Source organism: Glycine soja, chromosome 11 (genome assembly GCF_004193775.1).
Source record: "Glycine soja cultivar W05 chromosome 11, ASM419377v2, whole genome shotgun sequence".
Taxonomy (NCBI): Eukaryota; Viridiplantae; Streptophyta; class Magnoliopsida; order Fabales; family Fabaceae; genus Glycine; species Glycine soja.
This window is the reverse complement of record NC_041012.1, coordinates 49,814,602-49,871,616: the sequence shown is the minus strand read 5'-3', so window position 1 is coordinate 49,871,616 and position 57,015 is coordinate 49,814,602. Positions and strand designations below refer to the sequence as shown.

Sequence of the window (57,015 nt, the reverse complement as noted above, 5' to 3'; positions counted from 1 at the left end):
AAGTTTATAGTGAACGTTTATTTGACGATAGTTAAGATTTTTACGTTTTTCATTATTATTATTATTATCATAAAATAATGGTGGTGGTGGTGGTGGTTAAGAATTCACGCAATTGCCAGAAAAATAGAGTGACAGAGTCAAGTAAAATAAAAATTTATATAATAACTAAAATTTGATAAAATATTTATATAAGATTTCTTTTTTTTTTAAAAAAAAAAAGATAAAATTTCTATTAATCTTATAATGCATCCACTCTCATGAAAAAAGTATCTTTATTATTAATATATCTTATAATTAATTAGGAGTAAAATAAAAATTTACCAATAAAGTAATTTTATATTTCTTATAATTAATTTTATAATTTTGAAAAAGTCAATATAAAAACTAATTATATAATAATTAATATTTGGTAAAAAAATGTTATTTAAATCAAATTTCTTTAAAATAAATAAATAATAATCTATTAGTTTTTTATAATAAAAAATTTATTATATTTTAAATTATACTCTAATGAATAGTAAGAGAATAGGGAGAGGTTATCATGAAAACTTAAGATATATGAGTACAATTTACTTATCATTTGTTAATCTTATAATAAAATTATTTGTTATATAAAATAAAGTCTTAAACAAGGATATTTTAGTAAATAATAAAATTATTTGTTATATAAAATAAAATCTTAAATAAGGATATTTTAGTAATTATAATATATTTAAAATAATAATTTAACCAAATATATATTTTAATTATTTTTAGGAATATAAAAAATATTTTAACTAATTTTATTAAATATCTGGGACATTCACATGATTTATTCAAATAATATCTGGGACATTCCCATGATTTATACTCAAATAATATTTCCTAGACTAAAAAAGTAACAAACGTCCCCTTAGTGGATTTTACCATGATGTTCTGTGTGGATATATAAGGCTTTAGCTTAAGCCGATGTTGTGTTATGTTTAACTCCTTGCATTATCAAAACATAATGAGTGTTGTTACGTGCACAACTTTATTATCTGTGCACTTAGCATTTTTTGTTAATTTTAAAATTTTCCTATGTTAAAGGTATACGAGTTTGTGGTTGATCCGTATAAAATATACAGATCATATAATTTGCAAGACCCATATGACTTATACGGATCAACTTGAGTGAAGGACATTTTTGCCTATTCACTTACAAGGTTGGTTGGGTGCACCTAGCATCACCCAAACACAATTAAAAAAATTAGGGACCCCTTATGTAACACATTGGTCCCCTAGGGGTGTGAAAAAACCCAATTCGAACCAAAAACCCAATTCGAACCAATTTGTTACCCAAGTCAAACTAAAGGGATTTTCAATTGGTTTGAGAAAAAAGAATTACACAATTGGACAAAGGTACTTTGATTAATCGAATTGTTTTTATAAAATTGATTTTCACCTTAATTATTTTTTTTATTTTAACAAATAATTTGAAAATCAATTCACAACTGATTCAGTTCCTAAGATTGGTTTAAAACTACTTCAAAACCAATTCAATTTAGAAGTGTTTTTTTTTTCAAAAACTAAATCTCTAAAACAGTTTGACTATTCATATTTAAAATACAACCGGTTAAAAATTGACTCGATTTGTTTTTTTCTTTTTGGACTAGTTTGTGCACATCCTTATGGCCTGGTCCTAATGGTGATGATGTGGTGGTAAGATTTAATTTTTTTTTTACTAAAACAAATTTACAACTTTTTTCTTGGTTTTAACAGTTTAAATCTATTTCAAAATTGAATTAAAAATCATTCACACTGTTTTTGCCAAACATGTCTTATTTAAAAAATTGTACTTGAAAATCAAAAATGAAAATTTCGCAACCATTAGGTCTTAACTTTGAATAAAATTTATATGTAGTTTCATGGTTTTGTTTCTCTTATTAGAATTGAAATTCTGTTTTATTAATCTCTGTTGATTTTTTAATGTGATTACTTAAGTAAAAATTCATTTAATTATGAGAACAATACCGAAAACATCTACAAAACTAGTTTTGTCCTTTACCTTTTCTATAACGTAGCTGGTCACTGAATAAAAGCCTCTCTGTACATCCTCAAAGAATAAAAATAAAAAAGCATCTCCGTACTAGAGTTCAAACAGAGAAATGGGGTTTTCCGATAAGTAAATGTTCTCTGTTTCCTCTGCGGTTAACTGATCCCATTTGGGTTTTCCTGAAATTGGACGTCTTGGGTTTTTAGAATTTATCCACCTTTATTTATTTAAGGGCAAGCTACAAATCAACCATCTTTTCTGTTGTGAAAGCAGTAGCACAGACGTGATATTATTTTTCTTTTTGATTTGGTACCCCTAGTGGCACAAAAGATATTCCCTGAAGCTTCGATCTTTCCATCGACTATGAAATTAATACTCGGTCAAAATTTAATAACTTAAAATTCTTTATTTCTTTCCAAGATTATATTCTGGAGAATCAAACTCGGATATTTTACCCCAAATTTTGCATATATTATCAACTGAACTATTAGGTGTAGTTTTTCTTTTGGTGGGTGAAACATTGGTATTTGACCGTACAACTCAATTATTATATGAAGCGAGCAGGAGTGACTTGTGTTCTTTAAAACCATATGTGGCTATCGCACAAGGTTGGTCATAAGTTGTTTTCATTAGAGCATCACCTTGATAGTTGCTTATACTAGCTAAAAGATAGTAATGGATTGATGTGGTATCAACAGATGTGGAAAATAGTATTGAACTATTATTGATCATACAGCATAGAAATAGGGCCAACAACACAATACTTGTACTAAATCAAGACAACCCTGAAACTACATTCTAACCACTGTTGGAGAAGAATCTGGCTGACCCACAGAGGAAGACTTTGAAGCCTCCATCGTCACTGGTGCCTGTTCCAAACAACTCTGGGTATCATCATTGATCATCATCCCAATTGTCATCTTTTCCACCTCATCTTGTGTATGTATATGAATCTTGGATACCACATCGCAGAACTCACTGCAGACAAAAAGGCAAAATGCAATTTTTTTCAGTGTATTTCACATTTTCACCTACAATGTTATGTTACATAAGATAATAGTTTGGAACAGGAGTGAGGTTCTATTGGTCCCGTCCCATCAGTTAATTGAGTAGAATAAGGTGATGATGGCCAATGAAAACTAACTAAAACATGGCAAAGCTAAGGAAGATGACCACTTACTGCCACGGATCGTCTCCCACAACCATAATGTCGTTTTCACTGTCAGTGTAGAGGATTCTCCATCCCTTATTAGGATCTATTAGAAGGCCTTCCATGCTAAATAGTCTCTCTAGTTCAATCAGCAGGTCATTGTAGCTGCTCAATCTTGAGAGATCAATGGCTCTTCCAACTAAGCTACCTTGCTTGTGAACCTTCATTCAGTATTATGTTACATGGGTGGGCAAATTGTCAAAGGAAGAGAGAAAAAGGCATATTTCACAATATAACTCTGTTGCTATCGTCGCTCACCTTTGTGCAGCTTCTTTTAGCAGAGTTCTGTAAATTTTGGGCGGTAGTTTCCCCGGACAAGGAAATTCCAAATAGTTTACAAGCTTTTACCTGCCCCTTGAAATTGTCATCCTTTGGAATCCTCATGTTTGCCCCTAAAGAAGCAGTACCAGAAATATTGTCCTGCAGCTTCTGCTCATTTGGAATTGTGATGTCTGACCGTCCAACTTCATTTCTCATGATCCCTGACTGAGTAGAAGGAGTGTTAAATGGGATATTCTCTCGTTGGAAATTGGTCGGTTTGGAGCACAAGATGCTGCTACCTTGACCAGCATTGTGAATATCACCATAAGGGAAATATGCAGTTTGAATAACTTCTGGTCCTAAAGAGTGAAAGCTAGGTTTGGTTGCCTGATGCAGGTTGTTATTTGAGTAACTGACATTGGGTTTGCCCCAAGAACCAAAGTTCAAATCAGCCTTTCCTGTTAGGGATCTAAATGGACATATTTCTTGACCTTGCAAGACCCTTGGAAACATGTTAGTTTCCGAAAAGCCTGCAAAACTAGAAGGGTGAACCCTCATAAACTCAGCAGCAGAAATCTTTCTCACTCCAGTTGATGCAAGATTAGGATGACTTGGAGATCTGATCTCAAATTCTGGCTGCTTAGTTACTTTGTCACATCCATAATATAGTGACATAAAACCCGTATTTTCTTGACCTTGCAAGACCTTGGATGATCTTACTGACTCCTCAGAGTCCATAAACCCACTGCCTCCTGCTGCCACAGATGCAGAAGCCAAAAATTAAATAGAGGATGATTAGGATCTCGAAGTTTACTGATTTATTTTACTTTGGCTGTCTCGGCATTAGGATTTGGGATTCATACCAGTGGTGAGGTGACTGGGTGTGGCAGCCTGCAGACCTGGCCTCAGTTTCTTCAGCCTTCTGGAGGATTGAATGCTCAAGGGAGGAAGAGACGAAGAAGGATCAATCTCCCATGGAGATACTCTATCTTGATGACTAATCTCAATATCCTCATCCCATCTGACCTGTTGGATATCACAGTAACAAGGTATCACCATTTGGTCTATATTAATGTATTGTGTTAAAATTTAAAAACACTATTTTTGTAGAGCGAGCTTGATTCGATTGCAGGCTTAAATGTAAGCTTTTCTCTGGGTATGATAATTGCAGGTAAAACAATTCAGAGTGAAATCTAGCAAAATAGAGCAGTATATTATGCATGAAGGCAATATACTGTGCAAGGATGTATCATATCATATATAGAATTTTGGGGAAAGGATTAGATTTCTTGGTGAGTGGATCCATATAAAGTGGCTTCACAAAATTTCAGTTTGAGGAGGGTATCTAAAATCAGAGTTATTAATTTCTTATCCTAACCCTTCTCAATGAACTGCAACTACAAAAGAAAGTGATAAAAGGAATATATAAATAAAAAACCTCACATGAAAATGCATCTTCAATAAAAGGTTGATGAAGCATAACATATCTTCAATGGCAAAGTCGGTGAAGATAAAATCCAGAGCAAATGCTAAATGTACAATATAAGGTCAAAACATTCTGCGTAGTTTGTAAAGAAAAAATAGCAAATGTACCATCAAGCACCTCCATTTTGACTTGGGCCATTTATAGGGATCCAAATCACTCATTCCAGTCACTATACCACTAGTACACCTGCAACACAGGAAGAAAATGTCATATTCCTATAGATATTTCTTTGTTTTATTCATGGAAGATAATGGTTAAAATATTATAACTGTGTTGTAGTTAGTTGACCTTCTTTCCGGAGATTCATCCATTTCAAATTTCATTTTGAATCTTGTCCCGATGGTCACTGGATTCTTGATGCTTTTGATATATTTTTGGTAGGGCACAACAAAATCCGCATGACTTGCTCTGTATTATACCAAATTTAAATGTTACAAATCTATTGCTAGATTCATATACCTATCATGAGTACGCTGAAATCCTTTATCAAACAAGAAACAGAAAAAACCTCAATAATGAACACGGTGCAAGATGTAAGGATCCTACTGGCAAATGAACAGTCAAATGGAACATAGGATCCTTACTATTTGACACAACAGAACAATATAACAAGGCAACTAACAAGTTACAGGTCAAATGGACAATTTCAATCATCTGATGATAGAATATGGATAAAAGCATGTGGTCATTTTGTTGACTGAAAAGTAGGTAGCAGGATGATCAGGGAAGCCTACTATAAAGAAGGAGGAAAAAGGAACACAAAATGAAAGAGCAAAATTAAATCGGTTATCCAATTCCTTTTCACAGGAAATATCACAGTATGGTCAGGAACCTCAGCTAGAATTAAAATCCATAACTGCCAAATATGGTTCTGCTGTTGTTTAACAGAAGCTGATGTAGTTCTATCAACAGCTAACTATCCACTCCATGTATGGTTTGGGAAGTATTTCGGACAACACCAAGATGATAAGGATATATTTGCTGATAAAGCCTACCTGTCTATTTCTGACCATTAAATCCCTTCCTTGACAAGGACGAAAAGCTCTTATTGGAAGAATAACAGACAACTAGGACAAATTAAATGACACATGTGAGCTATCTATCTAGCACTTCCTAGTAAGAACAAATGCTTTGTTCGGGTGCTTACTCTTTTCTCCATACCTTACCATATGAACTAGAATATTCTAATACTTCACTTTCATTGTAACTAAGATTCAATACTAACTGACAGATAAGTCATCATGACATACCTCAAATTGATGTTTCATCTATAATTTCCAACAACATAATGATAATGAAAGGTAATAATTAGAGTGTGTACTTCAAACACCTAGCAAAACGAAAAAAATCTTATTCATTAGTATGGTACCTTGGACTATAGAAAACATGAAACATGCTTTTCGCGGATATAGCATTAGCCACAGAAGAAAGGAAATTGGGATAATAACTCTGGCTACCAACAATTGATTCAGGAAGACCATTTCTCGGTCGAGCAGCTCTTCGGATTCCCAATCTCAATTCTCCATTTTCACCCCTGCAAAGATATTAATGAGCAACAAGGATCCACTATAAGGATATTATTATCACTCATTTTCCAAGCTTCCTGATTTTGGTTAGACATAGATTCTGGATAGTCGTGAACAAAAAATATCAGAGGTTTAGAGATATGTTCTACGAGAAGTTTTTTTTTTTTTTGTTTCCCCTGCGGATTTCTAATGCTAATTGGTACTTTCAGTCACTATGACAAGAAGTTTCCTTAATATTAATAATCAATAAAGAGTATACACTATTCATTTCAATAAAAGAACAACATAACATTGATTGCTAAAACAAGAACATACATATCAATACCAATTAAAACAAGAGTTTAATAGATATGAACAGTTAGTGTAAAAATTTACACTGTTAATCAGAAATCATCCTTTTGTATGATTTTTAAGGTAGTTATTTTGAAAATCAAACAAACTTATACTCTGCATGGCTGGTGGTTTGAAATTAAGTGACACTCTGACAGTATAACAATTCTTTACACTGTTTATTATATTCTTAAAACAAAATCCTACTTGAACACACACATATACACACCTAAGAAAGAGAACTGCATCTCCAGAAACAAGATTCTTTTGGCTAACAAAAATACTCCAGCCAGTAGTGAGCAGATGCCGCCTTGGTTGACCTGACAAAAATTACCACAAGGATTTTCTATATCATTTATATCAATATAAGATTATGAAGCCAGCCACACAGTTTTTTAATTAATTTTTTTCCAATTACCTCTGTAAATATGTCGAAATTTCCACTCCACACCATGCAAATCTTTGGCAACAAGCTCTTGAGAAGGTCTTTGCTGCTTATAATCCTGTAGTGGGCACAAAAAGAAATTTATAACTCCTAGGGAGACAATGAATTCAAAACTCCTAAACAATTTCATGTTACTAGAAATTCAAAACTAGAACATGTTACTAGAAATTCAAAACTAGAACATGTGAGATGTCACACCAAACGAGGAAAACAGTCTTCAGCAGCTCTGCGAGGGACAGAGAACCCCCCATGAGTGCTGGTATCTGAGGCTGTAAGAGTTTTGCAAAACATGTGAGGGGTTGACTTTGTAGGTGTTGCTTCATTTCCCTCTTCATCTGTTCCCAATTCCTCAAGCTCTTTTCCCTCTAAATACTACAAACAATGCTCAAAGTAATAAGAAATTGTCATCCTTCTAAAGGAAAAACCAAAATTAACCAAAGATGCACCAAAACAGAATAATAACAAAAAACCAACCTCAGCCCGGGGAAGCAAAGTAACCTGTGTATAAACCTCATCATTCTCCTTATTGGCCTATTCATAGAGAAAAATACAATTAAACCAAACCAAATAAACAAATAGAATCAATACAAGTTTCATTCTCAGTTTGAGCACACTCACGAGTAGCTGAATATTGACAACTCTAGAAAAGATCTGTGGCTGAAGATCATAGGTTGGCATCTCCATTGGTGAAAAGGGAGAGAAAGATGAAGCTTGTTCTAAGTGCCCTTGTGGGAAATAGACCACCACATTCCCTTTCTTCGGGAGGGAAGTGAGGGGGCCAGCACAAGCGTGCCAAAGCTCAAGATAAGAAGAAGACACACGTGCGGAGGAGGAGCCAGAGGATGAACATGTTGAAGAGGACAACGCAAAAGCAGCACCTTTCTCACACTCCTCATTGCAAGACGCACTCTTTTCAGCCTCACTCGTCACTGCATCATCATTCAGATCAATTTCCATGAACACACCCCAGTGTGGTTGTTGTTTGTTGGTTCTCTTCTGAAGTAGGACTCAAGTGGGAAACCAAAGAGAAAAAAAAAACAGAGAAAAGAGAGAATAAAGGAGGCCAAGAGTGCAACCAATCAAGTGGGTTTTTAAAAAAAGGAAAGGCAGAAAGTGAGAACTGTAACAAAATGGAAATGAGGTCAAATCATGAAAAAGGAGTTTATGTTTGGAGGGACACCACAAGGGAGAAAAGAAGAATAAAAACAGGGGAGGAGTGGAACAGAGGACACGGTGGGAAGAAGAAGAACTGAAGAAGAGAAGAGTGTCAATCAAATAATAACAAGAAATTCAAAGTATTATTCCACTCCCATTTGAAGGTACTTGAAAGAGGGAGCAGAAACATCAGACATAGCCAATTGCATAGGGGGCACAGAAATAAAAGGTAACAAAAGCCAATGTGGTAGTGCCTTTTGGACTTGGGTTGGGTTGGGAGTGTTATGTTAGAGAGAGAGTGTGTGTGCGTGTGTGTTGGGTGGGGGGGACAAGCCAAGACAGTACAGAACCCGCACTCCCCCACCCTCTTTCTTCTCCTTTGCTTTGCACTTAACTTTATCTTTTTTTCTTCTTTATTATTAATAATTTCCATCACTTGTGTTGTTGTGGGTGAGGCCCTCCACCAACACCAACACAACCAAAAAGGAACCAAGGAGCCCTTTCATTCATTTCATTTCAATTGATTGATTAAACATCTTGTGCTACATTATTTTTCTCCCTTCTTCCCTCACAGAAAAATTCAACCTGACATCTTAACCCACCACACATTTTATTAGGTACGTAAATATTATGGCAATGGATACCATGGTTGAATTCAAGTGAAAGTTTTATAGGTTAATTCGTCAACCATAAGTAGAAAAAAAAATGTTAGATTTTTTTCAGCTGATTTTATTTGTAGGCCTGTGATATCCAACATTTTTAGAGCCATACGGTTCATTAAATAAAATCACTAACTTCTTTAAAGTTCCTTAATATTAAATACTGATGCCAACTAACTACAACTAAAAATATTTAATTAGCATACACAGTACTACACGGTTAAACAATAAAAATCCATTCTTAGTTTAGTTTTAAGGTGGTTATCATGGTTTTAAATTGTAATGGTTAAGGTTGTAGGGAAGTTATCAAGGTTGTAGACTGTGTTTGGAAACACGTTTTATTCGCGTTGAAGGAAAAAATTCCACATTCCAAAGCAACTACAGTATTGTTTTTGCGTTGCATCCAGTTTACCGGCTACACAAATACAAACATAAAAGTTATGATTGGGGTTTTGTCACAATCCTTCACATTGTGAAAAATTATGAACAAGTCGGTCAATGCAACCCAATTGGGGTCGCGAGTAAAAAAAAAACCTTAGCATTATAATCAAAATTGTGCACAACTATTTTTTAAACCTTAGTAATTAAAGCCGTTAAATATAATATCTTTGTAATCGAATCACAACATAAAAAAATAAAAAACTTTAACACTTTAGACATTGCTTGTTTCTTTAATTGTAATAAATATTTTTTAATTGAATCGAGTGAGGGGTAGGATAAGGATACTATTTAGTGTGGATTGGGTTTGGTTTGGCAGCAAGTATGATATGGGCGTGTTGTTAGTTGTTAGGACTCATTCCTAATCAGTGGCTCTCAGACTTTAGAAAGAGGAGCCCTCTCTGAATCAACAGTCCACTCCTTTACATATCTCACGTCTCATCACTCTTTCCTTTTTTCATATTTTTCTAGTCATCATCTTCTCACGCGCCTGTAAACTTTATTACTTACTTGTCCTTCTTTTATGTGTTTTCTTCTCTGCAAAAATAGACCCTTCATCCCATCAGTTCGTGTAGCATGTACTCCGGGGGGTAAAATCTAATTCTAATGGGGTCAAGTTAACAATGAATTTCATTTTTCGTGTAATGTATATTGATGAATAACTATAGCATTCACAATTGGACAGCTATATATAGAATTGACACAACAATTTGCAAAACTTTCAGATAGAAATAAATCGAATAGGACAGGGTCTTTAAATGCTACTTTTTCTGATGCTAAATTATGATAGATAACTACTGCACGTTCATATCTTTATTCTTTAGCAAGCAATTAAAGGGTCAACTAGGATTTGGTTGACTAACGGTTGCTTAACTAGTGTAAAATAATAATGAAAGGTTTGAGTAGTTTGTAGGTTTTGAATTCAATCCTCCATGAGTTATTAAATTGGATTCAACAGCCTTCATTCTTCTAGGTAAAACGTCAAATAGCTATCAAAATCACTAATGCTGTGTATCATCTGTTCAAGCATGAATATGGAAGATTTTTTTTTGTAAAGAAGGGGTTGGTTAGTTTTTATTTTTCTTTTTCTCTTTAGTTTTTTTTTTATCTGGAATAATATCACGCTCTGGCAACATTGTTCGAAAATTAATCATGTGATCGGATCACTCTTCACATGTCAATAACACGTTGGACTCATCCCTTCAAATACGATCCTCAATTTAGTAGTCAATTGGCGTCCAATTCCTGAAATCATGTCACCACACCATTGGCATAAGCATGCATGTTGCTTATTTAGGTATGCTTAATGTAATATGCAATTGATCTTCTAAGGGGGCATACAATAGGATGACGATGTAAAATCACTAAACAAGTCACAAAATTTCTCTATAAATACTTGCATTGTTCCTTTCATCAAATACATTTTATTCCACCTATAATGTTTTTTTACTTTGCTAAATGAGCATCGAAGTCTCTACAAATATGCATCCTCCAACGCACGTTAGGTTCTCATTGATATTGATGCAACTAATTTAACTGATTAAAGAAGTTGCTATAGTAGTTGGATCAAAACAATTTCTTTCTGGACTATCAAGATAAGAGTTTTTTAGATAAACATATATAAAATAAGATAAAACTTTTCAAGAGCTTTTGAAAAACAATTAACATTTCTTCCCTTTCAATTGTATCACTTTGTCTGTCTTTGCTAGAGACAAGCCTTGTCAGTGCATGCATAATCGAAACACTCGTATAAGAATCGATTCCTAATAATGCTTTGAGTAATATCTTTTTATAAAGTAATATTATTAATTAAAATATTGGCATGCACGGGTTAATTCCGATTTTTTACTTTTACTTTTCTTAAATAATTATTTATAAAAAGGTGTTAACGCAATCATTTGTCATTATCGACGAAGTTAAAAAAATGAAAGAAGTATGTAACTTGATCATAGATATTTGCATAAGAAAGAATATGCAGAATTTATACTGATCGCGAGTTACGAGAAAGTTGCTGGTGTGAAGTAACTAAACATTAAGATATTGACATATTTTTCTATACTTAATTACATGAAAAAATGAAAGCAAGGGAGTAAAATCAAAATTAGTGTCGTTCCTTTAATAGTAAATATACATTGCTTGTATACTAGGGTTCTGTTCACAATGTGTTTGCATTGCAGAGTTATACACTCTTCCTGGTGACTAAGCTTGTAGTTTCCACCAAAGGATGCTTTAATTTCGAAGTTCTAACTTTGTCGTATTTGTTAGCAAATGGATTATGATTATCACAGTCGTAATAGCTAGTAATATTCTAAGAACATGATAAACTGATTCCTATTATTTAGTTATATACGCATCAGCATCTATATACTAAAAATATTTACAGTCATCGTAGGATAAATTTGTTATTTCTTTTATATATACTAATTAGCTTTTGATATTAGTAATAATTTTTTATTAGTTGGCATTGTAGTTTTATTTACACTGATAGTGACAGGATTTAACCTATATATATAATAATTCTTCTTAATTAGTTCTCAAGCTCTTTTGATTTCCATTAATTAGATTTTGCAATGAAATTAATGACTTTTTTCTTCTTCTTGGGTAGTGCATTAACTTAGTTTTAAAAGATGCCCACAGAAGATGCATATATCTTCACATGCCTACAAAGGGATAGTAGACAATTAGATATGGGACGTGACTTAAAGGGTTGTCTGTCCTCGTGCTAAAGTCATGCAAGTTTCATAAAAAAAAAGTTGGTTTAGTCCACATCAAAAGTGGGGTTATATTGACTGAAAAGTTGGAGTTGGCTTGATACTTCTCTTTTGGTATGCCAACATGAAGGGAAATCAAAAAGATCAATTGTATTATGCTTTATTATATGTCACCGACAAGAAGTATTTTATTATCTGTTTACATTAAATCAAATTATATACTAGTAATTAGTTAGCATAAATAACTATTCAAATATTTTTTAGAAAAATATAAATTTAATTAAAATACATTAGATATTTTATACAATCATCTAATTGCAAATTATCATATATAATAAATTTATTAATTTAGATAATAACTATTTTAAAAAGAATAACTATGTCTCGGTTAAAAAAAAAAAAGAATAACTATGATGATTTCTTACACTTAATATTTTATGATCCTATATTTCTTGTAGTTATATTTGTGTGTGTAACTAACTTAATATTTTAGGAAACATTATTTATATTGCTAGCGAATAAATGGTTTCAGAAATTTGGGTATAAAGTATAAACCTAAAAAGGGGGCAAATATGCACCACAAGATGTTAAACAATGACTAAAGTTAGTTATAGTCTAGATGTCTGCCACCAAAGAAGAATATTTTTCATATATCTATTGGTACCTATTTTTGTTTCTATTTTTACCTTTTTTTTATTATCATCACATAACATTTTCTTGTTTTCTCTCTCTCTTACTCTTTTTTTTCCTTTTTTTTTTTTCTCTTTCTTTCATTTACTTCTTACACCCATTTTTTTGGGAGTGTTCAACAATCATTTTTTCCATCAAATGCTTGATATAAAAAGCATGTTTTTCTTTCCGGGTTTGTTTTTCATCTTGATTTAGGATACCGACAATAGCAGTCTTGTTTGTTGGAGAGATTCTATCCTTTTTATGTACACGCGCCCTATATAATTTTTTTAGAATTCGTTAAATATCTAATGACCCTTTTAAAAGGTTATTATTTTTCTTAGTTAAAAATAGGGGATCAATGAAGAATTGATTATATTTGAAGTTCAACTCACTGTTAATTAATGATGAATGTTGCAATTTAAGGAATCTTTTCTTACCGAAAGTGATGGCAATTTTAAATTCTTTTATTTTTTTAAATATAAAAGAAAATTTAGATATTTCATGATTAAGTTCATTTTATACGTTTTTAACTACATCCATCTTTACTTCAAAAAAGAAAAAAGAAAAAAAAACTGCATCCATCTTTTTAGGCTTTATTGTGCATTTTTACATCATTTTTCATTCCTAATTTTATGCATTCTTGATTTGTATATTACATATGAAATCAGTTATGTACATTTTATCTTAAATAGAAAAAGTAGAGAAAAATATATTATTTTCGTTAAAATTTTCAAATTTTATTTTTGTTTCTTAAAAAAATTATTCTATTTTTGTCTCTTGAAATACAAAAGTGTTATTTTTAGTCTAACTATTTAACTATGTTAATTTAGTTAGAAAGATTCTAGATAAAATAAAATATATATCTATTTAACCCGTATTGTTATCACGTATGATTAAAGATATAGTTATGAGATATTTTGGGTTGTTTACTCTATTAGATAAATAAATGGTTTTTTAGATGAAAATAAATGATTAATGTATAAAAAAGATAAATAAATAATTATAATATGCTGATGTATATCTTTGGTCTAAGATAATAAAAATAATACTTATCGAGTATTTATACCTTGTGTCTAAGAGATTATTCTTAACATTTATAGGATAAAATGTTCTAATTCTCTCGTCATTCATTAATCTCGGTTGAGTCAACCTTATTTTATCAAACAGTAAAAAAAATTAATCAGCAAAATTAATGCATTAAGATAAAGGAAAAAGGGTAGAAGAGGTACTCAACCCTCACAATTTGAGCCATTACATAACCAACCCAACTTCTCATAGATCCTCTACCCCAACTATGCCAATTTGCCAAATTAATTAACTAAGCACTCTGTACTCAATGAATACAGAGGATAATTACACTATCTATACCAGATCCACAAATCCCATCTTATCAGCAGCTTTTGACAAAATCCAATTCTGTTACCCCTATATGTAAAAACCAGTAAACATTACTCCTATCTATATAGTTTACGTAACAGTAACCAAAAAGCTCCTTCTGTATTTGACCAACCGAGAACACATGACGTGACTAATGAATAATACATAAAAAAAAACATGACTAATGAAAACATACCTCCCCTTAGATGCACCTGAATACATTTTCTCTCTTTTCTTTTAATTTAAAATATTATAAAATATAAAGAGTAGACCACGAGTTATTACATAAAGAAATTTAATACCATATTTTAATCCAAAACTTTAAGACTCATGTTTATGAGTTTTTTCTCATGATACTCAATTTTTTTACTTCTATCAGATTTGAGACTCCAAAAAACCCAAAACTTTCACTTCACACTTGTACTTCAAGGAATGGTCTCAAAAGTATTTCACTTATCACATAAATGATTATAAGATTGTAATCAACCTTAGATAGTAAATCACTTTACAAATTCGAATATCTCACCCAGTAATTATAAGAAATGATAATATTCTCATGCAAAAATATTTTTTCTCTCAATAAAATAACTTCGTTTTACTATCTCTCTTCTCAAACATCCACTCTTCATGTGTATTTTTTCTACTAATTTTCTTATCTATTTATAGTGAAAATTGTCATCTACTATAATAAATAAGTTATGTTGAAAGTTGAAAAAAAAACAATTTTTAATGCATTTATTTAAATAAATTTCATCTACTAAAATATAATCTTTCACTTTACATTTAAATCACTCAAACCTTAATGATAAAAATTTAATTTCCATATTAGCGCCCTATCTTTTATCTTTTGTATTAAAACTATAAAAAAACTGAAAATTACATTATTCTCCGAAACAAACTTGGCATTGAAGCGATGCATCAACATAAAACAGCTATTAATTACAAAGTCGATCGACTCATGATTTGGATCATTTGGTCACTCTTTTTTTAATTTCTCCTTCACGAAAATTAAGGATGTTTCTTCCACTTCTGTTGAGATCACACGTGGCACGGAGGCAGTAAAATTCCCATGTTTTCCCCCGTGGTTTTCTCTGAACTCTTTTTTCTGGATAGAAAGCTAGGTAAACATAACATTGTGACACAGACATTGACATGTAGTGTAATGACTTTATTAAAGCCATTGCAGCATAGAGAATCGGAGAAAGAAAGTGTGAGATTGAGAGTGAAGTGAGGGCGAGGCTTTTGTCTCTGTGTCCGTTTTTGGTTATATAAAAAAAAAAAAAAACAGGTTCAGTTACACACCCTAACGGAATAGACACAAAGATATAAGAGTCGTTTGAATCAATTAATGAACATTAATTATTAACTATTAAGTAAGGGTGTGTTTGCCAATCAATTCACGTTAAAAAAAAAAATCCTCACATAATTTTTTTGCTTTTAGGTCTTAGAACACGTGTTTTTTCGTTAAACATGAGTTTCAATAATTAACCAAACACATACTAATTAGTATTATTAATCAGTATCAATAAAAATAAAAAGAGACCACCCCAACCTGGAGACTCTTGTTTGATAACTGATATATATATGCAAAAGTTGTTTAATACTCATAAAATAGAGACTTCATTTTTTTATTTAATTTGGTTGATAAAAGAATAGAAATATGTGACAAATAGTATTTAAATGGATGAAAACATGTCAACTCTGACCAGTTTCATTCCTTCCTTCACAATCTTTCCAAAAAAGGAGAAATGAGAAATTGTGACTTATGAATTCTCAACCATCCAAATTTCTGCCTTTCCATCCTATCAAATAATTAAGGGGTCAATCTTTTCACCCAAAATTAATTTACCTACCAATGAATCATCACAATTCTTTAATTCAACCTAATCAATGTGTCTTTGTCCTGTTCCTGTGGATTGATTCTGTCTTTGTCTGGCAATAAGCAACTTTCCCCTGTTTCGTTTTTAGTCTTCATCATATGTCCGCATTCATCGTACCCTTCATCATATGTCCATGTCTCCTTTCCAGTATTGTTGGTGTGTGAATATTTCATTCAAGAATTTTCATAGTTATACATACGATATACTAAATTCTATTATATTTTTTTAATGATTCTATTAATTAAGCATAAAATAAAAGCATTAAATACTTTACATGTTTTTTAAAAATTAAGAGTTTTTTTCATTTTTTTACAAAATATTGGAAGGATTGTTTAGAAAATACTATAAGATAATATAATAGTATAGAATTCGAACCTAAATATTTAGAGAAAACCGACACCGATGGTTGGTTGAAGGTATACGAATACCATAATATTTCATTAACATGGGATTTATATAGCTCTTAATTAACTCTATTTTGCATTTGTAAAACATGAAATATTGGTTTGCTAATTATGAAAGTAGTCCTGTTTTCCGTATAATGACTAATTTGTAAAGGTGCCCTATGCTTAGCTTAGTTCCAAAAAACAAAGAGCTGGGTGGGTCCATCATAGGAGACAAAGGGTATCCCCATGATTACTGACCTGCAATTGGGGTATCACACCCATAAACAGTTACTTTTACCAAAGTTAGAGTTTGGACGAAACATCAAAGAGAGATAAGAGGTGCCTAGGGTCATTATCTCTCTTTTGGATATTATACTAATTTTAAGCAAGCATAATTATAGATCAAAGATTTAATTGGATTGAGGTTTAGATATGTTTCAAGAGCTTTCATTACCACTAAATCGTGATAAGGTTATCTTAATCAAACCGGACCCACTACTCATCTGGTTCTTTCTAGCTTCAAGAGTTAAAAGACTCCTAAAATCCTTATATTTAGGTTGAGTGAATTGGTTGGAATTTAGCTAGATCAGTACGCAATTTAAAATGCAGTAAGGATTATTTTTATATAAAAATATATATACATTTCTTGCGATGCACCAAATATATTAATTGCACGTTATTATTTTTAAATTGTTTAAATTGTGTATAATCTTCCATATGACAATATCATAACCATCTTCCTAACTTGAGCAGTTCCCTGTCTTGGGTGTCAAAAGATATGATAACCCCTTGTCTATTACTATTTCACTGATAAAGATTGAAAACAATCACTCACATTTTGAGAAAAAGAGTCATTGCAGAGGGGAATTATATACTGTGGCTAAGATTTTTGTACCAACAATGGTTGATCACAGTAGAGGACCTAGAGGTAGGCGTGCTTTATCTATTTTTTTAATTTAAAAGTTATTTTTTAGGCTAAATATAAAAGTGAGTTTTAAAAATAATATAACAGTTATTTGTCTATTTTTATTTTCTTTATTTTAGAAAAAAGGGAAAATGAAAAGAGAGAAGGGAGAGAGAGAGAGAAGAAAAAGAGAGAAGAAAAAGAGAGAAACCGATAGATAAGAATAATTATTATTTTTAAAGTTCTTTCACCTATTTCTTTTATAAAAAAACAAGTTTTTCAATTTCTTAAAAATTTTAAAAATACATTTGACATAACTTTTCCTTCTAAAAATTATAAAAGCTACTAAAAAACTAAATCCTACATAATTTTAGACAAAACTTTCTTTTGATAGAGACAACAACATCTCTCACTCAAATAAACAATTCTTTTGATTTATGTGGGAGTAAAACTCCCCTTTTAAGTACTTAACACAATTATTTATTTTAGACTCCAATTTTATTTATAAGGTGAAAGGCTCAAATCTTAGAATTTGCTACTCAAAATGGACTTCACCTAACTTCCACTCCCACCGAAAGGTTAATTTCAAAGTTTTTCCAATTCCTAGTTAAAATTAAAAGAAAAATCACATTATATTAGTGATATTGTTTTATGTTTGTCCCTTTGTTATAATCAATTTTTTGTATATTTTTCAAGAAATTTTAAACTTAGGTAAAATAATTTATATTTAAAATTATAAGAAGTACATAATTAATTTTAAAATTTATGAGTTAAGATTATTCAAAATTATAAAATTATGCATAATTTATTTAAATCACAACAGTATTATTATTACATTAAGCGCTCCCAGGCTCCCAGCCCAACTTGTGCATGCTCGAAAATTTTCGGGCTGCATTTACACGAGCATTCTAAAAAGTAAAAAGCCCACTGAAAATTTGGGTCCGCTGCAAAAATATACGGCGAGGGAAGAACAACTGCAATATTCTGATCGAGAATTAATTTTGGACTCAAAATGTATAAGAAAAACTCAAAAAGGGAAAAGATGGGTGAGGAATAAATCTAAATCAATATTGAATTTATTAGAAATACTAGTTTCGTGGACGACTTTATAGTCAATTTGGCTTTTTAAAAAAAATGTGCAGAGTGTGAAAATATGGCTGATTTCATTACTTCTCTTGCCACCAAAATATAATTGACGATAGCATCCCTTATTTTCTTCTTCTTCTTTGGATATTACTATCTGCTGAACAAGCTTCTACCTTAATTTTCCTAAAAATCCAGACACAAAAGGAAAGTATGACGATGACCCTTTCATATTGAAAGACAATGAAAGGTGTTACAAATTAATTCTTTTGAAAATAATTTTGTGCAATAATTAGATGGTTGTTGGAACATCAACTTCCAAGTGCTAAAATATATCTTATCATCAATAGGACTCCTATGTCTAATGGCAATTGGCAAAAAAATAATCATAGTCCACTATTCCGTCAACACGACCATTGATGGATTGTTTGTTTTCTGTAAACCAAGCTCACCAAGAACACACAGGTTTGCCAAAAAGATAAAATCAACCAAATAAAGCAATTTGAGTCTTTAACTTCTTTTGTTCTTAATCTGTGTATTCTGGCATAAGAAGCAGCAAAGTAGTGATATAACTTATTTTTGACACATCGTTTACTTGTACATAATTAGCAAAAACTCGAGAATTGTAGAATATTGTTAAATCCATGCAAAAAATTTAAAAGTATGGATTATTAAATAAATAAAATATAAGAAATTAAAATTATTTATAAAATATGTATAGTTACTTAGATAAATTTTTTAAAATATTAATTGATTTTTTCAAAATTATAAAAATATATAATATTCATAATTAATTTAAAATAATTTGAATTAATTATCTGAGAGAGTGCATTCTAATCTCTCTCTCTCTCTCTCTCTCTCTATATATATATATATATGATGTGTCAATTGTTTGTGCATTCTGGACCCACTTTCTTTGACATTTTCTCTCTTGCTTTTCTCACCGCACGGGCTTCCATGCTAGTTTAATATAATACTATATATGAGACAGTGCATAATATTATGTATTTTTCTTTATGGTGGACGTTCCTAGATACGAACATTCTCATCTTATCAAGTGAAACCTTCTCTGGCGATGCAGCACAAAAATCCTCAAGATGGCATCTTCAGTCTTCATGTGTTATTGGAGGTCCATTTTTGCTCAGCTTTATTTGTCTCCATCTTCCACTTCTAGCTTCTTTTTCAATTAAAGTGAGCCAACACCTTTCCATATGGAACGAAAGATGGATGATTTTAAATCATATATTTTTCAATACATTGATTTTTGTTGCCTCTAAAAGTGTTTGATATTGAGGCTAATTGTTTATTATCGGCTGACTATTAATTTAGTCAGCCACAGTCAACTAATGCGATTCCATTTAAATAACTAAATTCTAACTTGCTCTAGTGCTAAATATGATTGCCAACTATAATAATTGTTTCTGATGGCTAATGCAACAGAATTGAATCAAACCTATTTAAAAGAATGTTTGGATGTGAAAGTCAATTATAAGTAATTTTTTCAAGGCTAGAGACATATGGAGTCATGATTTTCTAAAAAACAACATATGTGGTTAATGGAAAATAACATCTAATTGTTTGCATGTGGTGTGCAATAATTTTAGAAAACATGGGGCCATAACATAGAGCAGTCAACAAGAAAGAAAGTTAAAATTACAAATAGGAGAAACTCACATACAGAAGAAGTTTCCAACCAAACCAATCAAAATTATTTTTTTCAGCTATTTATCTTTTTATTTGCAACTTTCTTTACTGGAATTCCTTTGAGCCTTTATCCACTTACTTTTTAAAGAAAGAATTTAGCACATGAAATACTTTGTAGTTGGTGCAACCAACCTTTGCAATAACTCAAATGTAAGATTAAGATATTTTGTCTCACTTAATATGTAGAGGTGAGTTTTATTAATGATCTTTAAAGAGCAATTTTGTAAGGAAGAAAATATATAAAAAGTAAAATACGATATTTTAAGGTGAACTATATATTTTTATTCAAAAAAATATATAGTTAAAAAATAGGAAATTAAAAGAATTATTCATTATTGATTTGATAGGGAAAATGTTAATCTAATTACTTTGACTGTTTCTTTAGTTTAAATTGTATGTAATTTTCATCTTATATATTTTTTAAATTAATTAAATCTCTTGATTTTTAAAAGAAAAGCTTAATTACATTTTTTTTCACTCATCTTTCATGTTTTTTTGTGAATTATGACATATAGGATAATATGAAATGTCACCTTAAATGGACTTCTGTATTCAATTAGCATGAGATGCCATCTTGAGTAATGCCTACTTTTTTTTGGTTTTTTTATATCGGTATTGTGTTTTACAACCAATGAAAAAAGTACTTTTTTTTTACATCGGTTGAAATATAATTGATGTAGAAAAAATAAGATAAAAATAATCACTTAAGATCTATCTCCTATCACGGGACAAAAAATAAGCACAAAACTTCATTAATCCACTCCGCTTTGTCACATAATTTTTCCTATTACTTGTTTCTTAAAAAAGTCTATAAATTTAGTGAAATTTTGATAAAATTTAAAATAATTCATAAATTGGATATATATTAGGATTTAAAGAAGAATTTTTTTATTATTTTGAATTAATTTTAATTAGTTAGTATTAGAAAAAAAGAAATTTAAAAACAATTAATCTTAATCAGTTAATCAGGACAATGAAAACAAAATATAAATTTAAGAATTTTAAGTATAAGGAAATTGATGACAAAGATAAGTTTTATTGATTTAAAGTAAAAATAGATTAAAATGAGTAAAAAATTTGTAACTTTTTTTAAAGGAAAAACAAGTTTGTAGATAAAAACACAATTATAAATAAAAGAGCAATTAAAATTAAAATATTTATATAATACATATATTGATGTTAAATATAAAATTAATAATCTTTAAATAATATATAAGAGAATGAAAACATAATACGTAACATAAGTATAAATTTGAAATTCTGCCAATCAAAATATAACAATATAAATATTTTTCTGTATGAAAATTAACCTTAATTTCTAAATGATAGTTAAAATAATAATAATTGAACTATGATTAAGGAAATATCTAATCTAAGTAAACCAACATTTATAACATGTAGACGTTAGTTAATCAAGGTGAAGAATTTTCAATTTCTTTTTATGTACAGAAGTTAAACAACAAATTACTCTGAGATGATAATTAGCTTTTATTTCATGGTAATGCCAAACTATTATTTTTTATAATTATCATTTGTTATAATACTTGATTGTGATAAAATTTTAAAGGAGACCATATTGTAATTTAGTCTAAATATTTTAAATTCTAATTAAATAATTAATACACATGCATTACGCAATGTAACCATATAAATTTTCTATTTTTTATATCTTGTAAAAATTTTCTATATTTTAAAATACTGACAAAAAAACCTTGACATTGTGAGATATATAGGATACTAGTTAACTGACAATGACCATAAACTCCTTCGTATAACTACTTTGTATGATAGTTTTGACAATTGGATGCACTAGGTCAAAAATTGATGAATTGAGCAAGAAAAATTGGTTAAAATTGGCAAACCAATAAGTTTTTTTTTGGTAAAATTGGCAAAAAAGAGAGGCTAATTACGGGGAAAAATCACTTCACAATGGGTCAGTAAAAAAATACTTAATATGATAGTATTTATTTATTTTTCTTAAAAACTAAAAAACCAATCTAAGATATTTGTTATTTCTTTTTTATTGTATAATTTGAATGTGTTAATATTATTATTATTATTATTGGTTTTTATTATTCGAACCTAAATATAAGTATTATAATATATTTGATTTATACTTTTGTGTCAATTTTGAATGTTTAGAGCATATAAATGGTATTTTGGTTTTGGTTTTTCATATAAAAAATATTATGAGATCATGATTCTTTATTATTATTATTATTATTATTATTATTATTATTATTATTATAATTAAACTATTGATTATTGAAGTTATGTTTGATATTTTAATTACTAGTCTGAACTCAATTTGTGTTCTTAATTTTCATATAGTGGGTTTCTTGCTGTCATTTAAGATTTTCGAACTCTCATTAATTTTTATTTTTATTGTAAAAATAATTTAATTTGTAACGTTTCTTTTTTGCTGGATATCATTCCATCTCTCTGTTCACACAACAACCTAGATTTTAACTTCTTTTTTTCTTTATGGTTAAACAACTTTAGTTATAGTTACCTATGTAAGTAATTTTTATACAAATTCCATAAAAGGTCATTGTATTATCAACTTGCTTAATTTGAATAATTAACCTAAGCAACTTGCTTTTTTTTTTTTTCTTTGAATTGCAACGCGGTGCTAGAAGACCCACTACTACTTTTCACTTCTCAGATTCTTTCATTGACTTTTAAGCATTCAAGTCTATATTACTATTATTTAATTACAGATTTAGGATTATTTTTTATTCTTTTTTCATTTTAAAAAATTAAAATAATACTAATTACTATTATATATTTTTAATTATATTCATATATATTTAGTTCTTAATTTCCAAATGTTTTTCATATAATTTTTTAATAATTATTAAGATTAAATATGAATATTTTTTACATATATATTTTATATGTTTTAGATAATTCAAAGCGTCAAATAAAAAAATCATATAATAAAAAAAAATGTATATAAAGAAATAAGAAACATTTTTTTAATATAAATTAATTATACGTATCTTTTTAATTTGTATATTATTACCTTAAATGACACACACGTTTTTCTAAACATGTCATTTTATTCATTTCAAATGTTTGCCCATATTTTTTTTATTATCAAAAACGGTATTTTTTAAAAATGTTTATGAAAAATGTTTTAGCATTAAGTTACATGTTCAATATTTTGAAAACATCAATCTACCAATCAAATATAAAAAAAAAAACTGTAACATTCTATCAAATGTGCATCATTTATTCTTTTATGAAGAAATTTTAGGTAAAGATGATGTTTTATTTTAAAATAGGAAAATTTTGAAAATTTTTAAGGATATCAAACTTTAATTTCTATTTTTTCTATATTTTTCATATGTAAAAAAATTTAGAATGATAAAAAGTTATCGTTGTTATAATTTTTTAAATAATTATTATAAAAATTAATAAACTTATTATATACATCAACTTATAATTAGATGACAATACATTTTTTATACTATCATTATTTTAACTTATTTCAAGAAAATAAACGAGGACTCAAATTAAACTTATGACTTATCCAAAATGAATTTTTGTTTTATTCGGCTTGATTATCTATTTAAGATTTGCCTTAGTTATGCTTAGTGATGTTGCTTAAATACTTATTATACGAGTTTAATTTTAACCTATTACTAAATAATATTTTTTTTATATCATCAGTCAATTAACAAATTATTTAGAAGCTTAGTTTCTAAATATTATTATTATTATTATTATTAAAAATTAAATTAATTGTTAATATAAAATAATGACAAATTATTATTTTTATATGAAAAAATAATAATTAAATGACTAATTAATTTCTTTAATGATGATATATAATAAGTTTATTGACTTTTAAAATAATTTATAATTATTTTTTATCATCAATACATAAATATTAAACTTTTTTTAATTCATACAAATAATGTTTATTGTACTTTGTTTGTTTCAATATTGAATATATATAAATTTTGTTGAAGGCAGATAATTCAGATTTGGACATTTGGTCTAGTGGCACGGGTCTTGCTTTTGGGGCGAGAGGTCCAAAATTCAATTCTCAGGATGCCCCCAGTGTGTTATTTTGATTTCGTGGTCCCTAAGTTTTTGCAACCTCATGTATTTCGTCCATCCCACCATGCTCAATAACATTAATTATCTTATGAGCTCACTGATTATAATACTATGTATGCATCATCGGTTGGGTAAATTTTAGTAAGTATTTTTGGAGTAGAAACTTTGTTTTTAAATTCGCTCTAAAAAGTTATGTGTTTTCAAATTTCAATCATGGTTATTCATGACAATTAAAAACGCCTCTATATCACATTATTACAATATAATTTTTTATTATAAATTTAAAATATGATATATATGTTAAAAATATTTATTTATTTTATAAATTTTAATTATAATATAATTTATATATTAAAAATATTTATTTAGTATTATTTTTAGTTATATAAAATAAAATTTTATATGTGCATTGCGTGTGCTAAAATATTAATTTATCTTTGTTTTTTAAAATTCTTCCTATATAAATAAAAGAAATATATTTAATTATATATATACTTAGGTTGATTAAAATACTTTGTAGGTTCATGAACTATTTTTAATTGTGTGAATTTGCACTAAGATCACCTTAGGGTGGTGTATAGAGAGAATTGTGAAATAATACTTGGTTGGATAAACATGCAGAAATGAAGATATTGGTTAAAAAATCGGTTGGGAATATTGAACTACTCAAAACATATAAGGTGTTTAACTCAATTGAATAAATAAAATGGTATGAATTATTATAAATTTTTTAATACGTGTAGATAAAAAAAACACTTGCAGGGTAAAACTAGTAAGTCACCTTTGACATTGTGGCATATATTTAGGTCATTAATTGCAGAGCGAAGAAAAACAGTAATATATCAATGTTTAATCTAGTCAGGTGTCATTTTACAAATTAAGGAACAAAATCTACTATACATGTCTTCACTGACTCTTTACGTAAAATTAGTATCTCTAACCGGAGTAGGTTAAAGTAATTTTTCACGAAGGTACGGTCCCTTATCTAGTTTTGTGGTCAGAGTTTGGCAAACTAATTAAGCATTCATGCATAGTCTTCAACAATGAACCGTTTCTTAATTACCAGAAAAAGGGACCAAAGTTGTAAGGAAAACCAAAAATATCAATTAATTCCAACAGCAAATATTGTGAGCGAGAGTGTGGGCTGGCTTTGAGGTTGAGTTTTATTAATGATCTTTAAAGAGCAATTTTGTAAGGAAGAAAATATATAAAAAGTAAAATACGATATTTTAAGGTGAACTATATATTTTTATTCAAAAAAATATATAGTTAAAAAATAGGAAATTAAAAGAATTATTCATTATTGATTTGATAGGGAAAATGTTAATCTAATTACTTTGACTGTTTCTTTAGTTTAAATTGTATGTAATTTTCATCTTATATATTTTTTAATTAATTAAATCTCTTGATTTTTAAAAGAAAAGCTTAATTACATTTTTTTCACTCATCTTTCATGTTTTTTTGTGAATTATGACATATAGGATAATATGAAATGTCACCTTAAATGGACTTCTGTATTCAATTAGCATGAGATCCATCTTGAGTAATGCCTACTTTTTTTGGTTTTTTTATATCGGATTGTGTTTTACAACCAATGAAAAAAGTACTTTTTTTTTACATCGGTTGAAATATAATTGATGTAGAAAAAATAAGATAAAAATAATCACTTAAGATCTATCTCCTATCACGGGACAAAAAATAAGCACAAAACTTCATAATCCACTCCGCTTTGTCACATAATTTTTCCTATTACTTGTTTCTTAAAAAAGTCTATAAATTTAGTGAAATTTTGATAAAATTTAAAATAATTCATAAATTGGATATATATTAGGATTTAAAGAAGAATTTTTTTATTATTTTGAATTAATTTTAATTAGTTAGTATTAGAAAAAAAGAAAATTTAAAACAATTAATCTTAATCAGTTAATCAGGACAATGAAAACAAAATATAAATTTAAGAATTTTAAGTATAGGAAATTGATGACAAAGATAAGTTTTATTGATTTAAAGTAAAAATAGATTAAAATGAGTAAAAAATTTGTAACTTTTTTTAAAGGAAAAACAAGTTTGTAGATAAAAAACACAATTATAAATAAAAGAGCAATTAAAATTAAAATATTTATATAATACATATATTGATGTTAAATATAAAATTAATAATCTTTAAATAATATATAAGAGAATGAAAACATAATACGTAACATAAGTATAAATTTGAAATTCTGCCAATCAAAATATAACAAATAAAATATTTTCTGTATGAAAATTAACCTTAATTTCTAAATGATAGTTAAAATAATAATAATTGAACTATGATTAAGGAAATATCTAATCTAAGTAAACCAACATTTATAACATGTAGACGTTAGTTAATCAAGGTGAAGAATTTTCAATTTCTTTTTATGTACAGAAGTTAAACAACAAATTACTCTGAGATGATAATTAGCTTTTATTTCATGGTAATGCCAAACTATTATTTTTTATAATTATCATTTGTTATAATACTTGATTGTGATAAAATTTTAAAGGAGACCATATTGTAATTTAGTCTAAATATTTTAAATTCTAATTAAATAATTAATACACATGCATTACGCAATGTAACCATATAAAATTTTCTATTTTTTATATCTTGTAAAAATTTTCTATATTTTAAAATACTGACAAAAAAACCTTGACATTGTGAGATATATAGGATACTAGTTAACTGACAATGACCATAAACTCCTTCGTATAACTACTTTGTATGATAGTTTTGACAATTGGATGCACTAGGTCAAAAATTGATGAATTGAGCAAGAAAAATTGGTTAAAATTGGCAAACCAATAAGTTTTTTTTTGGTAAAATTGGCAAAAAAGAGAGGCTAATTACGGGGAAAAATCACTTCACAATGGGTCAGTAAAAAAATACTTAATATGATAGTATTTATTTATTTTTCTTAAAAACTAAAAAACCAATCTAAGATATTTGTTATTTCTTTTTTATTGTATAATTTGAATGTGTTAATATTATTATTATTATTATTGGTTTTTATTATTCGAACCTAAATATAAGTATTATAATATATTTGATTTATACTTTTGTGTCAATTTTGAATGTTTAGAGCATATAAATGGTATTTTGGTTTTGGTTTTTCATATAAAAAATATTATGAGATCATGATTCTTTATTATTATTATTATTATTATTATTATTATTATTATTATTATAATTAAACTATTGATTATTGAAGTTATGTTTGATATTTTAATTACTAGTCTGAACTCAATTTGTGTTCTTAATTTTCATATAGTGGGTTTCTTGCTGTCATTTAAGATTTTCGAACTCTCATTAATTTTTATTTTTATTGTAAAAATAATTTAATTTGTAACGTTTCTTTTTGCTGGATATCATCCATCTCTCTGTCACACAACAACCTAGATTTTAACTTCTTTTTTCTTATGGTTAAACACTAGTTATAGTTACCTATAAGTAATTTTTAACAAAATCCATAAAAGGTCATTGTATTATCAACTTGCTTAATTTGAATAATTAACCTAAGCAACTTGCTTTTTTTTTTTTCTTTGAATTGCAACGCGGTGCTAGAAGACCCACTACTACTTTTCACTTCTCAGATTCTTTCATTGACTTTTAAGCATTCAAGTCTATATTACTATTATTTAATTACAGATTTAGACTCCAATTTATTTATAAGGTGAAAGGCTCAAATCTTAGAATTTGCTACTCAAAATGGACTTCACCTAACTTCCACTCCCACCGAAAGGTTAATTTCAAAGTTTTTCCAATTCCTAGTTAAAATTAAAAGAAAAATCACATTATATTAGTGATATTGTTTTATGTTTGTCCCTTTGTTATAATCAATTTTTTGTATATTTTTCAAGAAATTTTAAACTTAGGTAAAATAATTTATATTTAAAATTATAAGAAGTACATAATTAATTTTAAAATTTATGAGTTAAGATTATTCAAAATTATAAAATTATGCATAATTTATTTAAATCACAACAGTATTATTATTACATTAAGCGCTCCCAGGCTCCCAGCCCAACTTGTGCATGCTCGAAAATTTTCGGGCTGCATTTACACGAGCATTCTAAAAAGTAAAAAGCCCACTGAAAATTTGGGTCCGCTGCAAAAATATACGGCGAGGGAAGAACAACTGCAATATTCTGATCGAGAATTAATTTTGGACTCAAAATGTATAAGAAAAACTCAAAAAGGGAAAAGATGGGTGAGGAATAAATCTAAATCAATATTGAATTTATTAGAAATACTAGTTTCGTGGACGACTTTATAGTCAATTTGGCTTTTTAAAAAAAATGTGCAGAGTGTGAAAATATGGCTGATTTCATTACTTCTCTTGCCACCAAAATATAATTGACGATAGCATCCCTTATTTTCTTCTTCTTCTTTGGATATTACTATCTGCTGAACAAGCTTCTACCTTAATTTTCCTAAAAATCCAGACACAAAAGGAAAGTATGACGATGACCCTTTCATATTGAAAGACAATGAAAGGTGTTACAAATTAATTCTTTTGAAAATAATTTTGTGCAATAATTAGATGGTTGTTGGAACATCAACTTCCAAGTGCTAAAATATATCTTATCATCAATAGGACTCCTATGTCTAATGGCAATTGGCAAAAAAATAATCATAGTCCACTATTCCGTCAACACGACCATTGATGGATTGTTTGTTTTCTGTAAACCAAGCTCACCAAGAACACACAGGTTTGCCAAAAAGATAAAATCAACCAAATAAAGCAATTTGAGTCTTTAACTTCTTTTGTTCTTAATCTGTGTATTCTGGCATAAGAAGCAGCAAAGTAGTGATATAACTTATTTTTGACACATCGTTTACTTGTACATAATTAGCAAAAACTCGAGAATTGTAGAATATTGTTAAATCCATGCAAAAAATTTAAAAGTATGGATTATTAAATAAATAAAATATAAGAAATTAAAATTATTTATAAAATATGTATAGTTACTTAGATAAATTTTTTAAAATATTAATTGATTTTTTCAAAATTATAAAAATATATAATATTCATAATTAATTTAAAATAATTTGAATTAATTATCTGAGAGAGTGCATTCTAATCTCTCTCTCTCTCTCTCTCTCTCTATATATATATATATATGATGTGTCAATTGTTTGTGCATTCTGGACCCACTTTCTTTGACATTTTCTCTCTTGCTTTTCTCACCGCACGGGCTTCCATGCTAGTTTAATATAATACTATATATGAGACAGTGCATAATATTATGTATTTTTCTTTATGGTGGACGTTCCTAGATACGAACATTCTCATCTTATCAAGTGAAACCTTCTCTGGCGATGCAGCACAAAAATCCTCAAGATGGCATCTTCAGTCTTCATGTGTTATTGGAGGTCCATTTTTGCTCAGCTTTATTTGTCTCCATCTTCCACTTCTAGCTTCTTTTTCAATTAAAGTGAGCCAACACCTTTCCATATGGAACGAAAGATGGATGATTTTAAATCATATATTTTTCAATACATTGATTTTTGTTGCCTCTAAAAGTGTTTGATATTGAGGCTAATTGTTTATTATCGGCTGACTATTAATTTAGTCAGCCACAGTCAACTAATGCGATTCCATTTAAATAACTAAATTCTAACTTGCTCTAGTGCTAAATATGATTGCCAACTATAATAATTGTTTCTGATGGCTAATGCAACAGAATTGAATCAAACCTATTTAAAAGAATGTTTGGATGTGAAAGTCAATTATAAGTAATTTTTTCAAGGCTAGAGACATATGGAGTCATGATTTTCTAAAAAACAACATATGTGGTTAATGGAAAATAACATCTAATTGTTTGCATGTGGTGTGCAATAATTTTAGAAAACATGGGGCCATAACATAGAGCAGTCAACAAGAAAGAAAGTTAAAATTACAAATAGGAGAAACTCACATACAGAAGAAGTTTCCAACCAAACCAATCAAAATTATTTTTTTCAGCTATTTATCTTTTTATTTGCAACTTTCTTTACTGGAATTCCTTTGAGCCTTTATCCACTTACTTTTTAAAGAAAGAATTTAGCACATGAAATACTTTGTAGTTGGTGCAACCAACCTTTGCAATAACTCAAATGTAAGATTAAGATATTTTGTCTCACTTAATATGTAGAGGTGAGTTTTATTAATGATCTTTAAAGAGCAATTTTGTAAGGAAGAAAATATATAAAAAGTAAAATACGATATTTTAAGGTGAACTATATATTTTTATTCAAAAAAATATATAGTTAAAAAATAGGAAATTAAAAGAATTATTCATTATTGATTTGATAGGGAAAATGTTAATCTAATTACTTTGACTGTTTCTTTAGTTTAAATTGTATGTAATTTTCATCTTATATATTTTTTAAATTAATTAAATCTCTTGATTTTTAAAAGAAAAGCTTAATTACATTTTTTTTCACTCATCTTTCATGTTTTTTTGTGAATTATGACATATAGGATAATATGAAATGTCACCTTAAATGGACTTCTGTATTCAATTAGCATGAGATGCCATCTTGAGTAATGCCTACTTTTTTTTGGTTTTTTTATATCGGTATTGTGTTTTACAACCAATGAAAAAAGTACTTTTTTTTTACATCGGTTGAAATATAATTGATGTAGAAAAAATAAGATAAAAATAATCACTTAAGATCTATCTCCTATCACGGGACAAAAAATAAGCACAAAACTTCATTAATCCACTCCGCTTTGTCACATAATTTTTCCTATTACTTGTTTCTTAAAAAAGTCTATAAATTTAGTGAAATTTTGATAAAATTTAAAATAATTCATAAATTGGATATATATTAGGATTTAAAGAAGAATTTTTTTATTATTTTGAATTAATTTTAATTAGTTAGTATTAGAAAAAAAGAAATTTAAAAACAATTAATCTTAATCAGTTAATCAGGACAATGAAAACAAAATATAAATTTAAGAATTTTAAGTATAAGGAAATTGATGACAAAGATAAGTTTTATTGATTTAAAGTAAAAATAGATTAAAATGAGTAAAAAATTTGTAACTTTTTTTAAAGGAAAAACAAGTTTGTAGATAAAAACACAATTATAAATAAAAGAGCAATTAAAATTAAAATATTTATATAATACATATATTGATGTTAAATATAAAATTAATAATCTTTAAATAATATATAAGAGAATGAAAACATAATACGTAACATAAGTATAAATTTGAAATTCTGCCAATCAAAATATAACAATATAAATATTTTTCTGTATGAAAATTAACCTTAATTTCTAAATGATAGTTAAAATAATAATAATTGAACTATGATTAAGGAAATATCTAATCTAAGTAAACCAACATTTATAACATGTAGACGTTAGTTAATCAAGGTGAAGAATTTTCAATTTCTTTTTATGTACAGAAGTTAAACAACAAATTACTCTGAGATGATAATTAGCTTTTATTTCATGGTAATGCCAAACTATTATTTTTTATAATTATCATTTGTTATAATACTTGATTGTGATAAAATTTTAAAGGAGACCATATTGTAATTTAGTCTAAATATTTTAAATTCTAATTAAATAATTAATACACATGCATTACGCAATGTAACCATATAAATTTTCTATTTTTTATATCTTGTAAAAATTTTCTATATTTTAAAATACTGACAAAAAAACCTTGACATTGTGAGATATATAGGATACTAGTTAACTGACAATGACCATAAACTCCTTCGTATAACTACTTTGTATGATAGTTTTGACAATTGGATGCACTAGGTCAAAAATTGATGAATTGAGCAAGAAAAATTGGTTAAAATTGGCAAACCAATAAGTTTTTTTTTGGTAAAATTGGCAAAAAAGAGAGGCTAATTACGGGGAAAAATCACTTCACAATGGGTCAGTAAAAAAATACTTAATATGATAGTATTTATTTATTTTTCTTAAAAACTAAAAAACCAATCTAAGATATTTGTTATTTCTTTTTTATTGTATAATTTGAATGTGTTAATATTATTATTATTATTATTGGTTTTTATTATTCGAACCTAAATATAAGTATTATAATATATTTGATTTATACTTTTGTGTCAATTTTGAATGTTTAGAGCATATAAATGGTATTTTGGTTTTGGTTTTTCATATAAAAAATATTATGAGATCATGATTCTTTATTATTATTATTATTATTATTATTATTATTATTATTATTATAATTAAACTATTGATTATTGAAGTTATGTTTGATATTTTAATTACTAGTCTGAACTCAATTTGTGTTCTTAATTTTCATATAGTGGGTTTCTTGCTGTCATTTAAGATTTTCGAACTCTCATTAATTTTTATTTTTATTGTAAAAATAATTTAATTTGTAACGTTTCTTTTTTGCTGGATATCATTCCATCTCTCTGTTCACACAACAACCTAGATTTTAACTTCTTTTTTTCTTTATGGTTAAACAACTTTAGTTATAGTTACCTATGTAAGTAATTTTTATACAAATTCCATAAAAGGTCATTGTATTATCAACTTGCTTAATTTGAATAATTAACCTAAGCAACTTGCTTTTTTTTTTTTTCTTTGAATTGCAACGCGGTGCTAGAAGACCCACTACTACTTTTCACTTCTCAGATTCTTTCATTGACTTTTAAGCATTCAAGTCTATATTACTATTATTTAATTACAGATTTAGGATTATTTTTTATTCTTTTTTCATTTTAAAAAATTAAAATAATACTAATTACTATTATATATTTTTAATTATATTCATATATATTTAGTTCTTAATTTCCAAATGTTTTTCATATAATTTTTTAATAATTATTAAGATTAAATATGAATATTTTTTACATATATATTTTATATGTTTTAGATAATTCAAAGCGTCAAATAAAAAAATCATATAATAAAAAAAAATGTATATAAAGAAATAAGAAACATTTTTTTAATATAAATTAATTATACGTATCTTTTTAATTTGTATATTATTACCTTAAATGACACACACGTTTTTCTAAACATGTCATTTTATTCATTTCAAATGTTTGCCCATATTTTTTTTATTATCAAAAACGGTATTTTTTAAAAATGTTTATGAAAAATGTTTTAGCATTAAGTTACATGTTCAATATTTTGAAAACATCAATCTACCAATCAAATATAAAAAAAAAAAACTGTAACATTCTATCAAATGTGCATCATTTATTCTTTTATGAAGAAATTTTAGGTAAAGATGATGTTTTATTTTAAAATAGGAAAATTTTGAAAATTTTTAAGGATATCAAACTTTAATTTCTATTTTTTCTATATTTTTCATATGTAAAAAAATTTAGAATGATAAAAAGTTATCGTTGTTATAATTTTTTAAATAATTATTATAAAAATTAATAAACTTATTATATACATCAACTTATAATTAGATGACAATACATTTTTTATACTATCATTATTTTAACTTATTTCAAGAAAATAAACGAGGACTCAAATTAAACTTATGACTTATCCAAAATGAATTTTTGTTTTATTCGGCTTGATTATCTATTTAAGATTTGCCTTAGTTATGCTTAGTGATGTTGCTTAAATACTTATTATACGAGTTTAATTTTAACCTATTACTAAATAATATTTTTTTTATATCATCAGTCAATTAACAAATTATTTAGAAGCTTAGTTTCTAAATATTATTATTATTATTATTATTAAAAATTAAATTAATTGTTAATATAAAATAATGACAAATTATTATTTTTATATGAAAAAATAATAATTAAATGACTAATTAATTTCTTTAATGATGATATATAATAAGTTTATTGACTTTTAAAATAATTTATAATTATTTTTTATCATCAATACATAAATATTAAACTTTTTTTAATTCATACAAATAATGTTTATTGTACTTTGTTTGTTTCAATATTGAATATATATAAATTTTGTTGAAGGCAGATAATTCAGATTTGGACATTTGGTCTAGTGGCACGGGTCTTGCTTTTGGGGCGAGAGGTCCAAAATTCAATTCTCAGGATGCCCCCAGTGTGTTATTTTGATTTCGTGGTCCCTAAGTTTTTGCAACCTCATGTATTTCGTCCATCCCACCATGCTCAATAACATTAATTATCTTATGAGCTCACTGATTATAATACTATGTATGCATCATCGGTTGGGTAAATTTTAGTAAGTATTTTTGGAGTAGAAACTTTGTTTTTAAATTCGCTCTAAAAAGTTATGTGTTTTCAAATTTCAATCATGGTTATTCATGACAATTAAAAACGCCTCTATATCACATTATTACAATATAATTTTTTATTATAAATTTAAAATATGATATATATGTTAAAAATATTTATTTATTTTATAAATTTTAATTATAATATAATTTATATATTAAAAATATTTATTTAGTATTATTTTTAGTTATATAAAATAAAATTTTATATGTGCATTGCGTGTGCTAAAATATTAATTTATCTTTGTTTTTTAAAATTCTTCCTATATAAATAAAAGAAATATATTTAATTATATATATACTTAGGTTGATTAAAATACTTTGTAGGTTCATGAACTATTTTTAATTGTGTGAATTTGCACTAAGATCACCTTAGGGTGGTGTATAGAGAGAATTGTGAAATAATACTTGGTTGGATAAACATGCAGAAATGAAGATATTGGTTAAAAAATCGGTTGGGAATATTGAACTACTCAAAACATATAAGGTGTTTAACTCAATTGAATAAATAAAATGGTATGAATTATTATAAATTTTTTAATACGTGTAGATAAAAAAAACACTTGCAGGGTAAAACTAGTAAGTCACCTTTGACATTGTGGCATATATTTAGGTCATTAATTGCAGAGCGAAGAAAAACAGTAATATATCAATGTTTAATCTAGTCAGGTGTCATTTTACAAATTAAGGAACAAAATCTACTATACATGTCTTCACTGACTCTTTACGTAAAATTAGTATCTCTAACCGGAGTAGGTTAAAGTAATTTTTCACGAAGGTACGGTCCCTTATCTAGTTTTGTGGTCAGAGTTTGGCAAACTAATTAAGCATTCATGCATAGTCTTCAACAATGAACCGTTTCTTAATTACCAGAAAAAGGGACCAAAGTTGTAAGGAAAACCAAAAATATCAATTAATTCCAACAGCAAATATTGTGAGCGAGAGTGTGGGCTGGCTTTGGTGGGGGTTGGGACGTGCGGTGGTCATTGGCACGGATGGCAAGGTTTCCTGTCTTTTGCTCTTCTCTGGAGAAACGTGTTTGGAAATTTGTTAAGCTAGAATGAAAGGATCATGTTTGATATGTGAAAGTTATGACTATTATCTTCTAAAATGATGTTTTCTTACCTTGGATAAATATTCCTTGAGATATAGGGCTTTGAATTTCTGATTAAGGTCTGGTTTGCTATATCAATGAAAAGTTGACGAAGCCTGATTGCAATGGTCCTGTCAGTGGTCCAGCTAGCTACCCTTGAAAATAAGCTCCTTATTAGTTTCTTCGTCTCCAAGGCTGAACAAAACACGCTTCTTGGCCATCCGGCATATCCCTTTTTTTTGGGTGATACATAATACGGCATATACCTCTCATTTGAAGAGTCTGCATATCCAATTCTCCACGTCATTCTAGTAATTTAATAGATAGGCAACTTGTACTTAGACTTGTATTAACTTTTTCGAATTTAATATGCCAAATTAATAACCAAGTTAGTGATAAGCATAGTCTAGTCATCGATCAAATTTTAAAAATAAGATAAAAATGTAAAGAAAATAAATAAAAGGAAATAGAAAACAATAAATATATATATATCAATATCAACTAATTCAAAAACGATTATATATATATATATATATATATATATATATATATATCATACTAAAGAAAGAAATAGAAAAAAATAAATATAAAATAAATTAATATTATTAAAAGCAATAACGAGAAAAAAATATTAAGACATCATAAAGATTTTATTAACAATAACATTACTTTAATATTAATTTATAAGTAAAAAAATTAAATATCATACTTATTTATATTTACTCGTATTTCATTCCTTATAAAAAAAAGTATACTCGTATCTCAAGTCAAATCTCTTGGTGATACAACAATAAAAGTCAACCAAATATTTTTCTTAGATTTTTTATTTTGATTCTCTCTCTATTTTGTTACACCACATCATCACTTACATTGATAACTTATCTCTCATATAGTCATATTTTAGTACACTTGAGTTGTATTGCATCATAACCAATCTTTACTCCAAAACAAAATATCTTTTCCGTTCATATATATATATGCGTCAAGTCAATAGCTTTGTATTTATGTCCCCCCTTTTTTTTAAACAGAGTATATATGTCACGTTTAGTGAAGAACAAACCGGGTTATTTGATTCTTCCTTTTTAACATTGTTATAAGTACAATAAACAATGAAATTAATTAATGACCTTCTTTGTTCGAATCTCACTGGAAGTACGTAACCCCACTATTAGAACATATAGATATCACCCGTTGAATACGGGGATCTAGCTAGTTGAGTTTCTACTTGGTCCCTCCTCACCCATCTGTTACATATTTATACACCTAGACTCAAAGGAACAGCAATAATAATAATAAAGCTTATCATATTGTTAGCAACTAAAATGGGAGGAAGAAATTTAGACGAAACGCCTACTTGGGCTGTGGCCGTTGTTTGTTTTGTTTTGCTCTCCATATCTATCACCATTGAGCACATCTTCCATGTCATAGGAAAGGTATATATGCATGCATATATCAGTTAATTACATGTCTAAGTATTAAATTTTACTATCAATATTAATATATACTTGCACCACCGTGTGTATATATATTCATGCGAGAAGTGGTTTAAGCAGAAGCACAAAAGAGCTCTGTACGAGTCACTAGAAAAGATCAAATCAGGTTAGTTTGAGTATATGAATGAATTAATTAACTTGTTTGAATAACAAACTAAAGCTTAGTGAAAAATAATTAAGTTGATAGTTGGATTACATGCATGCGTGAATGCAGAGCTTATGTTGTTGGGGTTCATATCATTGCTCCTAACGGTAGGAGAAGGTGTAATATCGAGGATATGCATATCAGAAAAGGTTGCGGGAAAATTTCACCCCTGCAGTATCAAAAGAGTCAAGCCTCCATTAGATGATCATCATCATGACGATACCAATGGCCGGAGATTACTAGCTGCGTTTCTCGATTCCGATAACCAAAACAACCGCCGCATTTTAGCACTGGGCGCAAGGGACAAGTGTGCAGCCCAAGTATGTATGTAGTGGGTCAACATCTTCTTCATGTATGTGTTACATGTTGTAAGACATGATAATAACACATTTTTTAATATATTCATTATTCATTAAAAGTTATTAAAAATTATCATTTTTTTTTCAAATAATTTTTAACTAATGATAAACTGTATTAAAAAGAATATGTTAAAAAGTATATTATTAAATATTTCTTGTATTATCAAATTAATAACATTCTATAACATACATTTATATATATATATATATATATATATATATATATATATATTTAACACATTTTGTTATACTTTAGATTTATTCAAAATTATAAAATTAAAAGAGTACGTACGTAGTCCATTAAATAAGAAAAAAGTCACAAATTTTGTTTCAATATATTTCTGACAATAATAACAAAATATATTTAAAAGAATATGTTAAAAAAATATATTAATTGAGAAACTTTCCACAAATTTATATGCTGTTTCGCTTCCAATTCTTTTTGCACTCTAGCTAGAAGAACCAATATCTATTTGAGTTTACTATATTTTTTTTGCCTTGTGTGATGTGTTGCTATATTACAAAAGTTGTGGTAATGATAATTGACAAGAGAAAAATACTTCTCCCTAACTTAATTATACTATGAATTCGCTGACTTCTCCATGCACGATTTAGTTTGTTAGGTAGAAAATAATTCACTCGCGGAAAAATTTCAACTAGACAAAAGAATGGGCATTGTTCTTTGCCGTAAATATAGGGTTGGAAATATCCAGCATTAATTATTACTAATGCTTTGAGTTTTATACTTTAATTTATTTTTGGTTTGAAGAGAATCCCTGATCATGTGAACCTCGTCAAAGCTTATTAAAGGGTCTCATAAAAAAAAAGAAAAAAATGTATGCTGGAAATCTGTGAAGATTTTTGAACTTTATCTTAATCAAGAAACAGCTAGAGGCAGGTAGAAAAGAGGAAAAATATTGTATTTGAGAGAGACTAAGTTTCATTTCGTTCCATTTAAAGGTAGTCATTTTTTTTAAACTTTGTTTTAAATTATAATTCTTTAATCCAGTTAGGGGTAAACGAGGGATAGGTTTAGACAAATTTATCTTTGTTCTTGATATGGTCATTTATTTGAATCCAATTCGATCAACACTCAAAATATAAATAATAAGGGACTGACTTTTTAATGTAATATGTCAATCATAACAATATATATTTATAGTTTAATTGTATAATAAAATAAGTATAAAAATAAATTAATTTATATATTTCAGAATATATTTAAAATAAATAATATAATTATAAATATAATATCATATTATCACAAAATCATCTATTAAATATTATTTTTTTATTAATATACAATTATTAGAAAGATATAGATTTAAAAGAATATAAAATACGTAATAAATCAAATTGAAACAATTCAAAACATAATTCAAATTGGTTCTCAAAATATATTGGGTCTAATTTCAAAATTTTACACTATCATAATCAACTTTGGATCGGACTGAATTAGTAAGATGAACCAACCGGGTTATACTCACGCCTAAATATAACTACATATATTTTCTGTTTTTGGATATAAATTACATATATTTTCTTATTCGGTGTTAATTAAAAATTTTAATTTATTAAGTGGGTCCTAGCTAATGTAGTTTTTATTGTATAAATGCGTAGGGTAAAGTTCCATTTGTCTCATCCGAGGCCATTCATCAACTCCATATATTTATCTTCGTGCTGGCTGTGTTTCATGTCCTTTACTGCATACTCACTCTGGCTCTAGGTAGAGCCAAGGTACGTAAGAAAATATGTATATTCTTTAACAACTCGAATACCTCTTTGGATACATCTGAGTTGCTTATTTTCTTGAATTATTTGCTACAATAGATGAGAAGGTGGAAACGGTGGGAAGTGGAAACCAAGACAGCAGAGTACCAATTTTCACACGGTTAGTCGTCTGCACATGATAATATATAAATGTACTCGTTCTCTTTCAAAAATATTCATGTCTTACACTTTCTTTTTTCGTTCCAAATCATTTATTGTTTTATAACTTTAAGACCTAGCTAGGTTAATAATTTTCTTTTGTTAATTATATCCTCACTTAATAGTTGTATATGTCTCCTATCAAGGTAATAAAAAGAGTTTTTTTTTTTTTTCCATTCAGAAAAAAAACTGTCCTTTTACCTAACAACTCATTCTTTTATTACTCTTTTCCTTCTAAAATTATCTTCTTAAGATATTTTATATAGATCGAGAAAAATCATAAATAAATAAAAAAGAATAATAACTAATAATTTTATAAAATTAGTGTTATTATCATTAATTCATTTATAAATTTTATTGTCTATCATTAATATTATAAGGATACAAGTAAAAAAAATTTTTATTGAAAATTAAAATAATAATTATTTTGGAACATATTTTATTTTCTTTGACGACAATTATAAGAAAGACATTTTATTTAAGGAATAACAATATTTTTACATTAATTTAATATTTCTTAATTTATATAATTTGGTATACTCACACTTATAGGTGCAATATTATGTGTTATTATTTATCACAGATCCTGAACGATTTCGATTTGCGAGAGAAACGTCATTTGGAAGAAGACATTTGAGTTTTTGGACCCAAAATACCGTCCTCGTTTGGATTGTAAGTCATGCCTATTCATATATTTTTTTCTTAATTTTTCGAGTACGTGTATCTATAAAAAAACAAATAAATGAAGCTTCGCCAATAGCTAGTGCATATTAGTTTACGTTTACATCTGGAGGTGGAAACTCAGTATATAGCTCAAATGCTGAAAATCATATCATTCATGTTCTACCAATATGAAAATGCATGCCAACTAAACTTATAAAAGGACAAAAAAATAAATAAATGAAATGCAAATCAGTTCCTAGAAGATGGGAAAGAAATAAGTCAAATAACGCTATAGACATTAGACAGGCAAGTTGGAAAATAAGAGTTTGTGCCACTTGTTAAATTTTTTTTTTCATTTGTTTAAAAATAAGAGTTTGTGCCACTTGTTAAATTTTGTTTATTAATTGAATAGCCTCTTGTCACACCTATTCAACTTTTTTTTTCTTTCTTTTCCTTATTGCTGTAACAGGTTTGTTTCTTCAGACAGTTTGTACGGTCAGTTCCTAAAGTAGATTACTTGACCTTGAGACATGGATTTATGATGGTAATCGCATTACATCCTTATTAATTTCACCTACCATTTCTCTACTTATTCATTGATACCTAGTTGGTATGTCACTTTATATTTTTAGAATAAAACAATGACTTTTTTTTTAAAACTATATTGTGAATAGAGATTATTTGAAATTTAACTTTATGAAATTTTGTGTATATTATTTTCACCTATAAAATCAACATGCCCAAATAAATTTAGTTTTGATAAACAAATTATGTTCACACTCCTAGACCTTTAGGTAGTGTTTGATTACTTTCACCTTCAATGTATTTAAGATGAAATTTTTTAAAAAATAATATAGGTCTTATACTTCTACATTTTACTTTAATTTAAATCTTTCATCTTTTTTAACTTTTACATGTTTTTCATTTTTTTAAATCAAACATACCCTAAGTCCAATTATGTTTGATATTTTTTTCCCCTTACGCAACCTTCTTTCAATTTATATAACAATAAATATCTCGTGTATCCTTAATACATATCTACCCCAGTTTACAAGCTACTCTCCCTATCTATTAAATGAGGGGTATGTATATGGTCAGAAAAAGAAAGGATGTCAAGTGCAATATTTATGATATGTAAGTATAATTTTCCCCGTTATATATTATACATGCACGCATTAATCGTTTAAGGCGTGCCTGTCATTTGAATAAATAATTTACTTAAATGTTTATTATTTAGTAAGTTTATTGCAACAGAGTTTATATTATTATAAACTTAACATGGATTTACTTATTTTAATTCTTTTATGAAATTTATTGAAATAAATTTTAAAAAATATGAAAAAGTTATAAAGTATTTGAAATGTACTCTTGTTGAAATATAAATTTAATTGTTTTAGACGCATTTGGGGCCTCAAAGTCACCAGAAATTCAACTTTCGGAAATATATCAAAAGATCTTTGGAAGAGGACTTCAAAGTGGTCGTTGAAATCAGGTTTTGTGATTAATTCTCGTCATTGTTTTTTTTTCTTCTTTTTGTTTATTTTTGAAATTTCAATCTACCATAATTAAATATCAACCATTTTTTAAAATAACATGTCATAATTTGATTTACGTACAAATATATAGTATAATTAACTGCTCTCTTTCTAATTTTTTAGTCCTCCAATCTGGTTCATCACAGTACTTTTCCTCCTGTTTAACACTCACGGTAAGCGAATACATCTTATAATAACTCACTAAGCTACAGCATTTTATTGATTATTAAGTGTATACATACTTACATTTTCGTACATGGTTTGTATATGGACAGGCTGGTACTCTTATCTGTGGTTGCCATTTGCTCCTTTGATTGTAAGCACATGCAATGCCTCTAGTAAAATAAATTGATGATATATATTTTGTCTTTCTAATTATAATGTCGCCAAAATGTAGATCGTTCTATTAGTTGGAACAAAGCTGCAAGTGATCATAACAAAGATGGGTCAAAGAATTCAACAACGAGGAGAGGTTGTAAAGGGAGTGCCACTGGTGCAACCTGGGGATGATCTCTTCTGGTTTAACAAACCTCGACTTATTCTTTACCTCATTAATTTCGTGCTCTTTCAGGTACGTGTTTTATACCACTTTTTCAAAGCAACGACATCAATCATTTATTTGTCAAAATGAAAATTCTTAATTTTCTCACATCGCTGTTAGTGACTAATTCAAGTCTTACATATCTCTTTTCTGGCGTGCTCATTGGAACGTACAGAATGCTTTTCAGCTTGCTTTCTTTTCATGGGCTGCGGTAAGTCCTGCAAAATAAATTTCAGTTATGCGACTACTCTGGTAATTATATCGAAAACGATATTTTCCACTGTAAAATACTTAAATACTATTGCTATATTAATTTCTACGTGATCAAGGACTTGTGGGTGCAATTGTTATCTGAACAAATGCTATTACTACATTTCTGTTCGCATAATTTACCCCTGATGAATGGTACTATCTTGTCTTTTATTGCGTTTAATTACTTGTTTGAATGATAAAAAAAAATTCTTTTATGTATTTCAGCTCCAATTTATGATGAAATCCTGTTTCCATTCCCAAAAACAGGATGTGGTGATCAGAATCTCAATGGGGTACGTGTGTCCCGTTTTCTAGATCGATACATCTTTAACTCGTACTAAAAATCTTTGCCAATATTAATCAGTCTCAAGTTAATTAACCGTATACATCAACAATTTAACATGAATGTTTTGCCAGGATCTTCGTTCAATTCCTTTGCAGCTACGTGACCCTTCCTCTTTATGCTCTAGTGACACAGGTAGTTTGATTAATATATATCAATTCGTTCAACAAATAACTTATTATTTATTTAATTTTTCCTTTTGAATCTAACTAATAATAACTATTATAAAAATAAATTCCTTGTTTAATTTAAAGATTATCAAACAAGATTTAAGAAAGAATAAAATTTGCTTGGCTGTGGGTGAGAGCAGATGGGTTCAACAATGAAGCCAACCATTTTTAACGAAAGAGTAGCCAGGGCTCTAAGAAAGTGGCACCACACAGCGAAGAGGAACGTAAAACATAACCGTGGATTGCGATTGCAGACTCCCAACCACACTAAGTCCAACGCTAATTTCCTGCGCCGCTACCATAGTGAAATGGCCACTTATCCCTCTTCTCCAATAAGGTTCGATTTGGATGCCCATCTTCCTTGTGAGGTCAATGCTACTAGTTCTTCTATTCACCACCGTCAAATGGAAATGGGTCACCAGGCCCATGAGATTGATATTGAACGTGGCAAGGATTTTTCTTTTGATAAAAAATGACTACATATTTTATTAAATGTCTAAATCACAAAGGTGATGGTAATTTTAGTAGCATCTCACCTTGTGCAGATATTTCAAGGCATTGGATAATTTCGAAGGAAGCTAAAGCGGGGGTTAATATATTGTTTTGTTTTATGCTTCTTGTGATGTTATATAATATCCTTTCTGAAAAATAAATGAATTAGTTCTACTCTTTTCATTTTGAAAATGAGACGCGTCTTGTATTTAAATGTGTATAGTTTTCCTTTTCTTTAATATTAAAAAGTAATACAATTGATATATTTAATAAAAATATTATGAATAAAAGTAGTTTGTATGTTTTTTGAATATTTTATAATATTTAACTGGGCAAATAAACAATAGAATTGCAGTATTACACCAAATTAACCATGGTTTAAACCTCATAAAAGTTGAGCCATGGAATCTGCACCCATGGAACCTCATATTTTATAATATTTATTATGTTTTATTTTCTACACCCAACACCTTGAGAATAAGGTAATTTTTCCAGGGACAGATAGTGTTAGCAGTAGTAGAAGCAGGAGTGAAGATTCACCACCTGTAACTCACGAGGTACGACCATGAAGAAGCACCATGCGACCCAGGCACTTGGACGATTACGTATAAGATCCGAACACGTGATTGCATGCATGACCATGAGTTCGTTAATTAGTTAGCATAAGCTGTTACGAAACCGTTGGAGTCATTAGAGTTGTTGACTCTCTGTAACCACCATGAATGGATTGTATAAAAATTTGACCATATTGGAATAAAAGCAGAGAAATATTCCAAGAAAAGCATAGTTTAGTAGGAGGGACTTGACCTGGAACAAAGACATTTCATCTTCTTCCTCTCGCTCATAACAGAATCTATATAGGAACAGGCACAAAGGTCAGTTAACTAAGCCTATGGAAAGCGAAACCTCACTGCGTACGTACTTAACTATATGCTCGATTGGATTTATTATCGATCGCAACAAGTAAAATAGTACGCCTAGCTCCATGAGAATACGTTGATCAGTTCTATGCCCTTTTTATTTGTACAAGTAGTTATCATCGTAATTGCACTTGGTTTCAGCGACAACTTCCTTTCTAAATTATTTCCTAAAAGATTCCGAAAGAAAAAAAATTTAACAAAAGAGAAAGAAAAATGGATCAAGGCAGCTAAGGTTAGATATATACTTTGATTATTTTCTAATTCAACATATGGTTAAAACACCGATTACAACCTTAGCCACTTTTTGACATTGTGGCATTTTCGTCATTGCGTAGCACCGTATCTTTCATCAATTTTAATTTAGACCATAGTGTCGTGAAAGTTCCTACGTAGTTATGGTAAGCGAGTTCATCTTATAATATATAATTCACCAAGCTAAATCATTTTACAGATTATTAATTAAATGTATAAATACTTAGATTTCTGTACATTATTTGTATATGGAGAGGCTGGTACTCTTATTGTTGGCTACCATTTGCTCCTTTGATTGTAAGCACATGAAATGCCTTAATTGGCTTAATTAATTATCATAATCAATGAATTAATCTAGTTTCTCCTAATTAAAATGCAGATTGTTCTATTAGTTGGAGCCAAGCTGCAAGTGATGATAACAAAGATGGGCAAAGAATTGAACAACGAGGAGAGGTTGTAAAGGTAGTGCCACTAGTGCAACCAGGGGATGATCTCTTTTGGTTTAACAAACCTCGACTTACTCTCTACCTCATTAATTTCGTGCTCTTTCAGGTATGTTTTTATACCACTTTTTCAGAGCAACGACATCAATCAATGTAAATTCTTAACTTAGTTACTAATCTAAGTTTTACATGTCTCTTTTCTGCGCGTGCTCATTGGAACAGAATGCTTTTCAGCTTGCCTACTTTTCATGGACTGCGGTAAGTCGAGCAAAATAAGTTTCGGGATTGCTACTACTCAGGTCATTGAAAACGAAATTAATTTTCCACGGTAAAATACATAAATGCTATTGCTATATTTCTACATAAATGCAATTGTAATCTGAATAAATGCCATTACTATATTTGTATTCGCATTTTTTTATCCTTGATGAATGACACTGTCTTGTTTTTTTTATTGAGTTTAATTACTCATCTGAAATGAATGCTATGATGGAACTTTTTCTTTTTTTTCAGCTTCAATTTGGGATAAAATCCTCTTTCCATTCCCAAACAGAGGATTCGGTGATCAAAGTCTCAATGGGTTTGTCCCTTTTTCTAAATCCATACTTATCTAACTCATACTAATTAAAACTTTGCCAATATTAGTCTCAAGTTAATTGCATACGACTAACGTGGATGATGTGGCAGGGTCCTCGTTCAATTCCTTTGCAGCTACGTAACTCTTCCTCTCTATGCTCTCGTATTTGTTTGCATAACAATGCAAAAAACTTAGATAAAACCAACACTCTGCATGATAGTTCATATTCTTTTAAAATAAATCTGCATTTTTTTATATTTTCTTTTAAATTGTAAACATGTATGAACTAACTTTTTTTTTAAATTTCTGAGATAGGATTTAAGAATGAACAAAATTTGATTGGTTGTGGATGATAACAGATGGGTTCAACAATAAAACCAACCATAATCAATGAAAGAGTAGCTAGAGATCTAAGGAATTGGCACCACACTGCGAAGAAACATGTAAAACAAAATCGTTGATTGCAATCGCAAATCCCTTCATCTTCACCCTCAACCCCAAATTGCAAATTAACCTATGTCTCAACCCAATCATCCCTATGAGATTGATTTTGATTCACCCCTATCCTGCATCTCGCATCACCATAAGTCCAAGGTCAATGCTTTATCTTCTAGTTCTATTCATCACCATGAAATGGAAATGGGCCACCTGGATCATGATTCACCACAAAATGTCAATGAGTCCAACTCGACTCTTGTGGGTTCAGATCTGAGTCAACACGAGATTGATATTGAATACAAGAAATAATTCTTTTTTGATAAAAGATGACTACAAATTTTATAAAGAGAAAATACTATATTCACCAATAGTTTAAATTTTAAATTGTTTTATAATGTCATCGATCATAATTTTATGTATTATAAGTTTATTCACTTTGATAACTACTATTTAAAAAGTTATACAAAATTGATTTAATTGGTTGATGGCATACTTTTTTTTTTATAATTATAATGAAAGTCTATCAAATTTTTTTATGAAATGTGAATCTTTGAAGGCATTAGATCTTCCATGTATTATTTGTATACAGAGTTGTAGGAATTTCCCAAGTTAACCTTCCAAAGTCAGAATTTCTCTTAATATATGGCCATGTAATGCTGATGAGGTGGTGCACGTGGCGCTAACACAGTTGTCTGATACTGACGTGTTGTGACTAATAGCATGATGCTAATGTGGTGAGAATGTGTGGTTTAGAAAATGAAAAAAAAAATGATCGATGTGAGGTTTGAATCCAAGGTCCCATTCTTGTTTTATTTTTCTTCTATAAATAAGTTGATTAGAAGTCCAAACTAACTACGACCAACAAAATTTACAAAAGAGGCATAAACCAACAATGCCAAAGGAAGGAAATCATGGATAAAAAGAAAACTTGAATAGAGTGAAGATGGATTGGCCGTGATTTTGCTTCTTCTAAGCACATGAATACAAGAAATGGAGGCTCCAATTGAAAAGAAGAACCAAATCTGCTAAATAATGAAATATGTATGGTCTAGTCTGTCACACGAGAACCACTAAAATTGACACAAGAACCATTAAAAATGCCAAGACTCCTTGGTTTAAAACAAACTTGAGAATCATTAAGGTACATAATTAACTTGTTCGATATATGTATAAAAATATATTATATATAACATTAATGTGTGAAGGACAAAAAGTGCGCATTTTATTAATACTAAATAAATAATGTGATATTATAACAAAAAATTATTTAAAACAACACGATTTTATACATGAAATAAAAGGTAAGTTATAATTATGATTATAGTATTAAATAAACCATTATTTATTTAATATTAGTAAACATATGTGTACTTTTGATTTCCTACATATTAAAAATTTAACACTATATATATATATATATAATATAAATATTATTTTCAAAATATAATTATAAAAAAAAATTAATAAGAAAAACATACACAATAATATAAAACTTCAAGTTATCTAAGTAGAAGAACAATTAGGACTTCAATGAAAGAAGAAGAAGAAGGAAATGTAATGCAAGCCTAAATTATCATTGGTAAGTGTATAATTAGAAGAAAAAATGGGTTTATTAGAAGGTGATGGCGTGGCATGGTCAGCCTGTGAAGATAGAGGAAAAGGAAAACCAGAGGCAGCTGAGTAGTGGTATCAGACCAAAGATAAAATCCAGGCGGCGCCCCTCTTTTTCAATTTAGACATATCACATACACATAATATATATTACGTTATTGTGTTTGGTTTACACACACCGACAGAGTAGAGAAAAAATGTTGCAGCATTGGTATGTTAATGTGATGCTGTGCTTGATAGTGGTGGTGATGCTCCTGTGGCTTTCATTAAGTCATGACCGTGTTGATGATCAGAAGCACATTAGCAACCATGACCGTACCATACGCCGCCTTCGTGCCATGCACCATGGTCCACCCAACCACAACCTCTTCTAAAGCAGATACATCTTCAATTCCATTTCTGCATGTACATATATAACATACTAACATACTTAATTCCTCTGTTTAATTACATACTGCAGAATTCGCCTTTCATAAGTTCTTTCTTGTACTTTTTCAACATCGATCGTCGGAGAACGTTACTCAAATGAACTCTTCTTTTAACTTCGTTTTCCTTGTAAGTTATAATCATATATATACACACACGAAGCGTCTTAGTTCATGTAGTAGTATAAATTAACTTAATTACTTTGGGAATAGAACACTTTAGTAAAGATTTTTTTCTTAAAATTCAATATTTGATACAAACCAATACATGGTTATATAAAATATTAGCATATCGACTAATTATTTTTAAAACTATATTAAGCCATTAATAAATAAAAAATTTATGATATGGCTAGTATTTTATGACTGAATATCTTGCTATTGTAGGCAAATTCCTGTTAAATACTGCTGCGTATGACTTAAGAGATCGATGTGCACCTGCATAACTATGGTGGGTCATTAATTTGAACCAATTATTATTACTGTGAGAGAAACTCCTATGAGACTTCATGGATACCCGAAAAAAAGTATTTTAGTTTAATCCAAGTGTGACTGATGTCTAGGTCACATATTTTACTTTTAGTTTCATCATTATTTTTTAATGATGATTTAAATGATATTATGCGATAATATTAATGAGACGAATCAAATAAAGATGAGAGTAATATATATTATTGATTGAAATATTTATTGATTTTTTCATGATTAAATATTAAATATTTTAATAGTGACTAAAGTAAGACAAACATTAATTATGGATTAAAAATTAGAATTTAATATTTTTAGGAACTAAATTAAAAGTAAAAATTTTATATAAATTATAATTGAAAGGTAAAAAATTTATATGGACTAATATTTAAATTTAAATGTTTTCAAGAATTAAAAATGAAAAAAAAAACATTAAAATGGATAATTTTTTTTTACAATAATTGATATTATCTTATCCGTTATTTAATCTAAAATTCTTGTTAAAATGTATATGACTTTTTTTTTTTAATGTATATGACTCTAGGACGAATTGGTTATGATATTTTAATTTTTTAACCCCGGATAAATACCAATCTTGATGTATTCATTCTAATTTTTTGTAACCCTTGTTCTTTCTTTCCTACCCCAAATTTGTTTTTCGCCTTGTATCTCTCAATTCCTCTGTTTCCTTCTTCCTTCATCTTTGCGTCATGGCCAGAGGTTCCTCTCAGTCTCAGTCCTCCACTTCAACAGCCACGCGACCAGGACCAGCAGGCATGGCTCCCCGCGGTTCCGCCGCCGCCACCGCTGGCATGCGCCGCCGCCGTCTCGGCGGAGGAAACAGCTCCGCCAGCACCGGCGTCGGAGGCGGCAGCAGCAACATGCTGAGGTTCTACACGGACGATGCTCCGGGGCTGAAGATTTCGCCGACGGTGGTGCTGGTGATGAGCCTCTGCTTCATCGGCTTCGTCACCGCGCTCCACGTGTTCGGCAAACTCTACCGCTCCAAATCTGGCGGCACCGTTTGATCTTACGATCCTCTTTTGGATTTGTAGTTCTGATCCGCATCCGATCGCTTTGGTTTCGGTTTTTAATTCCGTAATTTTGTTAACACTTGCTATTTTGTTGTAGCTGTGGAATCAAATCGTTGACTGTCTACTTACCGTGGTTAATTTTGGCTTTGGCCATAAACATCGATCTGTGTCGTTTATTTAATCGTGTATGTATATTAATGAGCTAGGTTTGCTGTTGTTCCTTTTTCTCAAAGGAATTTGATGGTTTCTTTTGCACAAGTTATTAATTTGATCAAAGTTTTTTTCGATGTTATCAATGCTAGTTTGCTTTCTATTTTTATTTTTCCTTGCTGGTGTATGTTCGGAAAACAAGTTGTGAATTATGTGATTTTAGTCTGCAGAAATGATTTCAGAGCATATCACATAAAAAGCTTTGTAATGGAACCTAATCTTGCGTTAATTAAACTGAATCAATGGAGCGATTTTAATTAAAACAGCTCCAGATTGATGATTTCTACCATCATTCTAGGGAGTAGAATGCATGTTGTAGGTCCAAAGCTTTTCTTCCAAATTTTGCGTCTACGAAAAACCAAGATTTTGACCGGAAAGAACCAAAAGTTAAGCTTAAATATATTTTTAGGTATTTAAATTTAGGCATTTAAAAATGCAGTAGATGTCATTAATTGTGGTGCATACGTGGCAAACTTGTAATTTTGGGAGTGAATTGTTTCGGTTTAGATTTCTCAGTTGGTTGAATTGGGGTTAGATTATTTGAGAAAGTAATAGATTGATTTGGAGCTAGTAAGAGATAAATTTCCAAAATAAAAAATGAATTGCTACAAGATGTCAAGATGCTTAAAATTATAATAATAAAATTAATACGTGTACGCATATGTAACTGTTTGACGGCAAAATCAAAAGCAGAGATAAAAATGTTAATGAAAAAAAATCAAGAACATTAATGAGTCAAAATTTATATTAAAGATTAAAAATGAAAATTTGAAAATACTTAGGAGAAAAAAATATTAAACCCTTTTAAATATTATAAATAGTTGAAATACTATATTTTTATGAAACAAACAAAAGAAGAAAGTGATTAAAAGTTAATATGTTTGTGATTTTTTATTCTTTTTAGTTCCCATGTATGTTTTTTTTTTAAAATTAATCATGTTTGAAACATAATTAAACACTAAATGTAAATATTTTTCATAGTAAAAATTTGAACATTAATTATTGTAAGATTAATCTCTTCGGCTAGATTCAATTTTGGAACGCTACATTGTTTTTGAAATATATTTTATTATTAGGTAAAATGTATACGAATACAATGTGAATTTCACTTATTTATTTATTATTTTATGAGATCCATATAAATTTTAATAGTAAAAGTATCTTATTAGCATTGACTTATTGAAAATGAGGTAACATTAAGAGTAATCATATCAAATAGGAATGGAGCATTGGTTAGTTATATATAGGTTTGAAGTTGAGAGGAAGTGAAGTTTTTTTTTGGAAGAAAGAAAGGAAAGGCAAAGTTGTGACCATGGCGAGAAAGGAAGTGACACGCTGTTGTATGCGTTTTATGCGCTGAACGCCTCGTTTGCATTTGAGATGGAACAGTGCAGAGTAACGAACTGTGCCAGAATCACAAGCCAACAACCTTAGCTTTCTCTCTGCGTACACACTTCACCACTCCTTATTTTGCAGAGTTTCCCCCCTCAAAACAACAACCTGAGGAGAAACCATAACAACAATGTCCGTCATCGACATTCTCTTCCGCGTGGACGACATATGCCACAAATATGAGAAATACGACATCGATAAGCAGCGCGAGCTCAATGCCTATGGCGATGATCTCTTCGCTCGCCTCTACGCCGCTGTTGATTCCAGCATTCAATCTGCTCTCAATGTTCCATTCTCTTCCCTTTCTTTCTTCTCCTTCCTTCATTTTGCTTTTGTTGTTGAAAATGACGTTGACGTGTTGTTTACTTGAATTCAGAAATCGGAGGTTGCCTCCACGGAGAAGAACAGGGCTTCTGCTGCGGCTTTGAATGCAGAGGTTCGTCGAACCAAAGGTAGACTCATGGACGAGCTTCCTAAACTCCGCAAATTGATGCACAAGAAGGTGAACATTTGAGTGCTCTGTTTCTTCACTTTTTTTTTTTTTTTTTATCATATTAAGAACAAGTCTTTAACTAATACATGCTAAAACAAAAATAATTTAAAACCCTGTGCCTTTACATTACTAAACCAAACAAATCACTAAAAAATTGTCTTTCTCTGAAAAGGGTGCATATAAAAACCAATGCTATTTAAATATATTTTTCAAAAGAAGATTTTTTAATCTGCTTCAGTTTGCTTGTGTCTTTTTGTTCTATGTTATCTTTGACTAGCAATTATAGAATCAAGGTTTTGATTGCTTTTCAAAATCTAAAACTATCATTAACAGGTTAAAGGTCTCACAAAAGAGGACATGGCCGTTCGACAGGATCTTGTTCTGGCATTGCCAGAGAGAATCCAAGCAATACCAGATGGTATTTCTGGTGCTGCTGTTCAAACTGCAGGATGGACCGCTACCTCATCTCAGCCGCATATCAAGTTTGATTCATCAGGTCATTGGCGTTGCTTATATTAAATGCATTTGAATTATGTTTCAATACTGACTCTCTTTCATTCCCAACCTCAGAGGGACATCTTAGCAGTGATTATTTCCAGCAAAGTGAAGAATCCAGTCAGTTTCGACAAGAGTATGAGATGCGCAGGACGAAACAGGTAAGCAAGATTTCTTCAGTATTTCAATTACCTTGTTGTCTACGTTAATTGCTAAATTATGTTTATAATCATTTTATGTTATTTTGCCACTGGCTGATCTACGTACAATCTTAAGATGATTCAAATTTTAATTTGTACAGGATGAAGGACTTGATATCATATCAGAGGGATTGGATACCTTGAAGGATCTGGCACATGAAATGAATGAGGTTTGTTGTGTTGTGCATCTAGCTCTGATTAGGAATTTTGTTGAAAGATGTTGGATTTTATGAGGATAATCATTTTCTCATATACCCCCCCCCCCCCCCCAACTATGCTCAGGAAATTGATCGGCAAGTTCCCTTAATGGATGAAATTGACACAAAGGTAAAATAGTTATTTATTCTGTCTTGCTTTTCTATGTTCAGATAGATAGTTTTCAAAAAATCGTATCGTGTCATTTGTGTGTGGCACGATTATACAGGTGGATAGAGCAGCAGCTGATGTCAGAAACACAAACGTAAGGCTGAAGAAAACTCTCACCGAGGTAATTGATGTGATTAATTGCACTCTCCTCATTTCTGCGGAAATTTTAAGTTTACATTGAATTGCAATTTTTGTTTCCTCTACAGATAAGGTCTAGTCGAAATTTCTGCATCGACATTGTTCTGCTCTGTGTTCTTCTTGGAATCTTTTTGTATTTATACAAGTAAGTCCTTTGTCCTATGCCTGATTCCCAGCCTTCAAATTGAAACATGGTCAGTGACAAAAACATTTGATTTTGTTGTCCAAAATTTACTGGATCCGTTATTAATTTGCTTTTACTATTGAACTCTGCAAACAGCTGCTTGATTCACATGCTTTCTAACATGAAATACCACTACTCATTTGTGTACTTTACAAGACTACTTATCGTGACTGCTTTTAAGCACACTACTTCCTTTCTTGCATCGAAAGCAACATTCTAGATTGATCTCAAAAACAAGAAAGATGTTAGATCTATAAATATATATGCATTGCATGCTGAACTTCCAGTTTAGGAATTGGGATATTTGTTGCTTGCTCCATTTTGAAGAAATAAGTGAGGTCATCTATCTATGATTTTGTGTCATGTCCCCAGCCTAGATACCCGTTTTTGTGAATTATGAAGTGCTTTGGCATTGATTGCAGCAGTAATACTAGTCCCATACTCTCATTATCATCATGTGCTTTGCACTATAATATTGGAAAGCCTTTTCTACTTCAATTTGCTGAGTCGTATGATAAATTCTGTTACATGCGTATAATTGACCATGTTATTATGATGGTGGGACATTGGATGCACTTTCTTTAGTTGATTCAATTAACAGGAATAAGCCATATTGTCTGTTTCTCTGATACAATAAATATTCAGCTACTATTTTATTCATCATAACAAAACATGCCAAGAATGTTTATATTTATTTATTTTATGCTAATTCTGTACTCTTTCTTTATTCTCCTGGTTAACACAATATCTTCTCTTAATTTCAGTGCTATGAGGTGACTTGATCTTTAATACTTTCCCTTGTTGTACTGGTTTGTAATATGTTATTACATCCTTGCGCTATCAAGGGCTTTCAGTGTAATTTTCCAATATTACATCATGGTTCAGCTGCTGGAGAATGGCAACATATATTATACCAATGTGTTTGTAATTCTTTGATGTATTAATGGCCACTTTGATATGTCATCACTCTTTTCTATAAATCTTGCCTACTATTTCTCTTAGAATGAAAGTCTCTGTATACTAGTTAGAAGATTGATGTTTGAGGCACGTCTGTCTTTTAACTCCATTCTTCCATAACCTCTCATAAGTCATAAGCAACTTTTTATTATTAAGTATTAGCTCAATCAACCATTTATGTTAAAACAATGGCTGAAACACAGGTGCAAAGTGCAATATAAAAGTTTTGATGTGCATATATATATATATACACACACACAAACACACGCACACACACATTTACGTGAAGTTCATGATGATATATGCTGATTCATTGCTGAAGTGTTTGTAATGGAAGGGGGTAGATAACAATGACAAACAGGCTTAGTACTTCAATATGCTTTTCAAATAACACGCAACTCCTGTAGGTTGGAGAGATGCAAAATACAAAATACAAATTGTATCTACACGTTATAATTACTAGGTATAGGATAAAGTTCTAGTTGAACTGACACAGGGCACGCTCAAGAAGCTAGTTGCCTGGAGCATTATTTACATTGTTTACAAGGAATTTCATGAATACATGGAAACTTGTATATGTAGCTATTTCATACATAAAGAAATACAGCAATAATTCGCCTGAATATTGAGGACCTATATCATCTTTCCGGTTACTTCTACGTCTTAAGTTGTATAGTTCATGATAATCTACCTGTGAAGTAAAGGAACGTTGACTGTCTTATACTAATAAATACCTTCATCACTGATGGTACCTTCCCGAAAAGTCTAATTCGTTTAGCTCTTGAAAATTGATGCTAGGATCTGGTGGGTTCACATTGAAAATGTCATCTTGAGACTGGTTTTGGTTATAGCAATTCAATTCTCTACTGGTCAACACTTTGCTAGTGGATCCATCCATTCTGTTCTCAGTGTTGAACTTCCTGTTAAAAGAAATGAGATTTCCATACTGTTCATCTTCACTGGATTTTCTTGTCAGTGGGTTGAAATAACTTTCCAAAGAAGGAATTGTCGCTTGAGAATTCACTTTAGTGAAATCATCTTCATAAACTGAAACTACATTGTTGCCTTTGCAGCCCTTAAAGCTAAGGTTTGGCATGCTTTCAGTGGGAGGAATAGGTCCACCAACAAGAATAGAGGCTATGATTTGATAGTCTTTGTATTGATAATCAGGGATCATGTCAGCCCGACAGTTCATGTTTGTTGGGTATTCTTCACTCCTTGGTAGTTTTGCAGACAAGTTTAGTTCATTAGGACTCTCTTGATTTTCACATGAATTCTTCGGAGAGTAGCCTTTATGTCGAACCCGGCATAGTACCCAGTCATCCAACTGTGACAGCAAGAGACATGCTTATTATTGCATCGAGTTCATGTACTATGAACAAGGGCATCACATTTTCACAAGAACGTATGAAAATAGTGTGAATAGACCTCGCGCGTTGCCTAGTAGAAACATAATGCTAGATATTTTTTTTCTTGGTATAAAATGATTTGTGTGCCGTAGCATTAATATATAGAATTTCAGTAACCATAAATCTAATTTACGTGCACAAAACTGAATTCTAAATTCATACCTTAGAGAACTTGTCCGGTCCATGCGGTTCATCAATGGAATCTATATTATACTTTACTATGCTGTTCAATAGGCTTTGTTATGAGTTTTTAGTAGAATGGTGAAAGGAGAAATGCCAAAATTGTATCCATGAAGTTGAAGTTAATTTGTTTATGTTAAAAAATAAAGAATTGTTAACTCATAGAATTAGTTTGATATCTCCTTAAAATTGGGAGTGAGATATGAAACCAAATGGAATCACTAGTTTGTGTAGTTCAAGCTCCATTTTGAAAGCAATTCTGCTATAAATATCCTGTTATCTTAAACTAGTTATTTTCTCCCCAAGAAACCAAAATGTTTGTTTACAACTTACAAGAACACTTACCCTCATGGAGCCTTTTAGCCTGGAGGATGTGGTGATTGTGTCAACCAATCTATACTCATTCATGATCCAATCCGTCTTAGCTCCCTTTGGAGGCCGACCTGAATAAAACACCAGAGCTTTCTTCACTCCTATGCGCTTTGATCCGCAAGAAGAAAGAATTGGCTTGTCAGTTCCAGTTGCCTTCCAGTATCCTGAGGCTGCAGCCCTGTTTGGCCTCAATCCATTTGGATACTTCCTGTCTCTCGGGCTAAAGAAATACCACTCTTCCTCTCCAAACAAGGACTTATCTGCACATTCACAACAAAAACAAAAAACAGATTGATTTTTCTCAACTATAATCTCAAAACAAGACTTAGTAAACACAAGAAGTGCATGGCAAAGGACAAACTCGGTAGCTCCCACGGGTTATACTTATAGAGATTAATTTCAGCTATAATGGAAGCTGGAAGTGGACGTGAACTGATCTTGTTTTGCAAGTAATGAACTATGAGTTCTTCATCAGAAGGGTGGAATCTGAAGCCAGGTGGAAAAGAGTAATTAGAACCCTGTTGATCTCCCTCCATCAAAGAAAATACTTTCCTCTTGACAAAAGGAGAGACCAAGGGAATCAATAAGTGCGATAATAGCAATTTGGCTCGCTTTAAATAAGACAGTAAAGTGTCATCTACTTATCCGCATTATTATATATATAATATTGCTCTAGTCCCATGCAGATATATTGCTAACATTGTGGAGAAGATATTAGGGACAGGAAACAATTAGTTGCATGTAAAGTTTGAGAGAAGAAGACACAGAAACCCATCAATTTGGCTTTACTCAATTAAATTGACCTTCACCTACGTACTAGATAGCAACTTGCGCATGAGAGGTAATATATTATCTGCCTAACACCTCATCAGCACAATGCATAGTAGTTCTG

At 29.4% G+C, this 57,015-nt stretch overlaps 5 protein-coding genes across 6 annotated transcripts; 3 read left to right on the top strand and 2 right to left on the bottom strand.

Moving 5' to 3' along the window:
* Nucleotides 1-2,700: 2,700 nt before the first annotated feature.
* On the bottom strand, nucleotides 2,701-8,804 carry LOC114376462 (auxin response factor 4-like). Of its 2 annotated transcripts, none has more exons than XM_028334592.1 (12): nucleotides 7,891-8,804; nucleotides 7,747-7,803; nucleotides 7,471-7,644; nucleotides 7,246-7,330; nucleotides 7,057-7,147; nucleotides 6,341-6,505; nucleotides 5,260-5,379; nucleotides 5,079-5,157; nucleotides 4,349-4,511; nucleotides 3,483-4,240; nucleotides 3,195-3,385; nucleotides 2,701-2,992 (listed from the first exon to the last, which is right to left on the bottom strand). In XM_028334592.1, exons 1-12 carry the CDS (start codon nucleotides 8,227-8,229, stop codon nucleotides 2,806-2,808), a joined length of 2,409 nt encoding a protein of 802 aa, XP_028190393.1. In that variant the 5' UTR covers nucleotides 8,230-8,804; the 3' UTR covers nucleotides 2,701-2,805. The 2 variants fall into 2 exon arrangements, with proteins under 2 accessions (XP_028190393.1, XP_028190394.1); XM_028334593.1 differs by having other exon boundaries at nucleotides 2,806-2,992; nucleotides 3,483-4,237.
* A 28,545-nt stretch (nucleotides 8,805-37,349) lies between these two features.
* Nucleotides 37,350-43,662, top strand: LOC114373387 (MLO-like protein 6). The gene is made up of 13 exons (XM_028330854.1): nucleotides 37,350-37,595; nucleotides 39,255-39,371; nucleotides 39,465-39,525; nucleotides 40,147-40,235; nucleotides 40,696-40,770; nucleotides 41,624-41,718; nucleotides 41,885-41,934; nucleotides 42,037-42,077; nucleotides 42,159-42,332; nucleotides 42,478-42,513; nucleotides 42,780-42,847; nucleotides 42,972-43,032; nucleotides 43,208-43,662. The coding sequence occupies exons 1-13, from the start codon at nucleotides 37,350-37,352 to the stop codon at nucleotides 43,541-43,543; spliced, it is 1,449 nt and encodes a 482-aa protein (XP_028186655.1). The 3' UTR covers nucleotides 43,544-43,662.
* Nucleotides 43,663-49,252: 5,590 nt separating this feature from the next.
* On the top strand, nucleotides 49,253-50,023 carry LOC114374307 (protein transport protein Sec61 subunit beta-like). Its single transcript, XM_028331938.1, has one exon. The coding sequence runs from the start codon at nucleotides 49,404-49,406 to the stop codon at nucleotides 49,719-49,721; it is 318 nt and encodes a 105-aa protein (XP_028187739.1). The 5' UTR covers nucleotides 49,253-49,403; the 3' UTR covers nucleotides 49,722-50,023.
* A 1,148-nt stretch (nucleotides 50,024-51,171) lies between these two features.
* Nucleotides 51,172-54,282, top strand: LOC114373706 (syntaxin-71-like). Its single transcript, XM_028331224.1, has 9 exons — nucleotides 51,172-51,615; nucleotides 51,706-51,831; nucleotides 52,156-52,318; nucleotides 52,393-52,478; nucleotides 52,619-52,687; nucleotides 52,800-52,844; nucleotides 52,942-53,004; nucleotides 53,090-53,166; nucleotides 53,970-54,282. Exons 1-9 carry the CDS (start codon nucleotides 51,460-51,462, stop codon nucleotides 53,980-53,982), a joined length of 798 nt encoding a protein of 265 aa, XP_028187025.1. The 5' UTR covers nucleotides 51,172-51,459; the 3' UTR covers nucleotides 53,983-54,282.
* Nucleotides 54,283-54,505: 223 nt separating this feature from the next.
* LOC114375720 (NAC domain-containing protein 68-like) lies at nucleotides 54,506-56,727 on the bottom strand. The gene is made up of 3 exons (XM_028333573.1): nucleotides 56,485-56,727; nucleotides 56,097-56,383; nucleotides 54,506-55,489 (listed from the first exon to the last, which is right to left on the bottom strand). Exons 1-3 carry the CDS (start codon nucleotides 56,657-56,659, stop codon nucleotides 54,902-54,904), a joined length of 1,050 nt encoding a protein of 349 aa, XP_028189374.1. The 5' UTR covers nucleotides 56,660-56,727; the 3' UTR covers nucleotides 54,506-54,901.
* Nucleotides 56,728-57,015: the final 288 nt, after the last annotated feature.

Bases quoted from the DNA above. Each gene is read 5' to 3' on its own strand.
- LOC114376462 (XM_028334592.1), bottom strand. From the start codon at position 8,229: ATGGAAATTGATCTGAATGATGATGCAGTGACGAGTGAGGCTGAAAAG. The intron at 7,148-7,245 runs GTAATTGGAAAA...AATTTTTGTCAG, and splicing joins ATTTCGACATATTTACAGAG to GTCAACCAAGGCGGCATCTG. The intron at 3,386-3,482 runs GTGAGCGACGAT...TACTGAATGAAG, and splicing joins CTAAAAGAAGCTGCACAAAG to GTTCACAAGCAAGGTAGCTT.
- LOC114373387 (XM_028330854.1), top strand. From the start codon at position 37,350: ATGTTGTTGGGGTTCATATCATTGCTCCTAACGGTAGGAGAAGGTGTA. The intron at 42,333-42,477 runs GTACGTGTTTTA...TGGAACGTACAG, and splicing joins TTAATTTCGTGCTCTTTCAG to AATGCTTTTCAGCTTGCTTT. The intron at 42,848-42,971 runs GTACGTGTGTCC...ATGTTTTGCCAG, and splicing joins GTGATCAGAATCTCAATGGG to GATCTTCGTTCAATTCCTTT.
- LOC114374307 (XM_028331938.1), top strand. From the start codon at position 49,404: ATGGCCAGAGGTTCCTCTCAGTCTCAGTCCTCCACTTCAACAGCCACG.
- LOC114373706 (XM_028331224.1), top strand. From the start codon at position 51,460: ATGTCCGTCATCGACATTCTCTTCCGCGTGGACGACATATGCCACAAA. The intron at 51,832-52,155 runs GTGAACATTTGA...TATCATTAACAG, and splicing joins GCAAATTGATGCACAAGAAG to GTTAAAGGTCTCACAAAAGA. The intron at 53,005-53,089 runs GTAATTGATGTG...TTTCCTCTACAG, and splicing joins TGAAGAAAACTCTCACCGAG to ATAAGGTCTAGTCGAAATTT.
- LOC114375720 (XM_028333573.1), bottom strand. From the start codon at position 56,659: ATGGAGGGAGATCAACAGGGTTCTAATTACTCTTTTCCACCTGGCTTC. The intron at 56,384-56,484 runs GTTTGTCCTTTG...GTGAATGTGCAG, and splicing joins TAACCCGTGGGAGCTACCGA to ATAAGTCCTTGTTTGGAGAG. The intron at 55,490-56,096 runs GTAAGTGTTCTT...TTGCTGTCACAG, and splicing joins GGCTAAAAGGCTCCATGAGG to TTGGATGACTGGGTACTATG.